Source organism: Aegilops tauschii, chromosome 3 (assembly GCF_002575655.3).
Source record: "Aegilops tauschii subsp. strangulata cultivar AL8/78 chromosome 3, Aet v6.0, whole genome shotgun sequence".
Classification (NCBI taxonomy): Eukaryota; Viridiplantae; Streptophyta; class Magnoliopsida; order Poales; family Poaceae; genus Aegilops; species Aegilops tauschii.
The window spans coordinates 97,769,074-97,839,468 of NC_053037.3; the positions used below are offsets into that span (position 1 = coordinate 97,769,074).

Consider the following 70,395-nt stretch of genomic DNA (forward strand, 5'->3'; position numbering starts at 1 on the left):
AGGAACGTGGTCGTTACTATGTGTCTTTTCCTGATGATCAGTAGTGGAGCCCAGTTGGGACGATCGGGGATCTAGCATTTGGGGTTATCTTATTTTCATTTGGATCTTGACCGTAGTCGGTCTATGTGTGTATTTTGGATGATGTATGAATTATATTTATGTATTGTGTGAAGTGGCGATTGTAAGCCAACTCTTTATCCCATTCTTGTTCATTACATGGGATTGTGTGAAGATGAACCTTCTTGCAACAAAACCACAATGCGGTTATGCCTCTAAATCGTGCCTCGACACGTGGGAGATATAGCCGCATTGTGGGCGTTACATCAGTCGAACCCTGAAATTTGTTCTTCCTACTCAGACGTCATTTTGGACCTGAGTGGGTTCTCGGGCAATCAACTTGCAAATGATCGTCCATCTTCCTCCCTTCCTCCCGCCGCCGCCGGAGGACGCCGCCAGCTTGCGCCCGGAGGCCGACGGCGGTGGCGGGGGCTCTTCCGCCCTCCCGCGTCTCAGGGGTGGTGGGGCCCCAACATGCGTGGAGGTGCGGCTGATCTAGAAGCGAGGGCGTTGGCTTCGACGGCGGCGGCGGTCGGCCCTGCCTCGGGCCACGGGCGACTGCTGCGGCGGCTGGCCTGGATCGGGTGGTGGCGCGATGCGGTCTTCGGCGGCATGTCATCTGGCTTTAGATCGGCGGCGGCGTCGAGGGCCTGGTGGACTGCTTGGCGGCATCCATGGCAGATCTGTTCTGGCCGGTGTAACCAGTGGTGGTGGTCATCTTCTTCGTCGGCGGTGGCCGGCCAGAGGCTTGGTGATCGGATCTCGAGATCCATCATCTAGTCCCGGCTGCGAGTTGGGGAGACATGGTTGCCGGTGAAAACTGAGCCGACGGCAGGCGATGGCGGCGTTCTACGCCGTTACCTTGATGAAGGCATCGTCGTGTAACTACTGTTGACCCACTCGTGCTGCTCCGGGGGAAACCCTAGGATTGGGTGTTCCAGATCGGACGATGGCGGCACTGCGATGTCGTTTCTCTCTTGGGAGCATCGTTTGTGGAGCAGCGCTGGAAGTCGGAGGCAGGAGGTGGAGCGGCTTCGTCTTGCACGGAGCTTCGGTGGAGATGTCAAGTCATGCCTGACCGACAGGTGCTACGCTTTGTCATGCCTGGTCGGCAGGTGCTACGCACGACAGATCTTCCAAGGACTTCTAGCTGTGTTGACTGGTGGTACTTGGCAGCATGGCACTGAGGTGTATCAGTGGCGACCGCGACGTGCTCAGCTATTTGTGCGCAGGGAGGTGGTGCCGTTGGGCGCCGTGGTGGCGTCGACGATAGCTAGACCGAGCAAGGTTGATGCATCAGTACAGTTCTGAAGATGGAGCGGTGGCAGTTGGCGGCGGCGGCCTCTGAGAGCACGCCGGACCAGTGTGTGCCCCAGACCCGGCAAGTGGCTAGGTTGGGGTCTCAGGTCTTAGATGTTAGGCTTGGCTGCGATGTCTGTTTGGTATTAGGCCCAGGCTATCTGCGCCCCTTCATCAACTGGATAGGTGTAGCGACAGTTTGTTGCTTAGACGACGGCTTTAGTCTTACTATTGTATGACTTTGTAAGGTCTTGTGAGAATAAGTAATAAAGTGGCCATATGCATCGCCTAGATGCAGAGGCCGGGGGTCATCCTCCTTTTCTCAAAAAAAAATTGATTGTCCATCTAGTTCTATTCTACTTACCCATCTTTTGATCTGAGCGTCTCCTTCTGATCCCTTACTCTAGAAATCATAAACCCCTTATAATTGAGCACTGAATTGTTCAGTTGCTTCTACAATCCGACGCCTTTGCATTCTTCCTCTTCTATTTGAGTACCGATACTCACATCAGATCCTTTGCCAACCAACTGATCTTTTTGTTGGGTTATTATCCGACAGAGTCTTTCATATTCAATGACCTTGCGAGTCCTTTTCCCGGATACATAACGCCTCTGGTAAATGGTATCCTCTGTTTTGTCAACCTTGCTCTACTTCCGAGCTTGAGTTCATTACTCCTGCAGTTTGAGGTATATGTTCCTAAGATGCCCCGATGGGTTGAACATACGCCTTCCGTAATCTGTGTGAATCGAAAGTTATGCGGAATATATCTACTCGCGTTCCGTTGGATAAATTTTCAACTCTACAACTTCTTCAAAGATGAGAAGTGAATGAAAGGTTATGCATTGAAGAAGTGGGAGTCGACCTTGAACTTTGTGTTTGCTACCTCTTGAGCACTGCGTTGGTTTTTGGCTCCGTATCTGATCGTTTGGGGTACGTAGGTATATATAGGAGGAAGAAGTATGTCGGTGGAGCAATAGGGGGCCCACGAGGGTGGAGGGCGCGCCCTAGGGGGGTAGGCGCGCCCCCCTACCTCGTGGCTTCCTCTTTTGTTTCTTGATGTAGGGTCCAAGTCTCCTGGATCATGTTCGTTCCGAAAATCACGTTCCCAAAGGTTTCATTCCGTTTGGACTCCGTTTGATATTCTTTTTCTGCGAAACTCTGAAATAGGCAAAAAAACAGCAATTCTGGGTTGGGCCTCCGGTTAATAGGTTAGTCCCAAAAATAATATAAAAGTGAATAATAAAGCCCAATAATGTCCAAAACAGAAGATGATATAGCATGGAGCAATCAAAAATTATAGATACGTTGGAGACGTATCAAGCATCCCCAAGCTTAATTCCTGCTCGTCCTCGAGTAGGTAAATGATAAAAATAGAATTTTTGATGCAGAGTGCTACTAGGCATAATTTCAATGTAATTCTTCTTAATTGTGGTATGAATATTCAGATCCGAAAGATTCAAGATAAAAGTTCATATTGACATAAAAATAATAATACTTCAAGCATACTAACGAAGCAATTATGTCCTCTCAAAATAACATGGCCAAAGAAAGTTCATCCCTACAAAATCATATAGTTTAGTCATGCTCCATCTTCGTCACACAAGAATGCTCTCATCATGCACAACCCCGATGACAAGCCAAGCAATTGTTTCATACTTTAGTAATCTCAAACTTTATAAACCTTCACGCAATACATGAGCGCGAGCCATGGACATAGCACTATGGGTGGAATAGAATATGATGATGGGGGTTATGTGGAGAAGACAAAAAAGGAGAAAGTCTCACATCAACGAGGCTAATCAATGAGCTATGGAGATGCCCATTGATTGATGTTAATGCAAGGAGTAGGGATTGCCATGCAACGGACGCACTAGAGCTATAAATATATGAAAGCTCAACAAAAGAAACTAAGTGGGTGTGCATCCAACTTGCTTGCTCACGAAGACCTAGGGCACTTGAGGAGGCCCATTGTTGGAATATACAAGCCAAGTTCTATAATGAAAAATTCTCACTAGTATATGAAAGTGACAAAACAAGAGACTCTCTATCATGAAGATTATGGTGCTACTTTGAAGCACAAGTGTGGTAAAAGGATAGTAACATTGTCCCTTCTCTCTTTTTCTCTCATTTTTTTGGGGCCTTCTCTTTTTTTATGGCCTTTCTCTCTTTTTTTATATATTCCTCACTTGGGACAATGCTCTAGAAAATGATGATCATCACACTTCTATTTATTTACAACTCAATGATGACAACTCGATACTAGAACAAAGTATGACTCTATATGAATGCCTCCGGCGGTGTACCGGGATATGCAATGAACCAAGAGTGACATGTATGAAAGAATTATGAACGGTGGCTTTGCCACAAATACTATGTCAACTACATGATCATGCAAAGCAATATGACAATGATGAATGTGTCATGATAAACGGAATGGTGGAAAGTTGCATGGCAATATATCTCGGAATGGCTATGGAAATGCCATAATAGGTAGGTATGGTGTCTGTTTTGAGGAAGATATAAGGAGGTTTATGTGTGAAAGAGCGTATCATATCACGGGGTTTGGATGCACCGGCGAAGTTTGCACCAACTCTCAATGTGAGAAAGGGCAATGCACGGTACCGAAGAGACTAGCAATGATGGAAAGGTGAGAGTGCGTATAATCCATGGACTCAACATTAGTCATAAAGAACTCATATACTTATTGCAAAAATCTACAAGTCATCAAAAACCAAGCACTACGCGCATGCTCCTAGGGGGATAGATTGGTAGGAAAAGACCATCGCTCGTCCCCGACCGCCACTCATAAGGAGGACAAAGAACACCTCATGTTTCAAATTTGTTACATAACGTTTACCATACGTGCATGCTACGGGACTTGCAAACTTCAACACAAGTATTTCTCAAATTCACAACTACTCAACTAGCACGACTTTAATATTACTACCTCCATATCTCAAAACAATCATCAAGCATCAAACTTCTCTTAGTATTCAACGCACTCATAAGAAAGTTTTTACTAATCTTGAATACCTAGCATATTAGGATTTTTTTAAGCAAATTGCCATGCTATTTAAGACTCTCAAAATAATCTAAGTGAAGCATGAGAGATCAATAGTTTCTATAAAACAAATCCACCACCGTGCTCTAAAAGATATAAGTGAAGTACTAGAGCAAAAAAACTATATAACTCAAAAGATATAAGTGAAGCACATAGAGTATTCTAATAATTTCCGAATCATGTGTTGTTGGGGAACGTGGTAATTTCAAAAATTTCCTACGCACACGCAAGATCATGGTGATGCATAGCAACGAGAGGGGAGAGTGTTGTCTACGTACCCTCGTAGACCGTAAGCGGAAGCGTTATATCAACGCGGTTGATGTAGTCGTACGGCTTCACGATCCGACCGATCCAAGTACCAAAAGCATGGCACCTCCGAGTTCTGCACACGTTCGGCTCGATGACATCCTCACCTTCTCGATCCAGCAAGAGGGGGAAGTAGTAGATGAGTTCTGGCAGCACGACGGCGTGGTGACGGTGTTGGTGAAGAACAATCTTCGCAGGGCTTCGCCTAAGCACTACGAAAACTATGACGGAGGATAAACTAGAGGAGACGGGGTTGCCGGCACACGGCTTGGTGTTTCTTTATGTGTCTTGGGTGCTAGCCCTACCCCTCTATTTATATGTTGAGCCTTGGGGTCGAAACTTGGAGTAAAAGCCTCCACAAAGTCGGTTTCACCCGAAAGGCAAGAGTCCTTCTCGGACTCCAGGGCCAGACGCCAGGGTTCCCAGCGTCTGGACCCAGACGCCAGGGACCCTGGCGTCTGGCCCCTGGACTCCGCAAAACTTCCTTTTGCGCTTTCCAAAAACCTCGTGGGCTTTCCCCTTTGGCCCAGATAAAGTGTTCTCGTGCCCAAACATTTCGGGAAACATCCGGAACCCCTTTCCGGAGATCAAACACTACTATCCACATATCAATCTTTACTTCCGGACCATTCCGGAGTTCCTCATCATATCCGTGATCTCATCCAAAACTCCGAACAACATTCGGTCACCAACATACATAACTCATAGTACTATATCGTCAACGAACGTTAAGCGTGCGGACCCTACGGGTTCGAGAACTATGTAGACATGACCGAGACACCTCTCTTGTCAATAACCAATAGCGGGACCTGGATGCCCATATTGGCTCCTACATATTCTACGAAGATCTTTATCAGTCAGACCGCATAACAACATACGTTGTTCCCTTTGTCATCGGTATGTTACTTGCCCGAGATTCGATCGTAGGTATCTCAATACCTAGTTCAATCTCGTTACCGGCAAGTCTCTTTACTCGTTCCGTAATACATCATCCCGCAACTAACTCATTAGTTGCAATGCTTGCAAGGCTTATAGTGATGTGCATTACCGAGTGGGCCCAGAGATACCTCTCCGACAATCGGAGTGACAAATCCTAATCTCGAAATACGCCAACCCAACAAGTACCTTCGGAGACACCTGTAGAGCACCTTTATAATCACCCAGTTATGTTATGACGTTTGGTAGCACATAAAGTGTTCCTCCAGTAAACGGGAGTTGCATAATCTCATAGTCACAGGAACATGTATAAGTCATGAAGAAAGAAATAGCAACATACTAAACGATCAAGTGCTAAGCTAACGGAATGGGTCAAGTCAAGCACATCATTCTCCTAATGATGTGATCCCGTTAATCAAATGACAACTCTTTGTCTATGGCTAGGAAACATAACCATGTTTGATCAACGAGCTAGTCAAGTAGAGGCATACTAGTGACACTCTGTTTGTCTATGTATTCACACATGTATCATGTTTCCGGTTAATACAATTCTAGCATGAATAATAAACATTGATCATGATATAAGGAAATAAATAATAACTTTATTATTGCCTCTAGGGCATATTTCCTTCATGTGTGTCTCTCTCAGAAGGTGTGTACAGCAAGGATGATTGTGGTAAACTAAAAAGCAAAGACTCAAATCATACAAGACGCTCCAAGCAAAACACATATCATGTGGTGAATAAAAATATAGCTCCAAGTAAAGTCACCGATGGAAGTAGACGAAAGAGGGGATGCCTTCCGGGGCATCCCCAAGCTTTGGATTTTTGGTGTCCTTAGATTATCTTGGGGGTGCCATGGGCATCCCCAAGCTTAGGCTCTTGCCACTCCTTGTTCCATAATCCATCAAATCTTTCACCCAAAACTTGAAAACTTCACAACACAAAACTCAACAGAAAATCTCGTGAGCTCCGTTAGCGAAAGAAAACAAAAGACCACTTCAAGGTACTGTAATGAAATCATTCTTTACTTATATTGGTGTTAAACCTACTGTATTACAACTTCTCTATGGTTTATAAACTCTTTTACTAGCCATAGAATCATCAAAATAAGCAAACAACACGCGGAAAACAGAATCTGTCAAAAACAGAACAGTCTGTAGTAATCTGTAACTAACGAAAACTTCTGGAACTCCAAAAAATAAGCCAAAATAGGAAGACCTAGACAATTTGTTTATTGATCAGCAGCAATTGGAATAAATATTTTATCACGTTCTGGTGATTTTTAACAATTGTTTTCATGAACAGAAAGTTTCTGAAAATTTCTGCAAGATCAAATAACTATCATCCAAGAAGATCCTATAGGTTTAACTTGGCACAAACACTAATTAAAACATAAAAACACATCTAACCAGAGGCTAGATCAAACATTTACTCCTAAACAGAAGCAAAAAGCAAAAAAACTAAAAATAAAATTGGGTTGCCTCCCAACAAGCGCTATCGTTTAACGCCCCTAGCTAGGAATAATAGCGAGGATAGATCTAGGTATTGCCATCTTTGGTAGGCAATCCATATGTGGCTCTCATGATAGATTCATATGGTAGTTTTATTTTCTTCCTAGGGAAGTGTTCCATGCCTTTCTTTAATGGAAATTGGAATCTAATATTCCCTTCCTTCATATCAATAATTGCACCAATCGTTCTAAGGAAAGGTCTACCAAGAATAATAGGACATGAAGGATTGCAATCTATATCAAGAACGATAAAATCTACGGGCACATAGTTCCTATTTGTAACAATAAGAACATCATTAATTCTTCCCATAGGTTTCTTAATAGTGGAATCCGCAAGGTGCAAGTTTAAAGAGCAATCATCAAAATCACGAAAACCTAGCCAATCGCACAAAGTTTTTGGAATCATGGAAACACTAGCACCCAAATCACACAAAGCATAGCATTCATGATCTTTAATATTAATTTTAATAGTAGGTTACCACTCATCATAAAGTTTTCTAGGGATAGAAACTTCCAACTCAAGCTTTTCTTCATAAGATTGCATCAAGACATCAACGATATGTTTGGTAAAAGCTTTATTTTGACTATAAGCATGAGGAGAATTTAGCATGGATTGCAACAAGGAAATACAATCTATCAAAGAGAAATTATCATAATTAAATTCCTTGAAATCCAAAATAGTGGGTTTATTAATATCTAGGGTTTTGTTCTCTTCAATCCCACTTTTATCAATTTTAATATCAAGATCTAAAAACTCCGAATTTTTGGAACACCTTCTAGGTAAAGGTGGATCATACTCAGTCCCATTGTTATCAAGATTCATATTGCAAAACAAAGATTTAATAGGGCACATCAATAACTTTTAGATCTTCATCTTTATTTTCATAGAAATTTGAAGAACACGCTTTCATAAAGCAATCTTTCTTAGCACGCATCCTAGCGGTTCTTTCTTTGCACTCATCAATGGAAATTCTCATGGCTTTGAGAGACTCATTGATATCATGCTTAGGAGGAATAGATCTCAGTTTTAAAGAATCAACATCAAGAGAAATTCTATCAACGTTCCTAGCCAATTCATCAACTTTAAGCAATTTTTCTTCAAGCAAAGCATTGAAATTTTTTTGCGAATTCATAAACTCTTTAACACCAGTCTCAAATTCAGAGGGCATCTTATTAAAATTTCCATAAGAATTGTTGTAGGAATTACCATAATTATTAGAGGAATTGCTAGGAAAGTTTCCTCTATACGCGTTGTTACCAAAATTATTCCTACCAACAAAATTCACATCCATAGATTCATTATTATTCTCAATCAAAGTAGACAGAGTCATATCATTGGGATCAGAAGAAACACTCTTAGTAGCCAATAATTTCATAAGTTCATCCATCTTTCCATTCAAAACATTAATTTTTTCTATCGCATGCACTTTTTTATTAGTAGATCTTTCAGTGTGCCATTGAGAATAATTAACCATAATATTATCTAGGAGTTTAGTAGCTTCTCCTAAAGTGATTTCCATAAAAGTGCCTCCCACGGCCGAATCTAAAAGATTTCTAGAAGCAAAATTCAATCCGGCATAAAATTTGTATAATCATCCACAAATTCAAACCATGTGTAGGGCAATTACGTATCATTAATTTCATCCTCTCCCAAGCTTGTGCAACATGTTCATGATCAAGTTGCTTAAAATTCATAATATCGTTTCTAAGAGAGATAATCTTAGCGGGAGAAAAATACTTAGAGATAAAAGCATCTTTGCACTTATTCCAAGAATCAATACTATTTTTAGGCAAACACGAAAACCAAGCTTTAGCACGGTCTCTAAGCGAAAAAGGGAATAGCTTCAGTTTAACAATATCATTATCAACATCTTTCTTCTTTTGCATATCACACAAATCAACGAAGCTATTTAGATGAGTAGTGGCATCTTCACTAGGAAGGTCAGCGAATTGATCTTTCATGACAAGATTCAACAAAGCAGCATTGATTTCACAAGATTCAGTATCGGTAAGAGGAGCAATCGGAGTGCTAAGGAAATCATTATTGTTGGTATTGGTAAAGTCACACAATTTGGTATTATCTTGAGCCATCGTGACAAACAAGCAATCCAACACACGAGCAAACAAAAAGCAAGCGAAAAAGAGGCGAACGAAAAAGAGAGGGCGAATAAAACGGCAAGGGTGAAGTGGGGGAGAGGAAAACGAGAGGCAAATGGCAAATAATGTAATGCGGGAGATAAGGGTTTGTGATGGGTACTTGGTATGTTGACTTTTGCGTAGACCTCCCCGGCAACGGCGCCAGAAATCCTTCTTGCTACCTCTTGAGCACTGCGTTGGTTTTTGGCTCCGTATCTGATCGTTTGGGGGTACGTAGGTATATATAGGAGGAAGAAGTACGTCGGTGGAGCAATAGGGGGCCCACGATGGTGGAGGGCGTGCCCTAGGGGGTAGGCGCGCCCCCTACCTCGTGGCTTCCTCTTTTGTTTCTTGACGTAGGGTCCAAGTCTCCTGGATCATGTTCGTTCCGAAAATCACGTTCCCGAAGGTTTCATTCCGTTTGGACTCCGTTTGATATTTTTTTCTGCGAAACTCTGAAATAGGCAAAAAACAGCAATTCTGGGCTGGGCCTCCGGTTAATAGGTTAGTCTCAAAAATAATATAAAAGTGAATAATAAAGCCCAGTAATGTCCAAAACAGAAGATGATATAGCATGGAGCAATCAAAAATTATAGATACGTTGGAGACGTATCAGTGTTCATGCCCATGGAAACAATGCAGATCTTATCATGGAAGCTTCTCATAACAATAATTATTCCCTTGGTATAATTTGATCCTGTATCTGTGATTTTGGCCTTTGCAATCGTGGTTCCAACCAAGATTGTTCTTCTTTGATTCCATTTCTTGGACAAGTTGAAGTGCTTGCCTTCTGCATATCAATACACATGTCCAACCTCTAATATGATCTACCTTCAAGTATTACCCCTGGTATCTCGAGGATATCATGCCATTGCACCACATCTTATGAACTTTTGATGAAGACTACCTTTCCCTGTCATTGTCACTTCATGGGTTCTGGGTTGTTTGTCATCGATCACACTGATAAGTGAATTGATCCTACACTCTGATTCAATAACTCTAAGTAATTTTTGTTGCTTACGAGTTTAATAATCCTTCAAGTCATTCCTAGCCTAATCAACTATATCATTATCGTGCTAAATTTTTACTGTGCTACCTGGTCCTTCCCGGAGCACAGTTTTCGATGATGAGCTAAGCTTATGTCGATCTTCCTCGTCATATCATTTCGCGCTGAACAATAAGCTTGATTTCAAGTTTGTATCGTACCCGTGGTTCCAATAACCTTTCGCTTCATCATTCCTTTGACTTGATGCCATCGCCGATCGATTACATCTTCTTGAAATCTCTTGACAAATGTGTCATGATCATCATCAACATTCTGATGCTCTTCCAGAATATCAATCGAATTCAGGATGAGAAATGCCATCCTTGCCCCTCGATGATTTGGGTTATCATCGACAACATTCTTGCCTTCCCCCCAACACAAACTTGTTCATATCATTTTGGCATTACATCCTTTTGACATGTCGACGGATTGCTGCTGAAGCCATCGGCCACATCCTCATCCTTTCCATGATGAAATATTACGAACTATTCTAGCAGTTCCCGCGGGATCCGTTGTGAATCCAAAAGTCTGACATTTACCTGATGACCATGTCAATGCTATCCCGAAGCATGTCTGTGGTACTCCGATCGTCAACAAGAACATTGGAAGCGCAATTCTAAATGTTTCTTGATCGTATATCCAAACCCTGTTGTATGGGTAACGTCATGAATTTCCTCACCCCTTTTACTGAAGTGGTTATCAACTTGCAGTTCTATCATGATTATCCTGCTCTGCTTGTTCTTGTGAAGGATATACTCCTAATACTTGAGTTTCAACACACTTTCCTTTCCATTGTTTTGCTTAACCTTTCTTGTAAACTAACATACCTGAGCAGTGATAATTCCCTGCTTATGTAAACACCTCGGTGTACAAACTCTGTCAGTAATACCTTGTTACTATTGTTGATGACATTCAGGTAGCCACCGATGGACGAGAACTTTGCCTATTGGTCCGCCTCGTCTTATCGAGCAGGAAAATGGTTCTCTTCATCCCTCGCCCTTGGTACCAATGTTGTTGCCAACATAACTGACAGGCTATCCTCTGACATGCCTTGCTACCATGACCGTGCAATATGTCAGCGTCCTTCCTACTTTCGAACCACATGGTGGGCCCATAACCCATAGTTCCACAGGATCGAAACCTGACTCCTGTACATCCTTGATTCCGAAGTATCCTTTTTCACTTGCCTTCGTATGTAATTCATGAGCCACCTTCCTAGTGATCTATTCTAGTATCAGACGCAATAATTTTTGTTGTTGTTGCTCTGAACCCCTTTCACTTTTTGATTAGGCATCGAATGATTGCCTGCTCGTTCAAACTTCTCATGGTACCTTCATACTTTGCACTCGATGTTTTATTAAGTTTCAACTCGACAGATACTTCCGCCTCATTCCCTGAATTGTTCACCAGATAATTAACCCTATAAGGGTCAGTTCTCCCAAAGTTACTCTTTACTTCCCCACTTAAATCTCGGGACGAGATTTCTTGTAGTGGAGGAGATTTGTAACACCCCCAGTGTCATGCTACAGTAACCCTCTATGTTTAAGCTAATCATTTTTCAAACAGTGCTTAATCATCTTTGTTCAATATCACATTTGAAATTCCAGTCAATTCAAATTCAAGTGAAGTTTGAAGTTGCTGGAAAAATGTTCATCATTTGTCAAGATTCCATAACAATTATTTGTTAAGGAACACAACATCATTTTTGTGCAAAGATGAGCATTGGCAATTATAACATCACCAATTCAGCATTTTAAAATGCTATCCTATTTATGAAAAATACCAAATAAATTCTTCTGGTCTCGAAAATATTTGTGGCACTGTCTAAGATCACCAGGGAATAAAAGGGGCACTTCCCATATTTTTCCTAAGTAAATAGCATGCCCAATATTTTCTTACCCATCTCTGTTTATTAAATAAAAAAGAACAGAAAGCAAAGAAGGAGAAAAAGGAGAAGGAGAAAGCCCCGTGTGCACTTGGCCCAGTTGACCCAATAGTGTGGCCCGGCCCATTTGGGTCAGCCTTTTCCCTAACCCCTGCACGCGCGCGCACCCGACGACCGGCTCGCCGTCGCAGTCGCACTAGCTCGCCTCCTCGCGTCGCTACAGGGCACCGGGTGGATAAGAAGACCACCGCGGACACTCTGGGCAGCCCCAGATCTTTTTCTCCCTCTCCCTCACCCGCTTTCTTCCTCCCCCACGAGCACCTGTCGCCGCCGCCGCCATGGTCTTGTCTTAGCGCGGCCACCAAGCCCCGTTCGCCTCCCCTACGTGCTCACAGGCTTCCTCGTCGTCTTCCACATTGCGTACGCCATCAGGGTCGAGCCGAGCGCCTCTCCTCCGACCGGAACGCGCTCGTCTTCAACCTTCGAATTGTCGGCGTTCGTCGCTGATTCCGGCTACCACGCGCCCTGCCCGAGCTCGCGGCCACTCCCTACGGCTCCACTGTGAGCTCGCCCTCCTCTCCCCGCTCTCCCCTGTCCCTCTGCCTAGCCGTAGCCACTCCACCGCATTGCCGACCTCTACCGCCCGCCATGGTCGCCGTCTGCGCGCCGTGGACGCTCCCGCACCCCCGCGCGAGTCACTGGCGCCCTCTAGGGCGCGCACAGCGCCGAGCCGCAGCCCCAACCTCACCCCTAGGCCACTCCCGCCATGATTCGAATAGGGCCCGAGCGCCACCGCCGCTCCCCGTCGCTGCTCCGACCAGCTCCGACCTCCCCATCGTCGCCTTTTACCACCACTTGACGCGGCGTCGACCCGGCATTCGAAAGAGCTCACCCGCGCCTCCGTTCGTGCCCCTGTCGCCGACTCTATCCTCGCCCAACTCCGGCGACCGAAAACCTCGACGCCGGCGATGCTCCGACCGTCCCCGGCGCCGGCCGTCGTCACCATCGCGTGCGCGACGCCGGTACGCACCCGTAGGTCCAAACCGCCGGCCTGGAGGCCCTGTGTGGCCTTTTTCCGGCCGACTCAGGCGCGTCGCCGCCGGCGCGCCACCGCCACCGCTGACGTGGCTGCCCGGGGCCACCACCCTGGGTCACGGACCGGTGGCCCCTAGTGGCCCCCGCTCGCCCCCTTGACCAGGTTGACCTGGTCAACCTCGCTCACTGGGCAGCCAGTGCCACTAACATGTGGGCCCCGCGCTAATTAACAGGTTTTATAAATAAATAAAATGTTAATTACTCTTTTAATTAGTTTTAATCACTAATCAGTCACTGACTAATGGGGCCCACACCCCTAATTAGTTATGTTAGTCAATTTAATCCACTGTTAGTGCCACAGTCGCTGACATGTGGGACCCACTGAACCTACTAGTCAGGTTTGACCTAGTCAGCCGCTCTGTCGACTGCTGACATCAGCAACCCGTCATGCTGACATCATAATTCCGTTTCTGTTAAAATTAAATGATTTCAGAAATGTTTAAATCTTTAGAAATTCGTAGAAAATAAACCGTAACTCGGATGAAATTGTTTTCTACATGAAAGTTGCTCAGAAAAATCCAATGAATCCGAATGCACGGTCCTTTCATCTGTCACATGCCTCTAACTATCTGAACATGGAACTTTCCCCCTCCGGTCATCTGTTTGACACAGGTCTGGAACCGGGAAAACATTCCCGGTTGAATTCCCCCTTCACCTTTATCGTGTAGCCTTTCGTTAGGTCATAGCCGGCACAGCATATTGCCATGTTATGCTTTTTGATGCTATGCTTGCCTTATATTTATTGTTTCTTCCCCCTCTTCTCTCTGATAGACCCCGAGACCGATGCCGCCCCTGTGATCGACTACGTCGACGACGACACTTCTTCCTTTTCAGCAGAGCTTCCAGGCAAGCCCCCCCTTTGATCATCCTGATATCGCCCATTCCATTCTCTCATGCTTGCATTAGATTTTGCTACTGTAATTGTTTGCTCCTATTCTGATGCATAGCCTGCTTTTGTATCTGCTGTTGTACCTTACCTGCTTATCCTAAACTGCTTAGTATAGGTTGGTTAGTGATCCATCAGTGACCCCCACCTTGTCCTTGTTGCCCCTGCTTCATCATCGACGACTCGATCAACATGATCGACGACCAGGAGCCCGACACCTCACATCACATCACGCCCCTTTTGTTGCTCGACTCTGCAGAGTTACCATCGAGTGCCGAGGGTGGAACCTCATACATCACTCCTGATGAGATCTCTGTAGTGTAGCTATTCGGTCATGGTCATCGAGGGTGATTTTCCTCCTTAACCACTTCCGATACGAATCTGTCGTGCAACCCCTCAAGTGTGAACCTCGAGGGTGGTTCCTCTTACGTTCACCTTGATGGTTACATCGAGTGGAATCCGTCAAGGGTGGTTCCTCAGGGTTCCCCTTGGCGTTAGACACACAGTTACTATGGTTACTATGACTTTACACTAAACCATGTTACTAAAGACGGGTCGGCCCTGAGGGGTATCCGCGCGAGCTTAATCGCGAGTGATGTGGAGTCGGGTTGACCTGGAAGGTGCCCGCGAGATAATTACGAGGTGTGGCCGGGCATTCTTAGCCCTTGTCGCAAGTCCTCGAGACGGGGCGATGGGGTCACATCGATCGTGAGTCTCTTCTCGTTACCGCGTGCTCCTAATCCACTACGATTTGGATATTTGATCCAAGGGGCCTCTGGCCTGATAGCACTAACCATCACGTGGGCATAGTATGGGCGTTCTGCGTCGTATGCATCAGCCGAAGCTTAATAGACGTCAGCGACTGAGCGGCGCGCGCCGGGTTGGACTGCATAAGCACCTGCCTTTTTTAAGGAGGTAGCTAGGTCTGCTCACCGGCCGCGTTCGCAACATGCAGGAGTTCCCGGGGCGATGGCCCATGACCCCTGGGGGCATAGGTTTAGTCTGGCGTGCTGACCTCTCTATTAAGCCTAGGTCGGGTTGCGGCGTATTATTTGGCCGAGGCCGGGCATGACCCAGGAAAGTGTGTCCGGCCGGAGTTAAGCGAGTGTGGTGGGTAAGTTGGTGCACCCCTGCAGGGAAGAAAACATGTATCGATAGTCATCCTACGGTAACGGATACTTGGAGTTGTATCCCGATCGATACAACTAGAACTGGATACTTGAGGTGATAACTGGATAGTATGGCTCTGGGATTGCTTTCTCGCAGGGAGTCGAGAAAGGATCTCTGGCCGAGGTTGATAACACTACTACTACTTTACTTTATGCTACTCTTATCTCTTCTAATGCTGCAAGATGCTTGGAGCTGCTTGAAGATGCTAGTCTTCGATAGGCTAGGCTTTCCCCTTCTCTTCTGGCATTCTGCAGTTCAGTCCACATATACTACCCATTTCATTGACACCAATGCATATGTAGTGTAGATCCTTGCTTGCGAGTACTTTGGATGAGTACTCACGGCTGCTTTGCTACCCCCTTTCCCCCTTCTTTCTTCTTTCTGGTTGTTGCAACCAGATGGTGGAGTCCAGGAGCCAGATGCCACCACCGACGACTACTACAACCCCGAGGGTGCCTACTACTACGTGGAGGCCGCCGACGACCAGGAGTAGTTAGGAGGCTCCCAGGCAGGAGGCCTTGCCTTTTCGATCGTTGTTGCTTTTGTGCTAGCCTTCTTAAGGCAAACTTGTTTAACTCATGTATGTACTCAGATATTGTTGCTTCCGCTGACTCTTGTGTATCCGAGCTTACGTATTCGAGCCCTCGAGGCCCCTGGCTTGTAATATAAAGCTTGTATTATTTTAATTTGTGTCTAGAGTTGTGTTGTGATATCTTCCCGTGAGTCCTTGATCTTGATCGTACACATTTGCGTGTATGATTAGTGTATGATTGAATCGAGGGCGTCACATAAGAGGGGGTGATGTAGTTGCAAAGGAAGCGTCTGGAAGCTTTGATTAGTGCTAAGAGGGGGTGATGTAGTTGCAAAGGAAGCGTCTGGAAGCTTTGATTGGAATGAACTGTTTCTGACGCATCACCTCATGGAGGACGTTCCATGCCCCTCCACATGATCATTTGGCACATGAGACGTTGGTTGTCCAAGAGTTTTGTCGAGCAGACTACAAATTAATCTTGGCATTGAGTCTTGGAGATCATCATCATCCGGAATGTCCCATACCTCTCGCATGGCATGCCGGAGTGCAACAATTGGGGCATCGAATGAGGGCATGGTGAACATCCTTGGCTCCATTGCCACAACTCGTGCAAGTGAGAGAATTGGTCATGTGTTTGTGGTGCTTGTTATTTTTGGTGGCCAAGGAAGGCTTCATGTGTCTCCTTTAATGTAAGGTATGAACTTACATCGGTGCTTAGCTCCTCCAAATCAAGTCTAGGTTGGCCGGAGTCGAGCCGGTCATGCGCTACATGCCCCCATGTTCTGTGCACCGAGCTTATCTTGCGAACGAAAGTAGTATGAGATTCTGACGGAGAATGTGCCTAGCTTGATAGGATACAAAGCAATAAAGTCCATGTATAGACCCCGTGAAGCTTTGTTCTTTACAATCTCGTCTATGCCAAGTTGATAAAAGTGTTCCCGGAGCATGTCCATCTCCCGTGTTCCATCTGTGTTTAGCAGTTTCGGCACCCACTTTAAGCGACATCGGTGTCTTGCTTTAATGGGACGATGCGGTTGTTCCCATGGGATCCAAGGGTCATGCCATATACGAACACTAGATCCGCCCCCAATCCGCTAGATGATGCCTTTCTTCAACAATTCCAATCTACGCTCAATAGCTTGCCAAGTTGACGAGGCGCTACCTGAGAAAACTGGATCAACCAACAGTTGATTTGGATAGCAACATCAGGCGCCCGGCAAGCCCGCTCGCAGCTCCTGCCTAGCTATCCACGGCCACACCATTCCAAGCCTAGCCCGGTCTTATTTAAATGTGACCTGTCAAAGAAGTTAACTGATGTTGACTGGCAACTAACAAGAAGGAACGGCAAAATTAAGGAAGAGACCCTACATCTACGAACACATACATGATTTAAGGTTACGGGGTGAGGTGTATGACTGAAAATCGAGGGGAGGTAGGACCTGTAGTGAAAATCAAGGAGGGTTAGTGAGAGATGGGGGTCCATAGGTTGTTCCCGTAGGTCTAAATTTTAAAAATTAAGGTGGGTACTAACAAAATAGTGGCAAAATCACTTAATTTCATAGTGGTAAAATTGAATAGCATGACACAACCAGCGACAAAACGAATTAAAACGACTGAACTACTACAATTCTAATTAAGACACAACACAATGCTACTATATACACTGTTAAAGAAACTATACATGAAGTTACCATCACTATTATCATTAACCTCATTCCTAGCTAGATCGATACAATTGTGTGTTGTGTCCATAAAGTCATACGCAGCATCAAAATCATTATCACCTTACAATTTCTTAGGGGTCGCAACATCCTTCGATGATACAGCGCCCCATTTTTTTCTCCGGGACAGTCAAGGTGAAGTTTCACCTGACTTGCGGCTTGGCGCTCAAGTTTTTATTTAAAAATATAACTTGGTGGTCAAGTTCAGTTAAGTCAACAACAAGTGGCCGGAGACACCGATACAACTCGTACATCATCCGGTCTCATATTGGATCTTGGCCGTCGACTTTCCATCGGACGGGCTTGGCACGAAGCACGCCGAACCTTCTATATACCGCCCCCTTGCGTCTAAGCTGACTAGTCAAACCAAAACCCCTCCGCAGCCGTGGAACCGGAACACCTCACGCCGACGCCGGCACATCGCGCTCGCCGCCGGCCGCCGCAGCACGTGGCCTCATCGATCGTCGACGCCCTGTCTCGCGTCTCCTCCTCCGATCTCCGCGAATCGGTCAGCCTCCCTTCTGAATCTCAGCTCAGCAAATTTCCGTTCGAGTTCGTGGCGTGCGGCATTCGAACTCGACTCGCGCGCGTGATTGTCTGAACCAATTTAGTGCGGCCGGGAGAGCATGCGCGCTCGAATTTGTGCGTTTACCTGGTTTTATTGTTGTGGGGTGGTAGGATCGCATTCGCATTCGGGCCGGTTGGGTGGGTGGGGATTGGTCTTGCTCGGTGGTCGGTGCACGGCGGGGGCGGGGAGGGTGCTCGGGGTGGGGACAGCATACTACCTCTGGCCGCCCCGCCGGCTTCGGTCGCCGGGTCGCGACGTCGTCATCCGCCGCCCCAGGAGAGTAGTGGTACGGCGGCGTGAGGAGTTTCGCGGCCGGCGAGGCGGAGTCCATGGCCATGGCCCGCCATGTGTTTGTCGATTTGCTCCGCCTCGCTTTGTTCAGCGTGGTTTTGGTCGTTCGGTTCCTGCGCTTTAGAGATGCAGCTTGTATATCGCCCGATGCACTTTGATTCTCTGCTCCACTGACGTTGCAGAATTAACGGGGGTCGGTGATATGTATGATTATTGATTGATGTATATTTTGTATCTGTTTGCCTAACTATGCGGGCGGATTCTGCAGATCCCGTGTGATTAACTAGAGCTATGACCATGGGTGGCGAGGCGGCATCCACTTCCTCTTCTACTCCCCATTCACAACCTCTGGAAACTGAAGCTGTAAGTGTTGCTCATGCTGTGTTCCATGCGTATCTAGAGTTCAGTCATCGATTTGCCTAACTTGTCACTGGATATGTTATTACTCCTCCCTTCTGTATTGCAACCTATGGCATGCTCACCAGTCGTAATGTTGTGATATGTGCCATCAGCAATCGTGGATGTGTTTATGAGGATTTTATTTATATATAAATAAAATAAAATAAAATGAAGTGTATCATGAGTGGGGTCTGGCCCAAATACATAAGACGTGGTCTTATAGGTTTCTTTGTGTGTTGTCAGCTTCAGTTCCATAAGCATATAAAGCTTACGTTTATGAGGAAAACTAGTCTATAGGTGATAAGTAAGTGTTTTCCTTGTTTTTGTCTTATCCCTATGTGTTATTTTTTCCCCTCAATTCATGTTATAAAAATTTCTTACATCTTCTGTTATTGCCTAAATCATAGATACCATATCTTCGATCGCTGTAGTCGTCATTAAAAATTATTTGTGGTTGCTGATTGTAGAGTTACTGTATGTATTTTCTGTCCTTAGGTAGTCGTTGGTGCTGACAATGCTTCTTCGCTTGCTTTGCTAGACTCAATGTAGAGTGGAGAGTGTTAAACGACACCTATCCAGATTGGTTGTGAAATCTCTCTGTGCAGTGGCAGCTGATTTTGATGTGGAGCCAATGCTCGAAGTCTCGAAATCAGGATTTGGTGACTACCAGTGGTATGTCGTTGTGCTACGTCTAGTCTATAATTTTACTATCTGAGTGTTTGGTTAATGACATGAGTCTCTACTGAACAAGAAATCATCTGTCAATCATGCGCAGCAACAACGCAATGAGCTTATTTCCACGTATAAGAGAATCTGCAACAAACCTCGGGAACCCCAATGCAGTTGGACAGGTAAAGCTTTCATAAGTGAATGTTTTCTTGAAGGAAATATTGTTTCATTTTCGTTCCTAATATCCAAACTAAACATATTTGCAGGCAATTGCAGACAACCTTCCTCCTTCCAGAATTGTTGAATCCACCTCTGTTGTTGGACCTGGATATGTTAACATAGTTCTATCCAGTGATTGGATCGCACAGGTCTGGTTGAGATGTTCTACAAATAGCCTTCGTTATTAACTTAGGGGTTGTTTGGATAGGTGGAATATATAAAATCCATTCTCTATAAACCAGGAAAACAGCCTAACCGAATAAAATCCTGTTTGGCTACTTTAACTAATCCCTGGATATAGGGAACTTGGTTTTCTAAAAGCTGGAATTCTGCGTTTATAGAAAAACGACTATGAGTCGTTTTTCTAAAAAACTCGATTTGCGTATACTCATTCTCGTCGCCTCCTACACCATGCCGTCTGTCCGCGGCAGTCGTGCCTCCGCCTCCCCGGTGTCGTCCGTGGTGGTCACGGCGCCTTCTCCTCCATGCCGTCCATCATGGCTGCACTGTCCGCCATTGTCGCCCATCGTCTCTTCCTCCACACGGTCCATCTTTGCAGGGCTGTCGGTCGTGGTCCTGTGGTGATCACGTTGTTCGCCATGATCGAGTCTCCACCGAGGCCAGCTCCTCGACGGTCTATTTGCAGCCTGGACGTACGTCCACTCTATTTGCAGTCTGGACGACCGGCGTCGAGGGGCGGCCGGTGTACGTCCGATGCTTCTTCAGCTGTTCCCACGCCGTCCTCCCTGGCCGCCTCAGCAGCTTCCTATTGCTGGTCGCTGCCCTGAACATGCCCTCTCTGGACGTGTACGTGATGGCCGCAAATATCATGCTCGCTGATGCCCTGCGTACCAGTGTGGAGCCTGCTTACTTGCCGTCGAAGCGCTCGTGTAGGCAAAGCAGCACGGTGGAGTAGAAGAAGGCATGCATCTGTGTGGCCTTGCCGCTGTACGCAAAGAGAAGTCGAAGAGGAAGCGGCGTCCAGGGACGCTCGAGATGGCAGCAGGAAGTGTCAAATATCAGGAACTGCAGCTTGAGAAACTCCGTCGGTGGTCAATCTGGGGTAAAAGTTCATGGTTATAGTTCACAAGAGAATAAGGCCGAATCATTGTACAAGCAGGAAACAAGATGGACTAGTTTCATCGTTTTCTAACCCAAACAAGATTTTTTATAAACTGATTTTTCACAAAACCGTTGGTAAAACGGGTTTTGCTAAAAATCTGCTAAAAACCTGTTTTATATAAATCAATCGCTAATGTTCCTTAGCCAAACAACCCCTTAATGTTACTGGTAAGTGCTAACACAAGCCCACCATACTAATGAGCCTCACAATTGCAGAGGATACAAGACATGCTTATCCATGGGATCGAATCATGGTCACCAATCTTACCAGTTAAGAGGGTGGTGCTTGATTTTTCATCTCCTAATATTGCAAAGGAGATGCACGTTGGGCATATAAGATCAACCATAATTGGAGATACACTAGCTCGCATATTTGAGTTTGCGAATATTGAAGTTCTTCGTCGTAACCATGTGGGAGACTGGGGTACACAGGTACCAAATTCACGTGTACTGAGGTCTTAAAGATTGACACAGATGGAACTCTTTATTTTACTAATAATTTTTTTATCTTTTTTCAGTTTGGAATGCTGATACAATTTCTGTTTGAGAAATTCCCAAATGGGGAGGAAGCTGCCAACCAGGCCATTGGGGATCTTCAGGTACGTGTTAATAGTACCAGAGCTTAGTGGTTGTCTAATACTTTAACTGATGAAACTTAATCTAAGTATGCCAAGATTTTTCACAAGGTTATGTATCTGACCTTAAAAGATGATTTACCTCTAGCATCTTACTCTAATATTGAGTGGTTAACCTGCTTCCTTTCTCCAAATCTACAATTGCACTATTAGTGGTAGCACTGGTTGATATATGCCATTTTCTGTAACCCCTAAAGACTGAATCGGTGCATACAAATCTTGCTCTGAGCAATAGAAAATAATGATTATGGTCTCTTCTGCATATGTATATAGAGCATGCTACTGATATTTATCACAATGGTTGTACCTATTTCTTTCAAGTAATTTTCTTGTCTTACTAAATTTACGAATCCTGACAAAACTCTCATTGAATGAAAGCGAATGTTTTGCTATCATCTTCCTGATCCAGCAACATCTTGTTATGTTATGCATATATGCTACAGAGTTTTTACAGAGATGCCAAGAAAAAATTTGACGAGAATCCTGATTTTAAAGGCAGGGCTCAGCAAGCAGTAGTTCGCCTGCAGGTGTTGTTTTTCTTCCAATCCTTGTTGTTTGCTCAATTTATGACTTATGGCATGACTTATTCTCACCACCAAACAATAACTGAATTGTAGAGAGGGGAAGATAGATACCTAGCTGCCTGGAAAAGTATTTGTCAAATTAGCCGGAATGAGTTTGACTTGGTGTACAAACGCCTTAATGTGGAACTTGAAGAAAAGGTATTACTACTGTTCCCTACCAACAAATATTGGGAGAGAACTCCTGAAGTTTTTACATACTATTGGAAGCTGAATTATTCTGGCGGTATGAACTAAGCTGTGGTTTCCCTAAAAATATAAGCATTGTGTTTTTGTTGCAATGTGCATTGTGTTTACTAGTGCTGGAATGTTATGTTCAGTTACTATTGATAAATATACTGTTCAAACATGTTTTGAAGTGGAATTTCAGAATTTATATTGATTATCTACATTTTTTACCTTTGTTTGAATTTTTTGCCTTACTGAAACTACCAGTGGCCTTGATCTCCAACCAAACTTCACCAACAAGAAGCAAATGATTATTCATAGTTTTATGTACTTTTTATACGAAATCAAGCTAGCTAAATTGTTAATTTTCTCAGGGCGAGAGCTTTTACAATCCTTACATTCCTCGTGTTTTGGAGGAATTGACTGGCAAAGGCTTGATTACAGAAAGTAAAGGCGCTCGAGTTATAGAAGGCCGAAAGCCTCCTCTGATAGTGGTCAAGAGAGATGGAGGCTTCAACTATGCTTCTACAGACTTGGCTGCTCTTTGGTCAGTTACTAAAACATCAATTAACACACTGTTACTTCTGTAACTTCTCGCCCTAAGACATAAATTCTTTTCACGTATTTGTCAGAGAATATGAAACAAGTAGTGTTCAATATATGAGATGTAGGATCCCTATTGAACTGCTTAGCTTTTAAACTCATATGTGGTTCTTATCTTTATGAACTTTATGAAGGTACCGGCTTAATGTGGAGATGGCAGAATGGATAATATATGTAACGGATGTAGGTCAGCAGCAACACTTCCATTCAGTTTTCAGTGTGAGTACCATATCCATTTTCTTTGTAGGATCTAGAAACAATATTTCAAATGCACTCTTGGTATACTAGTCGGTTCTTATCATATGAAGAGGACCAACTGAGATTTTGTGTGTCACAATACCTTTTGTGAAACTGATCATAGGCTGCTAGGATGGCTGGCTGGCTCCCAGATCAAAAAGAAGAGAAGTACCCAAAGGCGAGCCATGTTGGTTTTGGCTTTGTTCTTGGTGCAGACGGCTCACGTTTCCGGACCCGTTCCTCTGATGGAGCTGTTCGACTGGTAGATCTACTTGATGAGGCTAAATCCCAGAGCCTGGCACAACTTATCAAACGTCTCACTGAAAATGGTAATTGATGTCTTGATTTATTTTATTTTATTTATTTTGGGGGGGGGGGGGGGGGGGGGATTGTTCATAAAAAATGAACTCTCACCATGCCTGCTATTGTGACGATTTTTTTCAGGTCAAATTGCTAAATGGACGGATGAGGAGCTGGATAAAACTTCAGAGGCTATAGGATATGGTGCTGTTAAGTGAGTTTACATTCTCTTTCTATCATCTTTATTGGAGAGAAACACTTTAAAACTATGAAAGGGTCATTTTATCTCATATATTCCGTTCCATGAATCAAACTTTCAAAGCATTAAAGTTCTATTCTATCGTATGACTGCTCGTACTCAATAGCCTGTGCATCTAAGCATTAGAGTTCTATTCTATTATATGACTGCTCGTGCCTATTTTACGTGCACCTGCGTGTATTAGAACTTGGACGCATGCGTGAAATTTACAACTTATAAAGACTTATTTACTTTTCCTTATGGTGGATGTTTAACTGCTCATAGTTCAACCATTCTGATGATGCTTCATTTTCTACAATTTCTTTAATTCAGGTATGCAGATCTTAAAAACAATCGGCTGACGGACTACAAATTTAGCTACGAACAAATGCTAAGTGACAAGGTACTCTAGCATCCATGTACTAACTAGTTATGTATGATTATTTAATCTTGGTGTATTTTGGTCCCGAAGTACTCTTTTTAAGCTACCCAAGTAGAATGTATTATGAAGATCTAACCGTGATGCAATGAGCAGGGAAATACCGCTGTGTACCTTCAGTATGCACACGCCCGTATCTGTTCCATCATCCAGAAATCCAACAAGGATGTTGAAGAGTTGAAAATGGTGAGCATCTTGTCATACTTGTAACCCATACACCGTCTGTAGCATCGCATGATTGCTGATGGTTGTTACTTTCCTTCCTTTGGATTCAGACTGAATTTATTACTCTCGGCCATCCTGACGAACGTTCCTTAGGATTGCATCTCATCCAATTTGCAGAGGTACATGCTTTTGATTATTCATTCATTGAAGCTGTTTAACAAGGTCTTAGATCCACTTGCTTGATTGTAATTGAAAATTCTGCCTGCGGCAGCAAAGAATTTCTAGCCTGAAAATTACCCAGGATGAAATCTCCATGGGATGCGTTTGATAAACAAGACCTACCGCTTCAGTAGAGCACCATCCTTTTATGTGTACATATATATAATATACTGTGTCGTTAACTCTGGCTATACTGCAATGTTTAAGGTTGTCGAGCAGGTCTGCGACGACCTGTCGCCCCATCGCCTGTGTGACTACCTGTACACCCTATCTGAAAGATTCTCACAATTTTACACCAACTGCCAGGTATGGTACCAATCTGCTTGCCAAACCAAATATTTCTCTATCTGATCGCGCCATGCTTAACTGCCTTTCCCCTTGTACCATGATTCTGGCAGGTGGTCGGGTCGCCAGAGGAAACGAGCCGCCTGCTGTGCCAAGCGACGGCCATCGTCATGCGGCAGTGCTTCCACCTGTTGGGCATAACACCAGTGCACAAGCTATAGAAGTCGATCGATGCTCTAGTTAGTACCTCATCTCCGGGCTTAGCAAATCCTTACTGAACTCTGTAACATGACAGTTTTAGTGGACGGGGTCTTGTAAATATTAGTTGTAAATATTAGTATGTCGTCCATGCCACAGTTTCTGGGAGATCATAATAGCTCGCAAGTATGTCTGTCTTTCCTACATCAGCATCATCATAATAGCAAGGCTGTGGGATTTTATTGTTTGAAACTTTGGTGTGTTCTGGATATATGTTAGTTAAGGGCAATACAAACGTGCATGAGTTTTCTGGGCGTTTTTGCGTTTGTGCACCATATTAAAACTTGTTCAACTTACTGAGCAAGTGGTTGCAGTTAAGTTGGAGGCTCAGTTGCTTCCCGAGTGTTGGCCTGGGGTCCTTTTTCCTCTCAGCGCCAGTGATATGCAGTATGCACACACTGAGTGACAGGACATAACTCTGGCTCTGCAGCAGCGACCCTGGTGCAGAGGCATCTTGGCAAAGCTAGAGGTGGATCCTCTGTTTGCATGTGTTGCAATAATAATAAATATTTTGTCAAGACTTTTCATCTCAGTCTAGCACTGGATATTATTCCTGCTGTATCTTTAGACTTGTCAGTGCTTAATGATCAGCAGAGAATATCATGACAGATTTCTGCAGATTCCCTGTCAGCCCAAGGTAACTTCATGTACTACCAATACCTGCATATATTGTACTGTCTCTTCATGAAGCTCATTTCAATACCTTTTCAGGGCAGACATGATTACCGGCATCTCTCTTTTTGGTGTCTTCTCTTGGTTCGGCAAAGATGCTTCATGGTTGCACAGAAATGTACTAAAACTATCACTACTTTATCAGGCCGCTTGTGTACATATATGTATCGGCACCGCTGAGTCTTTTTCACTGAATCACCGTTTCCTCCTGGAGCTGCTTTGCCAAGGTAAGGTGTCTCCTCCTCTCCCCTATGTCCTACCAGCAGGAAAAGAGCGAGAGGGTTAAGACTTAAGACTTCAGAGTAGCTAGCTATTCACTTTAATTTTGAGATTTCTCTGGTTTGGGATAGGAGTGCATGAACATCTTTGCTTGTTTTGATTTTTGTTTGACTCTCCCATCTTTGCACTGGGTTGCTCTGCTGGATTCGGGCCTTTTCTTTCTTCCTTCGGTTGCAGCTTTCCTGTGTTATTTGCACTTTCAGTAGAAAGATTGTGTCCATGTTTTTAGTTTCAAAGGTAGGAACTTGCACTAAGAGGGGCACATACTATATTTATTACAAACTGTCATAACAAGAAAATGATCTGCGCTCTCTATGGAGAGATTGCCGTTATGCTGATATGCAACTGACATAAGCTGCACATTTCAGTTCACATGGCTGGACTAGCTTCCCAGGTGAAGAGATACTGTGACTGCTACAAGAGATATGCAGGCCATTTGGATAGAAAGATGAGGTGTTTCCGCGGGCGCATGACTGCTAATTTTAGACATGGCATGGTAAGCCCATTATAATTTGGAGCAGTTTCTCAAGTGTGCCCAGACATCTTCTCCTTCTTTAGAATGTTTTGCATGTAGGATTGGTTGGAATTTGTAATGGATAATTGCTTACAGGTTAGACAAAAATGATCCTAGTTCGGTTGGTGTTAAACAGACACACAAGTGAATAGGTTCTGAACATCGCTGCTAGTGAGCAAAATATGTGGTTTAAACTTCAGGGTTCAAGGCCAGCAGTAAATCCTGTAAGGCTGGGAAATTGTAGCAAAAGAAATTATAAACTCCAGATAGCACTTAACACTATCTGTTCTAATTTCTAAACCAATCATGTGATGTGTCATTCTGGTTAATACCCCTACATGTTCTCCGTTTATCAACCCATTTCCTGACAATCCATATATATCACATACTCCCTCTGTCCGAAAAAGCTTGTCCCTCAAATGGATGTATCTAGCACCAAGTTAGTGCTAGATACATCCATTTAAAAGACAAGTTTGGGACAAGCTTTTTCGGACGGAGGGAGTACTAGTAATTTTTACATTGCATATACATCGTGTTTTCTGTTGCTCTCCTTGTTGTAGGAAACTCAACTAGGAAATTGCTGTGCTTGCCTACACCAATTAATATGTTTCTTACAGGTTATACCGAACAAGTTCATCGACCATTTCGGAGGAAATATCTCAAGGACCATCGAACTGGAATCCCGTAACGGCAGCATGTACACCGTTGAAGTCTCCAAGCTTATGAACGAAACAGTCCTCCGGCGGCGTGGATGGCAGGCATTTGTCGATGCGCATGGCGTCGAGGAGAACGACTCGTTGCTGTTTCGCCACATTGAGAAGTCGTGTTTCGAGGTCCTGGTGCTCGACTCCGATGACTGTGAGAAAGTGCTTCCCTCTGCTGGCATCAAAGTTGCTTCTTGTAATGCTCAAGAAAGCGGCAGCGTGGATTATATTGATATATCAAGCAGCTCGGGTGATGATACCACAAGGTCGCCAGGGAGCCAACGATTTGCTACGTGTGAAAGAGGCGACTCAAGCCATCCTAGAAAAACTGCTGTAATAAACGACTCCTTGCCTGAGGAGGATTCAGGTTACGTTGTGTTATTGTTTTGTGCGTTAGCACTACTTTCTGAACTATGTATCCACAACACATTTCGTATCTTAGATTTTGTTTATTGCCGTGGTTTTAACTAACTGTTGAGTTACTTCTGTACAGGAGAAGACACTGACGCTGCTGAGGAACATTCTGAACATAAATCATCTTTTGAGCTAGATGATGTACGTCAGACACCTTCTGCAGGGCGCGACTATGTCTTGTCTCGGCGTGGTCGTCTGTCTGGAGCTCAGGAGGAGAGAGTAACTAGGCTTCTCCAGGATGTTCAAGCTGAGACTCCCGTGTTCGTGGCCATCATGAAAATGAGCACACAGAATCGCACTATTGTAAGTTTTGATCTGCCTTTTTTTCTTCAAGCTTGTAGTCTTGAAATGCTGAACTTGTAATGTTTGATCCACCACTGATACCGCACCGTTTGGAAAATCAGGTGATCCCCAAGCTGTTTGCCGAGGAGCACTTCCCGCGGGAGAGCCAGAACCTGACGCTGCAGCGCCCGGGCAAGAGCAAGAAGTGGCACCCGTGGTTTTCCATCAGGAAGGATCGATGTGGGCACGTCCTCACCGGGTCTCGCTGGGTAGGCTTCCTCCGTGACAATGGTGTGCAGGAGGGAGATCTCTGCGTCTTCCAACCAGTGCAGGGCACTGGCACCAGGAGCAAATTCACAGTCCATCTGCTTCACGAGTCCTTGGGTGCAAGTAGAAGTACTGGTCCGAAGAAAAGAGTAGGATGCACTACTACTCATGGTAACACAAGGGTGAACTCGGCTGCCCCTGAAAGAGCGACCACTGCTCATGGTCATGGTGCAACAACAATGGCAAAGGCGGCGCCACCCACCCCGACAACCCTCCGTGTCAACAAGCAGCAAGATGATGGTAGCAGATCCAGATGCCCTGCCCTTAATAGTAGACTAGAGCGATTTGGTTCATTTGAAATTCCTCTTCTGTCTAAGTCATGTTGAAATTTTGTTTAGGCTGCAACCATGGTCGTCAGACTCAGAGAACACGGCAGCTACCAAAGCTGGCGCCTCCTTATGTGATATCATCCGCCGCACGCCTGACTGAGGAGCAGGAGAGGGAGGTGGACCGGACAGCCCGCGCCATCGGGTCTCAGGTCCCCGTCTACGTCTCGGTGATGAACAGGAGCAGCGTCGGCGTGGACAACGGGATCTACAACGTAGTAAGTCGCAACTGTTTTCCTAAGCTGTCATTATGATCAGGTGTAGTACTACTACATCTTTGTTGTTGCTCACTTCCTTTGAATGAATGGTTTGGCAGACCATTTCTGGGGCGTATGCTGCCGATTACCTTCCGGCCGGGGAGCGGGTCGCCGTGACGCTCGTGAGGAGGAAGAAGGTGTGGGAGGTTGAGATGCGCGCGCGCAACGGCGGGCGGACACTGGCGCAGGGATGGTGCGGTTTTGCCCGCGACAACCGGCTGCGGGTGCAGGACGTGTGCCTGTTCCAGCCCATGGAGAAGAACCACGAGAGCCTTACCATGACGGTCCACATCATCCGTCACAGCGGCAAGCGGCAGCAGTAGTTTCTCTTCTCTTTCAGCACACGAGGTCGATTTGCCGCTGGTAGTTCTTCTGCTTGTATTGTGTGTGCTTTTGGTGGTCTTGTGCTAGTCTGAAAACTTTGTTGGGTTAGTGGCAAGCGGAAGTAGTCTCTCTTCTGTTTTAGCGCACGAGGTCGATTTGCCGCTGGTAGTAGCTCTTCTGCTTGCATTGTGCGAGCTTTTGGTGGTCTTGTAGACTTGTAGTACTTGTCTGAAAACTTTGTTGGGGTAGTATGCATGTCTGGCACTATGGCTAGTGGCTGCTCTCCAGAAATTGTGTTTATGAATTATGATGGCTAACCAGCTGTCTGCTGTGCAATTTATCAGGAGTCCGTCTAGCAACTCAGAAAGTTTGGCTAATGCTAGGTTGGGCTTGCGGACCATTGCGAGTAGTAACCGAGGTCGATGCAAAGGTACATGGACCTGCTGGGCATAACACCAGCGCACAAGCTATAGAAGTCGATGGATGCTCTAGTTAGTACTTCATCTCCGGCCTTAGCAAATTATCATTGAACTCGTGTAACATGACAGGTTTAGTTGATGCGATCTTGTAAATATCAGTATGTTGTCCATGCCACAGTTTCTGGAAGATCATAGTAGCTCGCAAGTATGTTTGTCTTTCCTACATCAGCATCAGCATAATAGCAAGGTTGTGGGATTTTATTGTTTGAAACTTGTGTGTTCTGGATATATGCTAGATAAGGGCTATACAAACGTGCATGAGTTTTCTGGGTGTTTCTGCGTTTGTGCACCATATTAAAACTTGTTCAACTTACTGAGCAAGTGGTTGCAGTTAAGTTGGAGGCTCAGTTGCTTCCCGAGTGTTGGCCTGCGCTCCTTTTCCTCTCCGCACGGCAGTGCTATGCAGTATGCACACACTGAGTGACTGGACATAACTGGTGCAGAGGCATCTTGGCAAAGCTAGAGGTGGCTCCTCTGTTTGCATGTGTTTGCAATAATAAAGTTACATATATTTTGTGAATCTCATTCTACCCAGGATATTATTAGTGCTGTATCTTAGACTTGCCAGTGCTTCAGGATCAGCAGAGAATATCATGGCAGATTTCTCCAGATTCCCTGCCAGCCCAAGGTAACTTCATGTACTGCCAATACCTGCATGCATATATTGTACTGTCTCTTCATGAAGCTCCTTTCAATACCTTTTCAGGACAGACATGATTACCTTTGGTGTCTTCTTTTGTTTCGGCAAAGATGCTTCACGATGCACAAAATGTAAAAACTACCACTACTTTATAAGGCCTCTTGTGTACATATGTGTATCAGCAGCGCTGAGCCTTCTTCTCTGAATCACCATTGCCTCCTGGAGCTGCTTTGCCACGGTAAGGTGTCTCCTCCTCTCCCCTACGTCCTACTACCAGCAGAAAAGGAACGAGATGGTTAAGACTTTAGAGCAGCTAGCTGTTCACTTAAATGCTTCGATTTCTCTGGTTTTGGATATGAGTGCATGAACAACATCTTTCCTTGCTTTGATTTGTCCCAGTCTCCCATTTTTGTACTAGATTCACACCTTTTCTTTCTTCCTCCGATTGCAGCTTTTCTGTGTTATTTGCACTTTCAGTAGAAAGATTGTGTCCATGTTTTTGGTTTTCAAGCTAGGAATTGTTACAAACTGCCATAACATGAAAATGGTCTGCATTCTCTAGGAAGGAGAGGTCACTACTCCACCAATCCATATTAATTGATGCTGGTTTAGTACAAAGTTTGTACAATTTTGTACTAAACCAGCATCAATTAATATGTATCGGAGAATTTTGTACCAAACCAGCATCAATTAATATGGATCGGAGGGAGTACTTTGTTGAATGTGCAACTGACATAAGCTGTATATTTCACATCACATGGCTGGACTAGCTTCCCAGATGAACAGATCTTGTTGCTGCTGCAAGAGATATGCTGACCATTTGGATGGAAGAATGAAGTGTTTCTGCAGACGCATGACTGCTAATTTCAGACATGGCATGGTAAGCCCGTTATAAGTTAGTTTCTCAAGTATGCCCAGACATCTTTTTCTTCTTCTGTTTTAGAATGTTTTATATTTAGGATCTGTTGGAATTGGTAATTGATAGTTGCTTACTGGTTAGATGAAATTGATCCTAGTGTAGTTGGTGCTAAACAGACACACAGAAGTGAATAGATTCTGAAGATCATTGCTACTGAACTTAAGTATGTACTACTTTAAACTTAGGGGTTCAAGGCCAGCAGTAAATCCTGTAAGGCTGGGAAATTGTAGGAAAAGAAATTTTAAGCTCCAGATGGCACTTACGCTGTCTGTTCTAATTTCTAAATCAATCTTGTGATGTGTCGTTCTGGTTAATACAGTACATGTTCTTCATTTATCAGCCCATTTCCCGAATAATCTATGTATAGCACGTACTAGTAGTTTTTACATCGTATTTTCTGTTGCTCTCATTGTTCTAGGAAACTCAACTAGGAAATTGCTGTGCTTGCTTACACCAATTAATATGTCTCTTACAGGCTATACCGAACAAGTTCATAGACCATTTCGGCGGAAAGATTTCAAGGACCATCGAACTGGAATCCCATAACGGCGGCATGTACACTGTTGAAGTCTTCGAGCTTATGAACGAAACGGTCCTCCGACGGCGTGGATGGGAGGCGTTTGTCGATGCGCATTCCATTGAGGAGAATGACTCTTTGCTGTTTCGCCACATTGAGAAGTCACGTTTCGAGGTCCTGGTGCTCGACTCCGATGACTGTGAGAAAGTGCTTCCCTCTGCTGGCATCAAATCTGCTTCTTGTAATGTTCAAGAAAGCAGGAGCGTGGATTGTATTGGTATATCAAGCAGTGTGAGTTATATTGATATATCAAGCAGCTCGGGTGATGATACCACAAGATCGCCGGGAAGCAAACGGTTTGCTACGTGTGAAAGAGGCGACTCAAGCCATCCTAGAAAAACTGCCGTAAATGACTCCTCGTCTGAGGAGGATTCAGGTTACATTGTGTTATTGTTTTGTGCATTAGCACTACTTTCTGAACTATGTGTCCACAACACATTTCGTATCTTAGATTTTGTTTATTGCCGCGGTTTTAACTAACTGTTGAGTTCCCTCTGTACAGGAGAAGACAGTGACGCTAAGGCAGAGGAACATTCTGAAGATGAATCGTCTTTTGGGCTAGATGATGATTGTCAGACACCTTGCGCAGGGCGCGACTATGTCTTGTCTCCAAAGGCTCGTCTGTCTGGAGCTCAGGAGGAGAGAGTAACTAGGCTTCTCCAGGCTGTTCGAGCCGAGACTCCCGTGTTCGTGGCCATCATGAAAATGAACACACGGATCCGTACTACTGTAAGTTTTGATCTGGACTTATTTTTCGTCAAGGTTACAATCTTGAAATGCTAAACTTGTAGAGTTGTATATGTTTTGAGTTTGATCCACCACTGATACCGCGCCTCCGTCTGGAAAATCAGGTGATCCCCAAGCTTTTTGCAGAGGAGCACTTCCGCGTGAGAGCCAGAACCTGACGCTGCAGCGGCCAGGCAAGAGCAAGAAGTGGCACCCCTGGTTGTACATCAGGAAGAGTCAATGTGGGCACGTCCTCACCGGGTCTCGCTGGGTAGGCTTCCTCCGTGACAATGGCGTGCGCGAGGGAGATCTCTGCGTCTTCCAACCAGTGAAGGGCACTGGCACCAGGAGCAAATTCACAGTCCATCTGCTTCACGAGCCCTTGGGTGCAAGTGGAAGTACTGGTCCGAAGAAAAGAGTAGGAAACACAAGGGTGAACTCGGCTGCCCCAGAAAGATCAACCACTGCTTATGGTCATGGTGCAACAGCTATGGAAAAGGCGGCGCCACCCGCCCCGACAACCCGCCGTGTCAACAAGGAGCAAGATGATGGTACATCCAGACGCCCTACCCTTAGTAGTAGACTAGAGCAATTTGGTTCACTTGAAATTCCTCTTGTCATGTTGAAATTTTGTTCAGGGTGGAACCATGGTCGTCAGACTCAGAGAGCACGGCAGCTACCAAAGCCGGCGCGTCCCTACATATTGTCATCCACCGCACGCCTGACTGAGGAGCAGGAGAGGGAGGTGGACCGGACAGCTCGCGCCATCGGGTCTCGTGTTCCCGCCTACGTCTCGGTGATGAACAGGAGCAGCGTCGGCGTGGGCAACAGGATCTACAACGTAGTAAGTCGCAAGTGTCTTGCTAAGCTGTCATTATGATCAGGTGTAGTACTAGGAGTACTTCTTTGTTGTTGCTCACTTCCTTTGAATGAATGGCTTGGCAGACCATTTCCTGTGCGTATGCTGCCGAGTATCTTCCACCCGGGGAGCGGGTCGCCGTGACGCTCGTGAGGAGGAAGAAGGCGTGGGAGGTCGAGATGCGCGCGCGCGGCGGCGGGCGGGCGCTGGCGCATGGCTGGCGTGGTTTCGCCCGCGACAACCGGCTGCGGGTGCAGGACGTTTGTCTGTTCCAGCCCATGGAGAAGAACCGCCAGAGCCTTACCATGACGGTCCACATCATCCGTCACAGCGGCAAGCGGAAGCAGTAGTTTCTCTTCTGTTTTAGCGCACCAGGTCGATTTGCCGCTGGTAGTGGTGCTGGTCTGAAAACTTTGTTGGGGCAGTACTGTATGTCGGGTACTATGGCCAGTGGCTACTCTCCAGAACCTGTGTTTATGATGGCCAACAAGCTGTCTGCTATGCAATTTATCAAAAATGTTAGGCCGGGCTTGTCACCTGTGGACCATTGCGATTTGCGAGTAGTAACTGAGGTCAATGCAAATGTACTAAATGGGCTTAGGGCGTTTGTGCATTTCCAAAAATTCTCAACAAAATCATACATGTGCTTGCAGAGATGGGTCAAGTTGAAAAAATTGCGGACTCCCAAGTGTTTTCAGCCACCCATATATTAGACAGACATCATTTGTGCATTTACAGCAACTCGACAACATAATTCAAACACAATACAACAGTCATCTTCGTTCTGATACAAGAGGGAGCGAACAAATGGCAACCGTCACTTAAATGTCTCCAAAACTGGACTGCGGCGTCAAACGGTCGTCTCAAAAACTGATAACTGGGGGCACAACAAGAGTCAATCTATAGTTCTGTACTTTTTACAGCCTTCCAGCCCTCAGAAGCCTTTCCCTGGCCTTCTGCTCTTCCATTTCGTTCATCCAATCCGAAATCTGGTAGACGCCTTTCCAAATAAGTAGTCCCAGCACCACCAATCCAGCTAACGCAATTATCACCACGAGATACCGCTTCATTTGCTGAAAAAACAAATGTAAGTGTATTGTAAGGACTAAGGAGCAGAGATACCTCAGCAAACCCAATAATCTAAGCATCACATCTGTCTATTTTACACACCTGCCACATCGAAACCTGAACAGGTTCCTGTGCTCCGCGGTCACGCTTCTTCCTCCGTTTGGGCACGTTTGTGACTTCTGCAGCAGGGTTCTACATGGGAATTTCAGGATATGAGCCCTCATTCAATAACTAACCACAGAATCTAATTGTTTGGTGGTAAAGCCTCAGCAGATAAAAACAATGTGTTCCATATTACGATGGTAGGATCTGGTACCTTATTCTCCTGAACTTTCCGTTGATGCAACTCTGCAGCTGGAACATTGACCTTTTTCACACAATCTCCACCGCATGCAATTAGGCCAACTCCAAACTGACCTTTTGCTACTTTTGGGTCACGGCCAGACCTTCGGTACTCCTTGAGAACATCTTGACATACCCACTCTTTTTTCAGGGTGTTGCATGCACAACGTACATTAACCTTCAAATATATCAAACATGCAGAGGAATAAATACAGATAAGAAGGTATAGCTTGAAATTGCAGCATTAAAACTTGCTTTAACTTTTCAACGAAGCAACATATCCAAAAACTTCTCGACTAAAGTTTCATCAGCTAAACAGATCGAGCACCTGATAACTTGCTGGTTACAGATAAATATGCCGATGCCATACCTTTTTCATGCACTGATCCACTGACGGGCATTGACCAGGGTGACATATTTCTGAGCACAGATGGGGGCAATTTGGTAGTTTCCTGCACGATGCCATAAAATAACAGATCCAAGAACTCAGTACTATGAAGTTATAAATTCAATTAAAGAAATTTCAGTAACAATTGTGCAACGTGTTTTTGTGCGAGCATTCATAACAGAAACAATTAGAAACCGGGGATTGGTGACTGACCTATGACACGGGCCACCGCAGGACCTTACTTTCAGCTGTTGCTTGGCATTTAAGTTGTTATAGTACACACACTCGAAAGCATGTGTCATAGCACCACAATGACATGATCTTTTAACAAGGGCTTTGCAAGGTAGACAGTCGCTTAGATGACACCGTGAAGGGCAAGGGTGTGAACAAGGAGGATCCCTGGCCTGGCACAAGCATTAAGACTAAACATCATGCACCAAGCTTAAAAGAAAGATGTGGAGCTCAACTAGCCATTTCACATTAAAGTATATAAACAAAACAACCAAACTGAAGGTTTTGCAAAGCAAAACTAAAAAAGAACTGACCCTTTGACAAGGAAGATTGCATCTTTCGCAAGGCTCAGCAAGAGTGTTCTTTCTACTGAGAGATAATATGGTATCAGCCTTACGTTGATCCGATGGAATCTCTAACACATGGCAATCCTTTGTGCAATAATGGTTACCACAGTGGAGAAGGTTTCCACATAAATTCTGACAGGGAAATTGCCTGCTTTTGGAGCAAGGTATCTGCAAAAACACAAAAAAAAAAAGAAGAGGAAATTGTATGTTATAATCAGGTGTAAAAGCAAGCACATGTGAGGCATGCTCAAACGTGCAAGAGAAGGAGGGAAGGAGGGAGGTAAATTGACCAAAAGATGACCATATTGTTCAAAACTTACTGCACGTTCTTGGCCTAGATGCTCTCCAAAACATGGCACCAAGACTACTTCTTGGCATGGTGGGCATGGAGTTCCAGGTGTACATTCTATATGCTTTTCCATTTTCTTTTTCATTGGTTTAACTGTGAACTCAGGGTTCGGTGGAGGAATAGAGCCATGACACCTGGGTAATGTTAAGATTGTTAGACATCAGAGGACACTGTAGTTCGTGGTATACTGCTGCAACGACACACTCAGCATATAAATTAAACACGAAACCTTTCTTTACACTTGTGGCCACAAGAAAGTTCTTCCCCGCAGATCAGTTTGCAAGGTGGACAGGCTCCATAGTGGCATTTATGGGGCTAAAGGAAGGAGATCAAAATGTCAAGTAAATTCTGAGGACCAATTTATAATAGCCAAAGCAATTAAACACTCAGGAATGACATGCAACTAAATTCACAAGAACAAACTTTGAACAACAACAATGTGACAAATACCCATGCAGTGGCAATCAGCAATAAAATTTATCAAGAGATTATCATTATTTAGCAATGACAATGTTACAGAAAAGAGGCGTAACAGTTTACCCGGCAATCAAGCTTGTGTCTGCAAAGACGATCTATATTGCATCTTTTTGAGCATTTGGGAGGTTTCTGATTCTTCTCGGTCCCACAAGGAACCTACAAGAGAATTATGCATTCAAATCTACGAAGGAAACTTAGCAACTAATGGGTCAGGAGACACACTGATGATGAACTTGTAGTGTATAATGAAACTGGACCAAGAATTAACATTTAGGGAAGTGCACAAGATCGTGTAAAAATGATTGCAATGCAGCTGTTGCGTGCTAATTATGTGTCCTAATCATATAAGGAACATAGGACCGAATATAACTCATACAACGAAATGAACAACAGAATTAAGAGTCTACCAATTTCAACCTCAAAGTATGTTTTCCCACAGAAGCATGAGATGGTCTTCATCAATGGACAAGGTGAACAAGCGCCTCTGCAAACAAAAGGAACAAAATGTTACTATAAAAGTAGGATTTCAGTTCATACAAATGAACCAAGATCACAGCTTCAAAACTACAGACACGGGTTTTCCATCCAAAAAAGAAATGGGACTATTCCAGATCAGAACAACATGACATATTTTGAGTTCTTGACATCTGTTGTGTGGCACTTCTGGTATTTTGACATGGTCTTGCAGTTCAAAATGAGAGCACATACATGTATGCCTGTAGCAATGCAAGTAGAACTAAACAATAGCAAATGACAAGCCAAAGATGCACCGTTGATTAGGGCAATACCTGTGGCATGGAGAGAGACACTTATGGTTTCCACATCTGAGCCTCCTGTCACAAGTCTACAAGCATAGATCTTTTTAGTGCTTGAAACTTGAAATGGGCCAAAATCATGAAAGGAGAAAGAAAAAGATGTACCTCTGCGCAGGGTGGGCAATCCCCAACACAACAACGTCGCTTACAAGCGTGGCGTCCACAGGCACGTAAACGCTGACATTTCCTTTCGCAGGTCAAGTCTTGGTGGCAAGGCAGCTGATACAATGCATCACAAGAATTGGGGAATTTAGCCATTTGCTGTCTAATAAGCAATATCATAGAAGTATACATAACGCTGTAGCATTACTACTGGACCAGATTAAGGAGAAAGAAAAATAACCAATTGCTATTTATTGTTACTCTGTTAGGTAGTATGCATTGCAAGGGGTAACGTTGGACTCAAAAATCAATTTGAATCACATGAGCATTCAGGCATTCTATGTTTGTCCACTAACTACTAAGAACTGTCTAAAAGTAAATTTAAACAACTGGTCTTTGCATGCAGCAATTGCTTGCAGATACCATCCTGCCAATCAGGTGCAACTAGTTTAGTGTTGTTAACTGCCTGCAAGTGCTTGAATATCTGTTTTGCTTACTCCTTGCAAGTTTAAAGATTATGGTCACAAACATGTTATGTAGATATGTACCTCCTTCTTCAGAACACCACAGCGGCAGGACTTTTTTATCACAAGCCGGCAGGTCACGTCACACGGGCCACGATGGCACCGCTCGGGGCACTTGTGCCGTCCGCACCCAAGCACCTTCTCACAAGTCGATCCACATGTCGCGGCCTCCACATCACACTCCAACCTTGGATAATCCTTCTTGCCACAAGGGCAAGTCCGCTGCCCACGAAGCGGACATTCCCCGCACTTCCCACCATGGCATCCCCTCTCACACTTATGCTTCCCACACTCCAGCATCCCACTACACTCCCTCTTGCACTGGAAAACTCTTTCAGAGCACAACCTCTCCACCATTGTCTCTCCACACTCACATCTGTGATTCCCCCGCACAGCACACGGTGGGCATGGCCCATCATGGCAATCCACCGGACAACGGTGGAGTTCACAGCTAAGGCGTTTATTGCATTTACCCTTACAAGAATAACGCTGATGCGCACAGCGCCGGGGCTCACGGTGCGCCCCGCAGAAGCACCGAGCGTTAGGAACAACAGCCGGGCATGGAGGACATGGTCCAGGGTGGCAAAGCAGGAGGCAGGTGTGCTCACAGCCGGAGTCGGGATTTGAATTGAGGCGGCGGCCGCAGACGTCGCCGCAGGAGTGGGGGAGGATCCAGGGGTCCGCGGGAGGGTCTTCGGTCTTGGAGCAGAAGCAGTGGTAGGAGGTGGGGGTCTGGGATTTGGGGTAGGCGACGCGGCACTTGGGGCAGCCCCAGGTGGGGGCAGGAGCGGCGGAGGCTGACTGGTGTGCCCATGACTGGATGCAGGGGAGGTGGAGAAGGGCGAAGCATGAGGCGGAGCAGGACCAGACGGGATCCGAGGGGCGGATGGGGTCCAAGCAGATCAGGCACGGCGGTGATCGGCGGCGCGCGGCGGAGTTGAGGAAGATGCCGACTTTCGAGAGGTCAGCGCCATTTCCGGCGACGGAGAGGTAGGTGGAGAGGACGGACGCAGTCGCCGGGTCGCAGGCGCTGAGATCGGTCTCTTCCCCGGAGGAGGAGTAGGAGGAAGGGTCAGAATCGGAGACGTGGCTAGGGTTCGACGGCGGGGGCGCGGGTGCAGGTAAGGGTGCTGGTTTACGGGTGGTGGCGGTAGCAGTAGTGAAAGGAGCTGGTTTCCGCGAAGAGGATGCGGCGGCCGCGGCGTAGGAGGACGGCATCGCCGGCGTTGAGGTGGTCGCTGGAGATCGGTGGTGCGCGCGAGATTTGTGAGGGGAATGCTGCTTTTGCAGTTAGGTCCCAGATATGTCGTACACCTATAACTTTTTTTTAGAATTGCTATTTTCTTTTGTAAGAAATGGTACCTCTAAAATTTGTGTGTGTATGGGGTGGTGGGGGAGCTACACGCTAATCTATATCTATATCTATACTCTTATAAAAAACAGAGTTGGTGATAATGGTGTGCCTGCCATCCTGCAATATAGTTCGTCCGATTTATATCTGACGGATAGGAAGGAAACTATGACAATTTTGCAAAAATATGCCCACACCCCTCTCCACATTTGCAAATAAGGCCTTCTCTTGTTCATCCTTTTCTCCCACAACATAAACTACTCATACAAATGCATCTTGATTTTCCATGCAACACATGGGCATCTTGCTAGTCTTTTCAAAAGATCGGCCGGGTCAAGAGTAGATTGAGTTCATCGAGCGGCTGAGCGGCACCTCCACCATTGCAACACAGGTTGCAACCTTACAGTTGTTTTTGCAACAGAGATCTTGTTGCGATTCTTTTTACAACCTTGTTGCAAAAAAGTCTGCGGAATTTTTTGCAACAGGGGTGATGTTGCAAAAGCTTGTCTAATTTATCGTCGTTGTCACGAGTTGAATGCTTCCCTACTGAGGCGATTTCTTTTTTTTTGACTGTGCTAACGTCCAGTCGACTGGACGTTAAGCAACAGATCCGCACGGTCTCTCGCTTCCTTTTTATTTTCTGGCGTGGTAGAAAAAACGTAATAAATTTATTGTAGGAGGTGGGCGTCAAACTCACTACCTCTTGGTCCATCATCACTTGTCATATCCACTTAGTCTGGTTTCAACTTGTGATTACAAAGAAGATCGATAAATATTTATACTGTTACATACGCGACTAGAAAAACAAGCCATTTTCCTTTCTTTCTTTTTACCAATTTTTCTTCCCTTTTGTACACCGTAATTCGTGCATCATAGACCTAATAACTCACGCATCGCTGTAACATTTTGACCCTAGGTAAAAAATTGTTGTAATACACCCCGATAGCTTATATGTAAAAGAGTGTGGTAATTATACGTTACGAACCTGATAACTCACTCACAAACACCGTGGTAACTATTGACCCGAAGAAAAAAATGTTGTTGTAACACAATCCGATAACTTATCTGTAAAAAGAGCATGGTAATTTATACGCTATGAATCAGATAACTCACGCACAAACACCATGGTAATGTTTTTGACCACAGGAAATTTTTTTGTAACACACGCCAATAACTCTCTATAAAGAGCATGGTAATATATACGCCACGAACCTGATAAATCACTCACAAACACTGCGGTAACTTTGGGCCTAGAGAAAAAAACTTGTTTTTTTTGTGCGAAAAAAGTTATCTCCCCCCGTGCCAAAGTTATCTCCTCCCTTGCGCAGACCTTCTCTTTTAAAAACTTGGAGCAAATGGTTTTGTGCAATGTGTGAGTTACCATACTATTCACACAAAAGCTATCGAGGGGATGTTTCATCAACTCCCCCCCACCCCCCGTGTCAAAGTTATCAGGACCGGGGTCCATAAGTTATCAGGTCTAGATGTGCGAGTTATCAAGATATTGACACAAAATCTACCGAGGGGATATTTCATCACCCCTCCCCCCTCATTGCCAAAGTTACCAGGATGGGGTGCATAAGTTATGAAGTCTCCGATTCGTGAGTTATCATGCTATTCACACAAAAGTTCGTCAACCCCCCCCCCTTCGGTCGCCAAAGTTATCAGGGCAGGGGTACATAAGTTATCGGGTCTGCAATGTGTGAGTCTATTGACAGAAAAGTTATCGGGGGATATTTGATCAACTCCCCCCCCCCCCGCCCCCGCGGTCGTTGAAGTTACCAGGACGTTTGTAGCAACCAGACATCAAACAGTCTGATCTTTGTGCTTCAGTGTCATCCCTGGATCGGTAATGCTGACACACACAGTACTCGAAGGATTTATAACAGAGTAGCAATCACACACTTATTACATCGAATGTCTCAAAAAAGAACTTATTACAATAATATGGCTTAAGGCCATCTAAAATCGATAACAGCGGAAGGCTTGGAAGATAAAGTGAGTCCATCAACTCCAACAGCATCACTGAGTGAAAGACAACGACCTATGGCACCTTACTCGTCATCTGAAGAGTCTGCAACATGAAACGTTGCAGCCCGAAAACGGGCCAGCACATGGAATATGCTGGCAAGGTAACACAAGAGAGTAATGCACAAAATAAATGCTATCACTACATGCATATTTGGCTGGTGGAGGCTCTATGGTTAATAGATTTTGCGAAAAGCCAATTTTTCCCTACAACAAAGGAATAAATTTTATTTAACTATCATGGTGGTTGTTAAACATTGAGAAGGTTCCTCCAACTCAATCCCAATTAAGCATCATCATTAAACTCAATCAAATTATATTACGAGTGATGAGATCAACATGATAATCCAAGAACCAGATACTCAAGATGCCCATAACCGGGGACACGGCTAACCATGATTAGTTTATACACTCTGCAGAGGTTTGCGCACTTTTCCCCACAAGACTCGATCGCCTCCGTTGGATTTCTCGCACTACAAGGTGTTTGAGAAACGGATGACCGAGACACAGTCTTTCTGAAGCATTAACTCTCTACTCTGGATAGACAGTACCACCTACAACCCACTACATCTGCTAGTCTACCTCTTCAAGAGCTTCATGCAACTTACTCAACTATGCTAGAGCCCATAATAGCTTGTGGCTGCACACGGAAGTTTCTAGCATGAATAATCTTATGATCCCTTTGAGCCTGGGTGGCGGACCATAGGATGATCACACGGGTACTCCGGGATATCCTAGGACAACACTGGATTCTCCAGGTGCCCACAAGCAATCCACCCAGATGTGCATTTAAGTAGCCACCTTAAGTTGAACCATTAATTAACAATCTCACATCTGTCATGGATACACTCAAACCCAATCCACGTCTACGAGCATAGCATAGCAATATAAGCAACGTAGAAGTAACTCCCAAGGGTTTGATAATAAACAGGTAAATAGGTACTACCTCATCTACTTCCCAAAACCCACATGCTAATCAGATCCTAACCATGCAATTGTTTGAGGATTGATCTAATGCAATAAAACTGGGTAGTAAAGAGGTATGATCAAAGTGTTTCTTGCCTTGCTGATGATCCGTGAAACCTAGAGACTCGTAGTAGCACGCTTCGCACTCCGGGTACTCTATTGCAAACAAACAAGCATACAATAAGCACTCAACCAAAAGCACGGAGAAAACTCAAATAAGAGATCTAACCAGAAAGTTCAACTTAAGAACTCCGGTTTGCAACAAGAATCAAATCAAACAAAGCAACGAAACTCAAACTGCGAAAGAAACAAGATCCGTTTACTAATCTGGACTTAAGTCAAATTTTACAGTACCAAAATCTTGTTCAAGTTGGTTAAACAGAAAGAGGGCTTCGAGACGAAAATCTAGGCGCTTGAATCGCCTGATTCCGATAAACGAGCGAAAAGATAAACTAAAACGAAAAACAGGGCAGAAATCGCGATCGAAAATAATCGCGGAAAAACCCTGGAAAAAGAAAAACTGACGAATAGGCTAACGAACGAACGTTCGCTGTCTGCGGTTAACGGGTGAAAACCGTTCGTTAAAACGAACGTACGAACGGGCGTTCGCTAAATAACTAAACCAAAAAAAACAAATCGATCTAGATCTAGGGTTTCGAAAAAAACCAATCGGGTTTCTCGCGAAAACCGGCGGCAGCGGCTACCTCGTCGGCAGCGGGGTTGGTGGCGGCGGCGGCGAGCGACTCCGGCGGCGGGGTCGGGCGGCGAGTGACAGCGGCGGCGGCGGCGCGGGTTAGGGTTCGGGTTCGGTGGCGGCAGCAGGTGGGCTGGGGTGGGCTGCGGTGTCGGCGGGCCGGCTTATAAAGCCTGGGGCGGCGGAAGTCCTAGTCGGGTACGGCCCGACTAAGTCGGTTGACTCTTTTTTTTAAATAATTCCGCGCAGAAAAACAAAGAAAAGAACTACTAAACTGACTCCAAAAATCCTGAAATAAATTTTTCCCGTCCTCTAAAAATCTACCGGACAAGGTGAACATTTATTTAGGACTCTAATGCAATTTTGAAAAACGCAATTTTTTCCTAATTCAAATAAAATAGCGATAAAACTCTGAATAAAATTCTTATTTGATTTTAATATTAAATCTCCAATATTTCTTCATTTTTGGGAAGTCATTTTATCCCCTCTCTTTTATTTTCATAAAAGAAATATTTGAAGAGAAAATAATTAAAATCAAATGATCCCTTTTTCAAAATTTGAGAGAACTCAAATATGAAAATAACGAAATCCCCAACTCTCTCCGTGGGTCCTTGAGTTGCGTAGAATTTCTAGGATCAAGCCAAAATGCAATAAAATATGATATGCAATGATGATCTAATATATAACATTCCAAATTGAAATTTTGGGATGTTACAAACCTACCCTCCTTAAGATGAATCTCGCCCTCGAGATTCGGGTTGGCTAGAAAATAGGTGAGGGTGGTCCTTCCGTAGGTCTTCCTCTCGTTCCCAGGTGGCTTCATCCTCGGTATGGTGGTTCCACTGAACTTTACAGAACTTGATAACCTTACTGCGTGTGACTCGGCTGGCAAACTTGAGAATCTTCACTGGTTTCTCCTCGTAGGTCAAATCGCTATCCAACTGAATCGGTTCCAGTGGCACTGTATCTCTCAGAGGAATATCAGTCATCTCTGCGTGGCACTTCTTCAACTGAGAAACGTGGAACACATCATGAACTCCTGACAATCCTTCGGGCAATTCCAACTTGTAAGCAACTTCTCCCATACGTTCCAAAACTTTGTATGGTCCCACAAAACGTGGTGCTAACTTTCCCTTAACTCCAAAACGCTTAACTCCTCGAAGTGGGGACACACGAAGATACACTCTGTCTCCGACTTTGTAAAGTGTCTCCTTGCGTTTAGAATCCGCATAGCTCTTCTGCCTGGACTGGGCTACCTTGAGTCTATCGCGAATCAACTTAACCTTCTCTTCAGACTCTTTAATCAAATCTGGTCCAAACAACTGATGGTCTCCAACTTCATCCCACAACAATGGTGTCCTGCACCTTCTTCCGTACAATGCTTCGAAAGGGGCCATCTTCAAACTGGCTTGATAGCTATTGTTGTAAGAGAACTCTGCATATGGCAAATTGTCGTCCCAACTAGATCCATAGTCTAGCGCACAAGCTCTCAACATGTCTTCCAGAATCTGATTCACTCTCTCAGATTGGATACTTGGAGGCCCAACAACGTCTACAAGAAGAAGGTTGCGTAGTAGACATCAAGCTCTTTTCTGGCGCCGTTGCCGGGGAGGTGAGTGTTTGAAGGTATATCTTTAGATCTTACAATCGAATCTTTTTGTTTCTTGTTTTATCGCTAGTTTGTTCTATAAAAGAAAACTACAAAAAATGGAATTAAGGTTCCCTCATATGCTTCATCTTTTTAATGTCTTCCGTGAACATGATGGGAAGGAAAATTGTGCTCAAGTGCTAGAAGAAGAATTACATAGAATGCTTGGCATAAAATATGTGAATGATGAGCATGATTGCAATGTTGTTAGTATGAATTCCTTGAATACCCATGATACTAATGATATGCAAAGCCACAAGCTTGGGGATGCTATGTTTGATGAAGATGATATTTTTAGTCCCCCAAGTTTTGATGAGCAAATTTATTATGATGAAAGCATGCCTCCTATTGTGATGACACGTATGCTATAAAGAATAAAGATAACCATGAAACTTGTCATCATGATTTTAATTTTCACTTGGATTATGCTTCACATGATAGTTATTATGTTGAGTTTGCTCCCACTACTATTGATGAGAATAAATTTGCTTATGTGGAGAGTAGTAAAAATTCTATGCTTGTAGATCATGTAAAGAATGCTTTATGTGATGGTTATATTGTTGAATTCATTCATAATGCTACTGAAAATTATTATGAGGGAGGAATATATGCTTGTAAGAATTGCAATAATATCAAGTTTCCTCTCTATGTGCTTAAAGTTTTGAAGTTATGCTTGTTTTGCCTTCCTATGCTAGTTGATTATTGTTCCCATAAGTTGTTTGATCACAAAATCCCTATGCATAGGAAGTGGGTTAGACTTAAATGTGCTAGTCATATTCTTCATGATGCTCCTTTTATGTTTCAATTCTTATCTTTTATGCGAGCATCATTGAAATCATCATGCCTAGCTAGGGGCGTTAAACGTTAGCGCTTGTTGGGAGGCAAACCAATTTTATTTTAGTTTCTTGCTTTTTGGTTCTGTTTAGTAATAAATAATCCATCTAGCTTCTGTTTAGATGTGCTTTTGTGTTTTAATTAGTGTTTGTGCCAAGTAGAACCTTTGGGAAGACTTGGGTGAAGTCTTTATGATCATGCTGTAAAAAAACAGAAACTTTAGCGCTCACGAGATTAGCTAAAACTTTTTGCTGGAGAGTGCTATTTAGTTGATTCTTTTTGAAGATGATTACTAGACAAATTCCTCAGGTCCACCAATATATTTTAGAATTTTTGGAGTTCCAGAAGTTTGCGTTAGTTACAGATTACTACAGACTGTTCTGTTTTTGACAGATTCTGTTTTTCGTGTGTTGTTTGCTTATTTTGATGACTCTATGGCTAGTAAAATAGTTCATAAACCATAGAGAAGTTGGAATACAGTAGGTTTAACACCAATATAAATAAAGAATGAGTTCATTACAGTACCATGAAGTGGTGTTTTGTTTTCTTTCGCTGACGGAGCTCACGAGATTTTCTGTTAAGTTTTGTGTTGTGAAGTTTTCAAGTTTTGGGTAAAGATTCAATGGACTATGGAATAAGGAGTGGCAAGAGCCTAAGCTTGGGGATTCCCAAGGCACCCCAAGGTAATATTCAAGGATAACCAAGAGCCTAAGCTTGGGGATGCCCCATAAGGCATCCCCTCTTTCGTCTTCGTTCATCGGTAACTTTACTTGGAGCTATATTTTTATTCACCACATGATATGTGTTTTGCTTGGAGCGTCGTTTTATTTTATTTAGCTTTGCTTGCTGTTTGAATAAAATACCAAGATCTGAAATTCTTAAATGATAGAGAGTCTTCACATAGCTACATAATTATTTAACTACTCATTGATCTTCACTTATATCTTTTTGGAGTAGTTTGTCATTTACTCGTGTGCTTCACTTATATCCTATGAGTAAATGGTTGAATGGTTTGAATGTCATAAATCTGAAATTATATATGTTTCATATGCCTTTCCCATGGGGAGTAATGCCTTCACATATAAGAAGTAGAGGTGGTAAATTTATTGAAGGTTAGCAAACTTTGTATTGGTCACTTGAACAATTCATGAAAGAATATTGAAGGAAGAGAGATTTCACATATAAATATACTATCTTGGACATCTTCTATGATTGTGAGCCCCATTAATTATTTTCAAACCTGAGCAAATTAGTTGAAGTTGGACAAGGAAGACAACATAATGAGTTATGCTTGGGTATATTTGTATAGAAGTTATATTGTTATGGATCCTCTAACATGTGGTGCTTGCTATTTAGAATCCTTTGCTAGCCAAAATATCTGTACTAAGCAGGAATACTGCTTGTGCATCCAAATTCCTTGAACCAAGTTTATTCCATGAGTGTCCACCATATCTACCTATATGCGGTATTTACCTACCGTTCCAAGTAAATTTGCATGTGCCAAACTCTAAACCTTCAAATAATAATCTGTTTTGTATGCCCGAATCGCTCATGTAGCGGCTAGGGGCTAGCAATATCTTCCATGCTAGGTGGGTTATTCTCACGATGAGTGGACTCCGCTCATCATTCACGAGAAAATGGCTGGTAACTGGGATGCCCAGTCCCATGATCAAAAGATCGAAATCAAATCAAAAATAATTGCAAACAAAACTCCCCCAGGATTGATGTTAGTTGGAGGCACCCGTTGTTTCGGGCAAGCCATGGATTGATGATTGTTGGTGGAGGGGGAGTAAAAATCTTTACCTTTCGGTTTGGGAACCGCCTATAATGTATGTAGTATGGAAGATATTGGGAACTCTTGGTCGTATGTTGACAATGAAAGCATACCTCTCAAAATTATTTTCATCTCTGTTTTAGCTTCGAGCTCTGGCACCTCTGCAAATCCCTGCTTCCCTCTGCGAAGGGCCTATCTTTTACTTTTATGCAAGAGTCAATAGTATTCCTTCTCATTCCAACCTACTCTTTAGTTGGCAAGCATCATGTGATGGAAAGATCTAAGCATATATGGCCATTCAAATATATTTGAACATGAATTATTACTGTTGACATTACCCTTTAGGTAAAAGGTTGGGAGGCGAAACATTAAGCCCCTATCTTTCTCTGTGTTTGATGAATACTATTTGTTCTAAAAATATGCTTTGAGTGGTAGCAATCATGGAAGACTAAATGATAGTTGAGTATGTGGAGTTTGCTAAATCAAAGCTCTGACATAGACTCTTCCTGAAAATAAGATGAATTGTAATTGTTTGATGACTAATAACATGGTTTGTTAGTTTTCAAGAAAGTTTATGATCTATACTTTAACATGTGAATAGTTTGTTACTTGATCATGCAAAGTTCTATGAGTTGAGCTACTGTTATGACATATAATGATGCTAGAAAAGGTGATTGAGATTATCATTGATCAAACTTGTGCACCTGCTAGCATTCACACTTCATAAATCATTTCTTTTATCATTTACCTACTCGAGGACGAGCAGGAATTAAGCTTGGGGATGCTGATACGTCTCCAACGTATCTATAATTTATGAAGTATTCATGCTATTATATTATCCATCTTGGATGTTTTATGGGCTTTACTATTCACTTTTATATTAATTTGGGACTAACCTATTGACCCAGAGCCCAGTGCTAGTTTCTGTTTTTTCCCTTGTTTGAGTGTTTCGAAGAAAAGGAATATCAAACGGAGTCCAAATGGAATGAAACCTTCGGGAAAGTTATTTTTGGAAAGAAAGCAATCCGGGAGACTTGGAGTGCACGTCAGGGAATCAACGAGGAAGGCACGAGGCAGGGGGCGCGCCCACCCCCCTGGGCGCGCCCTCCACCCTCGTGGGCCCCTCGTGGCTCCCCTGACATATTTCTTCCTCCTATATATACCAATATACCCTAAAACCTTCGAGGAACAGAAGAGATCGGGAGTTCCGCCGCCGCAAGCCTCTGTAGCCACCAAAAACCAATCGGGACCCTGTTCCGGCACCCTGCCGGAGGGGGGAACCCTCACCGGTGGCCATCTTCATCATCCCGGCGCTCTCCATGACAAGGAGGGAGTAGTTCACCCTCGGGGCTGAGGGTATGTACCAGTAGCTATGTGTTTGATCTCTCTCTCTCTCTCGTGTTCTTGAGGTGATACGATCTTGATGTATCGCGAGCTTTGCTATTATAGTTGGATCTTATGATGCTTCTCCCCCTCCACTCTCTTGTAATGGGTTGAGTTTTCCCTTTGAAGTTATCTTATCGGATTGAGTCTTTAAGGATTTGAGAACACTTGATGTATGTCTTGCCGTGCTTATCTATGGTGACAATGGGATATCACGTGATCCACTTGATGTATGTTTTGGTGATCAACTTGCGGGTTCCGCCCATGCATAGGGGCTGGCACACATTTTCGTCTTGACTCTCCGGTAGAAACTTTGGGGCACTCTTTGAAGTTCTATGTGTTGGTTGAATAGATGAATCTGAGATTGTGTGATGCATATCGTATAATCATACCCACGGATACTTGAGGTGACATTGGAGTATCTAGGTGACATTAGGGTTTTGGTTGATTTGTGTCTTAAGGTGTTATTTTAGTACAAACTCTATGATGATCGAACGGAAAGAATAGCTTCGTGTTATTTTACTACAGACTCTTGAATAGATCAATCAGAAAGGATAACTTTGAGGTGGTTTCGTACCCTACAATAATATCTTCGTTTGTTCTCCGCTATTAGTGACTTTGGAGTGACTCTTTGTTGCATGTTGAGGGATAGTTATATGATCCAATTATGTTATTATTGTTGAGAGAACTTGCACTAGTGAAAGTATGAACCCTAGGCCTTGTTTCAATGCATTGCAATACTGTTTGTGCTCACTTTTATCACTTGCTACCTTGCTGTTTTTATATTTCCAGATTACAAAAACATATATCTACCATCCATATTGCACTTGTATCACCATCTCTTCGCCGAACTAGTGCACCTATTCAATTTACCATTGTATTGGGTGTGTTGGGGACACAAGAGACTCTTTGTTATTTGGTTGCAGGGTTGCTTGAGAGAGACCATCTTCATCCTACGCCTCCCACGGATTGATAAACCTTAGGTCATCCACTTGAGGGAAATTTGCTACTATCCTACAAACCTCTGCACTTGGAGGCCCAACAACGTCTACAAGAAGAAGGTTGCGTAGTAGACATCAATAGGCAGGTGCGTTAGTCAGACCAAATGACATAACGGTATACTCATATAGCCCGTACCTCGTGGTAAAAGCTGTCTTAGGTATATCCTACTCTCAAATCTTCAACTAGTGGTATCCTGATCGCAGATCGATCTTGGAAAACACTTTAGCTGCTTGCAACTGGTCAAACAGATCATTGATCATCGGCAGTGGGTACTTGTTCTTGATCGTCACCTCATTCAATCCACGATAATCGACAACCATCCTCAACGATCCATCCTTCTTCTCCACTAGAAGCACTGGTGATCCCCAAGGTGACGAACTTGGGCGAATATAACCTTTATCTAGTAACTCCTTAATCTGCTTCTTAATTTCCTCCAAATCCTTAGCGGGCATCCTGTACGGTCTCTTAGATATTGGCCCTGTGCCTGGCAAAAGCTCAATCAAAAAGTCAATGTCTGTATCCGGTGGCATGCCTGGCAACTCTTCTGGAAATACATCAGGGAAATCCTTCACCACTGGTACTTCCTCCTGTACAACTCCTAATAAGGAATTTACTTGAGTCCTATTCGACTCATCCCGGGATACATACTTGATCCTTCTTCCTTCTGGGGTGGTAAGCAAAATCGACTTACTGGCGCAGTCAATGTTCCCTCCATACTTCGATAACCAATCCATGCCTAATATCACATCCAGTCCTTGTGACTCCAATACTATTAGGTCTGAGGGAAACACGTAGCTACCAATCCTTAATGGTAACCGCTCACACCATAGGCTAGCCATATACTCTGCTCCTGGCGAGGTTACTAACATGGTTGACCTAAGGGCTTGGGTTGGTAGTTTAAACTTATCCACAAATCCCCTTGAAATGTATGAATGCGATGCGCCAGTATCAAAAAGAACGATTGCAGTAAATGACTTAACCAAAAACTTAACTATTACTGCATCGGGTTGCGCTTCAACCTCCTCCACGCTAATGTGGTTCACTTGTCCCCTGTTGAAAGGGTTGGGCTTCTTCCCAGCGCTCCCATTGTCGTTTCCATTCTTTGCTTCAGAACACTCCGTGGCATAATGTCCATTCTTCCCGCACTTGAAACAAGTAATGTGACTTAGATCCTTCTTGGCGGGCGTTGCTGGGTTGGAACGGTTCTGGCCGTTGCTTCCTCCATTACCATTCCCGTTCTTGGGGCCACTATGGTTGTGCGTACTTCCTCCATTGTGATTGTGACCTCCATGGTTATGCTGAAGGGGTCCTCCCGAGTTCGGGGTAAAACGGGGCCTCTGCTGAGCTCTAGAATTGTACTTCCCTTGTCCATACTTCCTCTTGCGGTTGTCAATCTGCTGCTGCTTCCCTTCAATCATGAGAGCTCTATCTACCAACTCCTGGTAGTTATTGAAGGTTGCCACCATCAACTGCATGCTCGGCTCATCATTCAGTCCTTCCAGAAACTTCTCCTGCTTAGCTGCATCCGTAGCAATGTCATTTTGGGCATAACGTGCTAGCTTACTAAAATCATCTACACACTGGCCAACTGTGCATCCTCCTTGGCGCAAATTGCGAAATTCGCGCTTCTTCATGGCCATAGCTCCTGCTGAAACATGGGCTGTGCGAAAAGCCTGCTGAAACTGGTCCCATGTGACAGTGTCGATGGGGTAAGTGGCTGTGAAATTCTCCCACCATGATGTTGCGGGTCCATCAAGCTGATGTGCGAATGCACTCTCTCCGCATCTGTGCATCCTGCAGTGCTCAACTCCCTTCCAATCTTGCGGAGCCAATCATCTGCAACTATCGGCTCAGTGCTACTAGAGAACACCGGCGGATTCAGCCTTAGAAAATGGGCTAAGTGATCAACAGGTGGTGGTGGTGGTGGTGGGTTGTTGTTGTTGTTCCCCTGATTCTGATTCTGGACTAGTATATGCATCAATGCATTTTGCTGCTAGATCAACTGAGTGAGCTCCGGTGGGAAAGCAAATCCATTGTCGCGTCTCGGAGGCATCTGATGGGTTTAGAAAGGATGAGAAAACAAAATAGAATGGGATCTAGAGGGAAAACACTACCCATATGCACATGAGACAAACACAAACATATCACTTCAATCAATTCAAACAAGGGCATACAATCGGTCTAACTATCATTACAAAAGTGCTCGGACTAAGCTATATACATGGGGGAATACTACTACTGATATGGTGGTCGACTAGAAAAATTGATCGGTGGAAGACTCCATGATAGTTGCTCCAGCTTCATCAACAAAGTCATCATCGATATCATCGGGGTCCAAGTCGGTGTCGTCGATGATGATGTAGTTCTCCGGGCAAGTGGAATCGTCGTCTTCTTCTCCTGGTGCGGGGTCTCCCGTGAATACTCCTAGCTTCTTCATCAAATCATCATTCTTCTCCACGAGTATCGTCATTTCCTCCTCATATCCATCGCGTGTAGACTTGAGTTCTTCCTCCAGCTCTGTGATCCTAGTAATTGCCTTCTTCAGATCTGTCATGCATGCGCACATCTAGTTCTCCTGGCGTCGAATGTGCTGGTTTAACTCCTGGATGAAAGCTGCAATAGACCTATCCTTCCTGGTGCTGATCATCTCCCATTGCTCATCTCGGCGCCCACAAATCTGGTAGATAGTATACTTGAGATCCTTGTGGTAAACTTCTCCAATGCGTCCCATGGCGATGTGGGCTGTGAGGGAGTCCTGGACTAAGGGGTCCTCGGGCGTCCGGCCTGTTATCCATGGGCCGGACTGATGGACTGCGAAGATACGAAGACCGAAGACCATACCCGTGTCCGGACTGGACTCTACTTGGCGTGGAAGGCAAGCTTGGCGACCAGTTATGAAGATTCCTTCTTATGTAACCGACTCCATATAAACCCTAGATTCCCCCGGTGTCTATATAAACCGGAGGGATTAGTCCGGAAAGGACACCGCATATACACATTACCATAGTCATAGGCTAGACTTCTAGGGTTTAGCCATTACGATCTCGTGGTAGATCAACTCTTGTAATACTCATATTCATCAAGATCAATCAAGCAGGAAGTAGGGTATTACCTCCATAGAGAGGGCCTGAACCTGGGTAAACATCGTGTCCCCCGTCTCCTGTTACCATCGATCCTAGACGCATAGTTCGAGACCCCCTACCCGAGATCCACCGGTTTTGACACCGACATTGGTGCTTCATTGAGAGTTCCACTGTGCCGTCGGCAAAGGGCTCGATGGCCCCTTTGATCGTCAGTAATGATGTTGTCCAGGGAGAAACCTTCCTCCCTGTACAGATCTTCGTATTCGGCGGCTTCGTACTGCGGGCCAACTCGCTTGGCCATCTGGAGCAGATCGACAGCTACGCCCCTGGCCATCAGGTCAGATTCGGGAGCTTGAATTACGTTGCGGACATCCGTGGAGACTTGATCTTTGATGGATTCGAGACCGCGACAACTGCTCCCCATCGCCCCGATGAACATGGCTTAAACCTGTCATCAGGCCGCATCCAGGAGATAGCTCTCGTATCGGCTCCGGCCTTAAATCCGGAGCAGTTCAAGTCATCCGAGGATGGGAAGCTCAACCCCATCACGGGGGCTACCGATTTCGCGGTGCTGGAGCCGCACGCAGATTCCACTTCGTACGGAATCCGCATCAATGGAACCTCGGACTCGCCCCCGATGACGAGCTCCGAACCCTGCGAGCCCGCGTACACTGAACTCGATCAGTTATCGATCTTCAAGTTCAGCGCCTAGATGTCTTCCAACACTCGCCCATGGGCGACATACTAAACTCGCTAAAAAACCTGTCCCTGGCGGACGACCCGTCTCCGAACTATGTTCGGTTCGAACTTACGGCGGACAACGGAGAATTTTGCTTCCCACCCGCCACCCACTTCATAGCCACTATTGAAGATATAACCAACACGCCCGATCCCCGCTCCGAAGACGTCGACGGTGTGGACAACGATGAGGGGCAAGGCCAGAGCCTACTACCCGCTAGACACGGGATGAGCACTTCTTGGTATGACGTGTGTATGATAGACACACCTTACGGCGCTCTCGACAATGAGAAGGAGGATCCGGTCGAGGATAAACCGCCGGGTACACAGCCCGGACACCGGCGCTCTGGGCCTCATCGCCCAAAAGAAAACACTGCCAGCACCAGAGAAGACGGTACTCCGGACAATGAAGACCCTATTGAGGTAGAATCCAAGCAGGAGGAGCAGGAAGGCGGGCAAGACAACCCTGACGAACAGGCCACATGTGGGGACTCGGAGGACAACAATTATCTCCCCCTCTCCGAGGAGGAGGAGATCCTCGGCAACGAGGATTTTATCATGCTAAAGGAACCTCTCGAGCAGGAGTGCTTTAAACGCCGGCTTATAGCCACTGCAAGGAGCCTAAGAAAGAAGCAGCTACAGCTCCAAGCAAGCCAAGATTTGCTCAATGATAGATGGACCGAGGTCTTGGCCGCCGAAGAATACGGCCTTAGCAGCCCAGTCAAAAGCCGCCCCAAGAATAGGTGGCTCCAGCAATACGATGGCAGGGTAATGGAGCCCATGCCACCATCGAACAACGCGGCGGGCCGACCAGAGTTCGCTCCAAACAAAGCAGCAGCCCAAGTAGAGCACCATACCAACCCATCCGGCCATCAAAGCAAAAAACAAAACAGCTCGGGGAAATACCCGCGATATCAACCAAGACACGGAGTGTAGAGCAGGATGCACAAGATCGATGCACAGATCACGAAGATATACCCCGACCGACGATGACGGTCGGCTATTCGGACGCTATAAAGCCGACCATGCCTGGCCCGAGCACCTTAAATGGAGCCGACCGGAGGTGCTTCATAGTGTGGCCCAGCATAGAGGAGCCGCACACCCTCTCTGCTTCACCAACGAAGTAATGGGGCATGAATTTCCAGACGGGTTTAAACCCATTAACATCGAATCATACGATGGGACAACAGATCCCACAGTATGGATCAAGGATTACCTTCTCCATATTCACATAGCCCGCGGAGACGACCTCCATGCCATCAAATACCTACCTCTCAAGCTGAAAGGGCCAGCTCGATACTGGCTAAACAGCTTGCTAGAAAATTCTATTGGCAACTGGGAAGATTTGGAAGGCGCCTTTCGAGACAACTTCCAGGGAACATATGTCCGGCCATTATGCGCCGATGACTTAAGTCACATTGTCCAAAAGCCCGGCGAGTCAGCCAGGGAGCTCTGGACCAGGTTCTTAGTCAAAAAGAACCAAATTGTCGACTGTCCGGACGCAGAAGCCCTTGCGGCCTTCAAACATAGCGTCCGGGATGAATGGCTAGCGCGTCACCTCGGCCAGGAAGGACCCAAATCCATGACAGACCTTACCGCTCTAATGAACCGCTTCTGCATGGGAGAAGACAACCGGCTTGCTCGTAAAAGCAACAACGACAGCGGCCCGGGCACTTCCGAAATCCGAGATGGCAACGACAAGCCACGACGAACCGAACACAACAGTCGCAGTAATATACGCGATACAGCAGTGAACGCCGGATTTCACAATCCGAAGCCCGGTCAACGGAAGAAGCCACTAAAGGCAAACCAGGAGGGACCATCCACCCTGGAAAGGATATTGGACTGACCTTGTCAGATTCACGATCACCCTGATAGGCCAGCTAATCATACCAACCATAACTGTTGGGTCTTCAAGCAGGCAGGCAAGCTTAACGCTGATCACAAGGGGAGGAGACCACCGGGCGATAAAGACGACGGATCAGCTCGCCAGCAGAACACCAGGGGCAGAAACAGTTCCCCTCCGACGTTCGACCACTCCCGGAACGCAAATAGCAGTTCGGCTTCCGCCACCCACCTGTTGTACTGGCGAAATTTGCACCCCACGCACATCACTACGCACTCAAGATACCATGGGCATCGGCGGAAGCACAATACGGACAACCCTACAAGCATTCCCATAACGTTTTTATATGTTTTTCTCATTTTTTCTGTATCATCCTTAAAGAATAGGTGACCAACTGGACAACATTTACAACAAACTCTATCGGAGTTCGGATCCGTACACTCACCTAAGGGGCTACTTCCGTTAAGGATCCCCCTCCCTGAGGATGGGCGACGCAGACGTGCGACAGGAGGTCCAAAATTACTTTTTGTAGACCGCATTCTTTATTCCGAGCTTGTACTATGCCCTTTCTCCCTCTGATCCCGACCACGAGCATGTCAAATAGCCGACAATAAGAACGGCCTCAACGGCCGCTTTGCAGATGCACCTCGGCACACCTTGCCAGGGGCTCGGCATGGGAACGAATGAGTCGCCAGTAAAAGTCTGAACAGCTCTAAAGCGTACTTCGGCATCACAAGTTTGGCCTTATATGCATCAGCTCCGAATCATTGTCTTGGGCCAATAGTTGGGTTGCCCGGCTCCTGTGCTTGCTACCCTACGTTCCGCTCTATCGGCTAGGGTAGTAAAGGGAGAACTACTGCGATTGTGCCCTGGCCTAGACCGGATGAGCACCTCAGTAGAGAAAGCCGAAAACTGACCGTCATGATGCGGCGAGAGCTGGTCAACCACTTGATGACTTATAGGAATCCTTAGCGATTCTCCGTGTAACACGAGGGATCTTTTTCAGATCAGATATGTAAGGCACGACACGCCGCATACATACCAGGGGCTATGTCGTAGCCCCACCATAAAACTCCTATGGCTAAGTGAAAGTGTTAACGCCTTATAGTCCGATTGCCTGGTTCGCCGCATTATCACCTCCTTCATGGACCAAGACGTTGGTTAAAGAGTGATTAAATGCTTTTCCGAACACCCCCGTACTTTCTATGAGGGGGCTGAAGCCGACGACTGGAAAACTTCCAGATTATATTAAAATGACCGCACAAGAGGAATTCAAGCTTTTCGAGCAAAACATAAATAGATTAAACTATAAAGTTGTCTTTTACAATCATTATACACCTCACTCGAACATTATGTTTTTCGAGCATTGACCCTCAATCAAGCGGGCGGTCTCCAAGACGTCTTCAAAGTAATGCTCCGGTTTCGGACGGTCCTCGCCTTTGGACGGACCCCTCGTTGCGACGTCGATGGCCTTCATCTTCCCCCAGAATGTCTTGACGCGGGCAAGGGCCATTCGTGCACCTTCAATGCACGCCGATCACTTCGCAGCATCGTTTCGCGACACCGCATCGACAAGCTTCTGCACCAAACCGAAATAGCTATTCGCCGCAGGATCAGTCGGCCACAACCGGATTATGACATCCTTCATGGCAGCCGCCGATACCCTATGAAGTTCGGCCCATTGGGACATCTATTCATTGAGCAACAGCGGGCGCTTTGACGTGCCAAACTGTGACCAAAAAAGCTTCTCCGTTGCATATCCATCTTGCGCTTGGTAATACCGCGCTGCATCGGCAGAACTCTTCGGCAAGTCCAAATACTCGTCCGGAGAACTCCACACATGGTTCAGCTGAGCATAGTCTGGGTCGCCGAATTTAGTCTGCAGCAGAAAAGGGCTTTCTAGCCACTATCTCCTTCGCCTGCCGAACCTCCTCACGGAGTGCTCTGGATTCTGATCGCGCTTCTCTCGCCTCCTGTCAGGCCTTGTCCAGTTCGGCCGTTAAGGCTTTATTCTCCTTCTCAAGAAATTCGTAGCGGCCGGTAGCATTCTCCAAAGCAAGTGTCATCGTGGATATTTTCTCCTCGCCCTGGCATCACGCAGCTTGTTCGGCCTTAAATTCAGCCGATGCCCTCTCAGCAGCATCACTAAACCGGGCCTGCTCCTTTGCACGGACCAGCTCCGCCCGAAGAGCCTCCACGGCGGCAGCACCATCTGCATTTTATGCACATTTAATATAAAGCTCTTTTCCGCGTCAAGCACGCCGGGGTAAAGAATGCTCGAAATACATACCTTGCGAGTCGTCAAGACGCCTGTTGATCAATGCAATGTCATCCTCTGCGATATCCAGCTTTCGCTGCAGTTCGGCTACTTTCGTACTCCGAGCAGCCACAGGAGGGGAAGCAGCCTGTATTTCAAATTAAATCAAGGTTAAAACCTGAGCACATCTCTTTGATCCTCCGATCGCTTCTTTCAGAAGACAATCCGAGTCTCAGGGGCTACTGCATATACAACAGGTGCATTATGTCAAATAAAATTCAATTGACAAAACTACATCACAAACCTCAAAACCTCTTAGGAGGATTGTGAAGGCCTCGTTCAATCCACTCTTCGTGGATAGAACCCTTTCGTCCACCGTAACCATCAAGGAACGGTGCTCTTCTGAAATGGATGCTCGTCGTAGCATGTCCGTCAGCATCCCCGGCGCTCCTGGGTCTTCGGAAACTGCCGCCGGAGTACGACATTCCTGTAAAGGAACCCGTTTACTTGCCTCCAGAACCGTCTCCGGCTGTAAACCGGACGGTTCGGGGACGCCAGTCTCGATCCCAGAACCCCGGGTGACGGAGGCACCGCCTTCGGGTAACGCCTTCTTCGTTTCCTGTACTACTTGGTGTTCGGGAGGAGCCCTTCAGGACGATACCTCGGTATCATCCCCCCATAGGGCGACGAGGCCGGAGAAGGCGTGTCACTCTCCATCATCTCCGGAAGAAGATCTCCCGAGGAGGAGGACGATTGAGAAGCACCAGGCGTTAACCTGTGTGGATGAACATATATCGGATGATCACTTCACTAGTAGGAAAAGAATGAGGTGCGTTTAAAGTACCTCAGCCTCACTTACGGTTTGCCTTGAGGTTCGTCCTCATCATCAAGCTCTACGGCAGCCTCGCTCGCCAGGCCCAAGCCGCTCGACGAAGGCGTCTTTCCTCTCTTGGAAGGTTTCCCCTCCTGATCTTCGGAGGCGGCCCTCTTCTTGCCATGGAGGGCTCCCTCTGCACCCTTACCCTGGGCGAAGGGATTTCGGTTTCCCCGAACGCAGCCACCTGGTATGGTACCGGAATCAACATTTGCGTCAGCAGGGCGGTCGCAGGGTCTTCGGGAAGGGGCACCGGACACCAGATTAGCACCGCTTTCTTTATCCAGTCCTGTACAAGGATGGATTGTTCAGTATCTTATCAAGAGGCGCTCGAACGGAAGGTGTTCGGATATCGAGTACTTACCGAAGTGTCCGGATGGTTGCAGTCAAGGCCAACGTCTTCGGTGGTGTCCGACCATTGCTCTTGTTCCCCGAAATACAATTTCCACATTCTTTCGTGCGTAGTGCCGAAGAACTGCTGTAGGGTACGCCGCCCCTCTGGGTTAAATTCCCACATACGGAGAGGCCGCCGCTGACATTGCAGGGTCCGGCGGATTACTTGAACGACGTTCACAAGATCAATGCCCTTCTCGGTAAGGCTTCGGATGCGACTTTGCAGAGTCTGCACCTCATTGACGGATCCCCAGTCCAATCCCTTGTTGATCCATGAAGCGAGCCGAGTTGGAGGGCCGGGTCAGAATGCAGGTGTGGCCGCCCACTTGGAGCCTCGCGGCTCATTGATATAAAACCACCCCTGCTGCCATAAATCGGAAGAATTGGCGAAAGACCCTTCGGGCCAAACCGCGCCGGCCAGCTTGCCTATTATGACGCTGCCGCACTCTGCCTGCTCCTCCTCTGCCACCTATGGCCTCACGTCAAAGGTCTTGAGCCACAAACCAAAGTGTGGAGGAGTCCGGAGGAAGGCCTCACACATGACGATAAATGTCGAGATGAGGAGAATGGAGTCCGGGGCCAGATCGTGAAAATCTAGCCCGTAGTAGAACATGAGCCCCCGGACGAAGGGGTTAAGCGCGAACCCTAGCCCGTGAAGGAAGTGGGATACAAATACTACCCTCTCACTAGATCTGGGGGTCGGTATAATTTGCCCTTGTTCTGGAAGCCGATGAAGGATTTCCGGAGTCAGATACCTCGCTACACGGAGCTTCGCAATATCCTCCTCTGTGACAGAAGAAGCCACCCACCGGCCCTGACGGTTGGATCCGGACATGATTAGGGCTGGTGGCGATTGGAACCCGAGGGTTGGAACTTGGGGTGGCTGGGGTTGAGAGACCAAGCGCAAGAGAAGAAGACGAGACTGGGTCTCTATATAAAGGCCCCGAATTCTGGGCATCTCCCCTGGGTCTCTAAACTTACCTATCATCAAGGAGTTGTACCCAGGGGACGGTTGGGTTACCCACGCCTGCCTTAATGAAGATCCTGTAAATAAAGGGACACGATTTCTGCCTTGACAAGACGTGCCAATAAAACCGCGCCCCAAGACGTGGGGCGGCCCGCTGGCCAACGGTTGGAAAGAGTGACCATGTAGGCATGATATGATGTCATGAACAGTTATCAACAAGTTGGGTTCGTGAGATATCGTATTCTCCGTGGTTATATACATAGGTCCGAATATATTTACTTCATCCGAAGACAATTTTGGAGTTCGGAAGGAGGGAACCCGCCTTGCAATGCCGAAAGACAAATCTACGCGCCGGACTCCTCGTCATTGAAGCCAGGTTCAGGGGCTATTGAGGGAGTCCTGGACTAAGGGATCCTCGGGCGTCCAGCCTGTTATCCATGGGCCGGACTGATGGGCTGCGAAGACACGAAGACCGAAGACCATACCCGTGTCCGGACTGGACTCTACTTGGCGTGGAAGGCAAGCTTGGCGACCAGTTATGAAGATTCCTTCTTATGTAACCGACTCCATGTAAACCCTAGATTCCCTCGGTGTCTATATAAACTGGAGGGATTAGTCCGGAAAGGACACCGCATATACACAATACCATAGTCATAGGCTAGACTTCTAGGGTTTAGCCATTACGATCTCGTGGTAGATCAACTCTTGTAATACTCATATTCATCAAGATCAATCAAGAAGGAAGTAGGGTATTACCTCCATAGAGAGGGCCCAAACCTGGGTAAACATCGTGTCCCCTGTCTCCTGTTACCATCGATCCTAGACGCACAGTTCGGGACCCCCTACCCGAGATCCGCCGGTTTTGACACCGACAGGCTGCCATGCTCTTGCCTAGACTCCAGGTTGGTGTATCAAAGGAAAAATCTATGGGATCAGTGACTGGCGTGAATGTCCTTCCCGGAACGTGAACTTGAATCATCCAACGCTCCTCTTCTGGTAAAGTGGCGATGTAGGTCCCGGTGAAGCTTGGTATTCCAATGTTCAGGTATCTAGTGACTTCCTTCAAGTGTCGTCCAAAAGGTGTATCTTCATCCGGTTGAGTGAACTTGATCCTTGCATCTGCCATCATAAAGAGTAGAAAAGGGAGAGGAGTCAGAAATAAGAAGAGAGTAGTGATCTATGGCTTTAGCTTAGTGGTCGTGTCCTACAGTCAGCGTGTGCTCTGATACCATCTTGTAGCGACCAGACCTCAAACAGTCTGATCGCTGTGCTTTAGTGTCATCCCTGGATCGGTAATGCTGACACACACAGTACTCAAAGGATTTATAACAGAGTAGCAATCACACACTTATTACATCGAATGTCTCAAAAGAGAACTTATTACAATAATATGGCTTAAGGCCATCTAAAATCGATAACAGTGGAAGGCTTGGAAGATAAAGTGAGTCCATCAACTCCAACAGCATCACTGAGTGAAAGACAACGACCTATGGCACCTTACTCGTCGTCTGAAGAGTCTACAACATGAAACGTTGCAGCCCGAAAACGGGTCAGCACATGGAATATGCTGGCAAGGTAACACAAGAGAGTAATGCATAGAATAAAAGCTATCACTACATGCATATTTGGCTGGTGGAGGCTCTATGGTTAATAGATTTTGCGAAAAGCCAATTTTTCCCTACAACAAAGGAATAAATTTTATTTAACTATCAAGGTGGTTGTTAAACATTGAGAAGGTTCCTCCAACTCAATCCCAATTAAGCATCATCATTAAACTCAATCAAATTATATTACGAGTGATGAGATCAACATGATAATCCAAGAACCAGATACTCAAGATGCCCATAACCGGGGACACGGCTAACCATGATTAGTTTATACACTCTGCAGAGGTTTGCGCACTTTTCCCCACAAGACTCGATCGCCTCCGTTGGATTTCTCGCACTACAAGGTGTTTGAGAAACGGATGACCGAGACACAGTCTTTCTGAAGCATTAACTCTCTACTCTGGATAGACAGTACCACCTACAACCCACTACATCTGCTAGTCTACCTCTTCAAGAGCTTCATGCAACTTACTCAACTATGCTAGAGCCCATAATAGCTTGTGGCTGCACACGGAAGTTTCTAGCATGAATAATCTTATGATCCCTTTGAGCCTGGGTGGCGGACCATAGGATGATCACACGGGTACTCCGGGATATCCTAGGACAACACTGGATTCTCCAGGTGCCCACAAGCAATCCACCCAGATGTGCATTTAAGTAGCCACCTTAAGTTGAACCATTAATTAACAATCTCACATCTGTCATGGATACACTCAAACCCAATCCACGTCTACGAGCATAGCATAGCAATATAAGCAACGTAGAAGTAACTCCCAAGGGTTTGATAATAAACAGGTAAATAGGTACTACCTCATCTACTTCCCAAAACCCACATGTTAATCAGATCCTAACCATGCAATTGTTTGAGGATTAATCTAATGCAATAAAACTGGGTAGTACAGAGGTATGATCAAAGTGTTACTTGCCTTTCTGATGATCCGTGAAACCTAGAGACTCGTAGTAGCACGCTTCACACTCTGGGTACTCTATCGCAAACAAACAAGCATACAATAAGCACTCAACTAGAAGCACGGGTAAAACTCAAATAAGAGATCTAACCAGAATGTTCAACTTAAGAACTCCGGTTTGCAAAAAGAATCAAATCAAACGAAGCAACGAAACTCAAACTGCGAAAGAAACAAGATCCGTTTACTTATCTGGACTTACGTCAAATTTTACAGTACTAAAATGTTGTTAAAGTTGGTTAAACAGAAAGAGGGCTTCGAGACAAAAATCTAGGCGCTTGAATCGCCTGATTCCGATAAACGAGCGAAAAGATAAACTACAACGAAAAACAGGGCAGAAATCACGATCGAAAATAATCGCGGAAAAACCCTGGAAAAAGAAAAACTGATGAACAGGCTAATGAATGAACGTTCGCTGTCTGCGGTTAACGGGTGAAAACCGTTCATTAAAACGAACGTACGAGCGGGCGTTCGCTAAATAACTAAACCGAAAAAATCCGAATCGATCTAGATCTAGGGTTTCGAAAAAAACAATCAGTTTTCTCGCAAAAACCGGCGGCGGCGGCTACCTCGTCGGCGGCGGGGTTGGTGCCGGCGGCGGCTCCGGCGGCGGGGTCGGGCGGCGACGGTGCGGCGCGGGTGGCGAGCGGCAGCGGCGGCGGCGCGGGTTAGGGTTAGGGTTCAGTGGCGGCGGCGGGTGGGCTGCGGGGTCGGCAGGGCGGCTTATAAAGCCTGGGGTGGCGGAAGTCCTAGTCGGGTACGGCCCGACTAAGTCGGTTGACTTTTTTTTTAAATAATTCCGCGCAGAAAAACAAAGAAAAGAACTACTAAACGGACTCCAAAAATCCTGAAATAAATTTTCCCCGTCCTCTAAAAATCTACCGGACAAGGTGAACATTTATTTAGGACTCTAATGCAAATTTGAAAAACACAATTTTTCCTAATTCAAATAAAATAGCGATAAAACTCCGAATAAAATTCTTATTTGATTTTAATATTAGATCTCCAATATTTCTTTATTTTGGGGAAGTCATTTTATCCCCACTCTTTTATTTTCATAAAAGAAAGATTCGAAGAGAAAATAATTAAAATCAAACGATCCCTTTTTCAAAATTTGAGAGAACTCAAATATGAAAATAACGAAATCCCCAACTCTCTCCTGGGTCCTTGAGTTGCGTAGAATTTCTAGGATCAAGCCAAAATGCAATAAAATATGATATGCAATGATGATCTAATGTATAACATTCCAAATTGAAAATTTGGGATGTTACAACCTTCGTGCATAAGTTATCAGGTATGCGATGTGTGAGTTACCATGCTATTCATACAAAAAAAGTTATCGAGTGTATGTTTACATTAGGTTTTTTTTGGGTCAAAAAAGCTACTACGATATTTGTACATAAGCTATCAGGTTTGTGTTGCGTATAATTATCGGGCTCATTACAGACAATTTACCGAGGTATGACAAACGAGAAAAAGACCGTTGTTCAAATTCTATAGGATGAAACATTTATTTGTCTAGAAAAACTTCATCAATACAACAAAGAGACAAGTGGAGTACAAAACACATTGCATCGGTCCTTTTAAAAACTTGGAGCAAATGGTTGTCTCCTCGTCAAAGGCGTTGTGGTCTTTCTTTCTCGCTCTCATTTACTAAAGTAGAAATACCAGTTAATCTGGATTTAAAAACTTGGAGCATTTGGTTTTGTATGGTGAATAAGAACAAAAAATGGTACAGCGCATGGGAGGAGAAAAAAACAAAGATATACTCCCTCCATTCCAAAATATAGTGCGCCCGCGCTTCCCGAGGTCGAACTTTGACCATAAATTTAACGAACGAGACCGACTGCGGCGGGTGAAAAAATTACATAATTAAAAACTTCTTTCGAATACGAATTCACTGATATAATTTTTGCTCCCGCCGCAATCGGTCTTGGTAGTTAAATTTACGGTCAAAGTTGAAGCACGGAGATAGAGGAAGCACTACATTGTGGAATGGAGGGAGTATTTGTTAGTGCAGTAGAAAGAGAAGGTCAAATTGTTAAACTTGCTGTACATGACAACAATAGCGAAGTAGCTCAGTTGGTCAGCGAGATGTCCTACAGCTAGAGCGACCAAAGTTCGAATCTTGGGAACGCACTGGGTATTTATTTTTCTCCACCGAGGGAAGGAGAACGTCGCGCGTGGGAACAAACACAGCCGTGCGATCAGGATCCGACGAAGCTCGGGTCGTGCGGATCTGTTGCAATCTGCCAGTCGGCAGGATTTTAGCTTTTCCGTTTTCTTTTTAAGTTTTTCTAGATTTCCCCTTGACTCTCTAGTTTTCTTCAAAAAAAATATAGATTTTCCCCTTGGTTTTCTAGGTTTCTTCTGTTTTGTTTTCATTTTCTTGGTTTTCCCCCATTTTCCTATTTTCTTTTAGGGATTTCTATTTTCATGTCCTCAGTTCTTGGACGCGCCTAGCTGGCACCCGGCCGCCTGGGATGGATAGGGAGTGGCCGACTAAAAAGGAAACCACATGGTCCCTGATACGTCTCCAATGTATCTATAATTTTTGATTGTTCCATGCTATTATATTATCTGTTTTGGATGTTTATGGGCTTTATTTTACACTTTTATATTATTTTTGGGACTAACCTATTGACCTAGAGCCCAGTGTCAGTTCCTGTTTTTCCCTTGTTTTAGTGTTTCAAAGCAACGGAATATCAAACGGAGTCCAAACGGAATGAAACCTCCGGGAGATTTATTTTTGGAACGGAAGCAATCCAGGAGACTTGGAGTGTACGTCAGGGAAGCAACGAGGTGGCCACGAGGCAGGGAGGCGCGCCTGCCCCCTGGGCGCGCCCCCACCCTCGTGGGCCCCTCGTGGCTCCCCTGACCGACTTCTTCCGCCTATATATATCCATATACCCTAAAAACTTCGGGGAAGAGAATAGATCGGGAGTTCCGCCGCCGCAAGCCTCTGTGGCCACCAAAAACCAATCGAGACCCTGTTCCGGCACCCTGCCGGAGGGGGGATCCCTCATCGGTGGCCATCTTCATCATCCCTGCGCTCTCCATGACGAGAAAGGAGTAGTTCACCCTCGGGGCCGAGGGTATGTACCAGTAGCTATGTGTTTGATCTCTCTCTCACTACAAAAAAAAGACACATCCATGACATTTTGGGCCGAACAAATTTTTTTCTGTCATACATATGACACTTCTATGACGATAATTGTGACAAAACCCGGTGTCATCATAGATGTGGTGGGCTCCTACTTCTATGACAAAAAATCATGACAGAAAATGGGCTTTTCGTCCTGGGCGGGCCGGAGACGCAGCTGCATGACATTCTTTGGGCCGTCCATGACGGAAAAAACCGTGGTAGAAGCGAGGGCGAGGAAAATTTCGGGGAGTTCCCGGTTACGGTGGGAGTTTGGGGGCCGAGCGATGTGCGTTTCTCTCGTACACGTACGCGCGTGTGTGCGAGGCGTTGGCTCTAACTGAACCCGAGCGAGGCGTTGGGCTCTAACTGAACCCGAGCGATTGCACTCTAGGCTACGCGTTACTGAACCCGAGCGATCGATCGATGGCTGTTAACTGAACCCGATCGAGCGATTCCTTCGCTACTGCTGCTAACTGAAGCTGATCGATTGGATGAACAGTGAGCGTTGCCGGGGGGGGGGGGGGGGTGGATGAACAGTGAGCGGTGGCGTTGCCTCTGGATGAACAGGACCCCGTGGTGTGGAGGGCTGGATGAATAGTAGACGGTGGAGGGGTGCCCGTGGAGGGGTGGTTGAACAGGACCCCGTGGTGTGGAGGGCTGGATGAACAGTAGACGGTGGAGGGGTGCCCGTGGAGGGGTGGTTGAACAGGACCCCGTGGTGTGGAGGTCTGGATGAACAGTAGACGGTGGAGGGGTGGTTGAACAGTAGCCGGTGGAGTAGCGCGCGGTGGAGGCTGGATGAACAGGAGCCCGTGGAGGCTGGAGGAGGTCGACGGTAGCCCGTGGAGGCTAGAGGAGGTTGACGGTGGAGATGAACAATATCCCGTGGAGTCCCGTTTTGCGGTACGCCACACCCCTCCCGATCAACAGGACCCTCGTTTCGACCGTAGCGCTCCAACACAAGTCCGTTTCCTCCGTTTTGCGGTACGCCACACCCCTCCTGATCAACAGGACCCCCGTTTCGACCGTAGGAGGTCCGTTTCCTCCGTTTTGCGGTATGCCAGACCCCTCCCGATGAACAGGATCCCGTTTCGAACGTGGCCGGTCGAACACAAGGCCGTTTCTTCCGTTTTGCGGTACGCCAGGCCTCGTTTCCATCGCCTGTTCCGTCCAAGCCCTCCTGATGAACATGACCACGCATTCCGTTCCGACCCAGCCGGTTGGCTCCCATGCGTTCCGTTGCCTCCCGATGAACACGACACATTCCGTTGCCTCCCCATGAACACGACGCATTCCGTTGCCTCCCCATGAACACGACGACGACGTTGTTTCTCCGTTCCGACCCAGCCATGTACACGAGCCCTGGCCGTACGTATGCGCGAGTAGGCGTTCGAGACCCTGCCCGTATGTACGTACGTGGCCGTATTTTCTTTCTTGCACCCTGGCCGCTGTACGTACGTGTACATGCTACGTGCGCGCCTCTACTACGCACGTACGCGCCTCTACTACGACACGTGCGCGCCTCTACATCGACCAGTATATATGTACGTACACATTCGCGACCAGAATGATAACGCTACGTACGCTTCGACCAGGTGGGTCCCGACTGGCAGGCACTTCCTTGCCTGCGAAGATGTAGCTAGTGGGTCCCAGCAGTCAGGGGGGCGAATCGTTTTTTTTTTGCCCGGACGCACTTCCTTGCGTGCGAAGGTGTAGCTGCTGGGTCCCAGCAGTCAGGGGGGAATTGTTTTGTTTTTTTGCCCGGACGCACTTCCTTGCGTGCGAAGATGTAGCTGGTGGGTCCCAGCAGTCAGGGGGGCGAATCGTTTTTTTTCGGACGCATTTCCTTGTGTGCGAAGATGTAGCTGGTGGGTCCCAGCAGTCAGGGGGAATTTTTTTTTCGCAAAATACGGTGGCCCGTCCGGTGGGTCCCCGCTGTCAGGTGGAGGAATAATTATTTTTCGCGTAATAAGGAGGCACTTCCTTGCTGCGGCCGTGGACCCAGCTGTCAGCCTCTCCACGTACAGTCCACGTCCGATGGAAGCCATTCCTTGACCACGTTGACCACGCCGCGCCGAGAGCACCAGGGTGGTGGACGACGGCGAGGCCTAGGAAGGGGACGACGCGGAGCCGGGGAAGACGCGGCAGTGGATGCCCATGCGTAGAGGAGTATGAGGGTTCACTCGTTCGGCTGCGGTGTGAGGCTGCCGTCGCCGCAGAATAATAGGGGGTGTGGGTGCGTAGAGGGATGGCCTGGCTAGCGGTGGGAGTAGTAGGGGGCGGTGAGGCCTCCGCGGCATCACAGCCGGCCACGGGCGGCAGGAGCAGGCGGCACGACCGGCGCTGCTTTGGGCGGCTGGAGCAAGAAGACCAGAGGTTGAAGAAGCACTACGGCCGTTGGATGGACATCGTACGGTCACTGGAGCTAGAATCGTTCGTATATTGACTAAAGTTGACAAAGGCCTCCGTCCCAGTCAACTTAGTAGGCCCACAAGTCAGCCTCCCACCAAGGTGGGTCCCAGCTAGCAGGGGGTATTCATTTTTTTGTGCGTAGTAAGGAGGCACTTCCGGTGGGTCCGAGCTGATAGGGGGGAACGTTTTTTTTCGCGAAATACGGTGGCCCGTCTTGTGGGTCCCATCAGTCAGGGGGAAACGTTTTTTTCACGAAATACTGGTGGCCCGTCCGGTGGGTCCCTGCTATCAGGTGGAGGAATAATTATTTTCCGCATAATAAGGAGGCACTTCCTTGCGGCTGCCGTGGACCCAGCTGTCAGCCTCTCCACGTACAGTACTTTTTCGATGGAAGTCAGTCGTTGACCACATTGACCACGCCGCGCCGAGAGCACCACGGCGGTGGACGACGACGAGGCCTAGGAAGGGGACGACGCGGAGCCGGGGAAGACACGGCAGTGGAAGCCCGCGCAGAGAGGAGTACGAGGGTTCACCGGTTCGGCTGCGGTGTGAGGCTGCCGTCGCCGCAGAATAACAGGGGGTGTGGGTGAGTAGAGGGATGCCCTGGCCAGCGGTGGGAGTAGTAGGGGGCGCTGAGGCCTGCGCGGCAGCACAGCCGGCCACGGGAGGCGGGAGTAGGCGGTCCCGCCGGCGCTGCTTTGGCGGCTGGAGCAAGAACATCAGAGATTGAAGAAACACGACGGCCGTTGGATTGACATCCAACGGTTACGTCTGCTAGAATCGTTTGTTGACGTATATAATAACTAAAAAAATCTTGCATACGCGTCAACTAAACAGGCCCACAAGTCAGACCACTCCTTTTTTTAATAATTTATATATAGCTCATGGCAACTTCTTATGCAATTTATTGCAGTCGTTTTTTTGGTTGGCCAGGGCCAATTTTGCATATTTCTGTGGGTTCCAAACTATTTTTAATACCGAAATGTCGAGCTAGATTTAAAGTACTTTGAAGATATATTTAAATTAGGTTAATGCCCAGTGAAATAGGAATATGGAAATGTGAAAAAAAATCAGAAATTATAAAGTAATTGCCAATTTGTCATCTGTTTTTATATTTACAACCCATTTCATATTAGTTTCAAGATTTGCAGGCGTCTTGAAAGAGTTGCAGCCCATCAGGGCGTAGAAAAATAAGTAGGCCTGGATTGGGTATTCTTCAGAAAAAATAAACTGGGCTCATTTTCACAAAGAAAAAACAGCTGGGCTGGTCACATGGTGAACATAAAATATAAGCCTGGGCTAGACGGGCCACAGCCCAGTTCAAACCCTGCTCCGTCTCAACAATACCAAAAAAATACTGCTCGAGTAGCTACGTCCCAGGTGTCAGCCGATCTTGTGTTGTTCTCTTGTCTATTGACTATATACGCTCACAATGTCGTGGGTCCCAGATGTCAGGAAAACACTAGGAGGAAGCATTTTATTTTTCCATACGCTGACGTGGTGGGCCCCTACTGTCATCCTCTCCATGTACTTCTGCCGATTCCTGTTGTTTGTTGATCATGTTGACAACGCGAGAGGGCGGCGCCGCGGCGAGCGCACCAAAGCGCGCGGAGGACATCGGCGTTAACGATTTAGGAGACAGTGGGGCGGCGATGCGTGCGCTGAGGCACAGCCAGCCGTGGGAGGCGGAAGCAGGCGGCCCCACCGGTGCTGGTTTGGTGTTGGCGGCTGAAGGAAGACAGGACTAAAGAAACACGACAGACTGTAAAAGCAGCAGGAGTACTTAACAACCTTAACTGAAACCAGCAGGGGCACTTAACAACCAAAGCTGAAAGCAGTATGAGTACTTATACAGGTTCAACCGTACAAAGCACGCCTCGAACAGTGCTACTTTGCCTATAGTTAACCAAGGGTGAGGCCGCCAAGCCCCAGGACAAGGCCCAGGCGCCACCCCGCGCATCCACAACCTTCTGAAAGTGGCTTCATCTCGCAACGTGGTCAATAAACAGGATATTCGCTTTAGAGCCATGGAAAAGCATGGACATAATCTTCTGTCCTATTCTCCAAGATGGACGGGCCTTCATTATTTGAGACCACCCATGAATAAGTATCTTTTCACCTCCAAGGGGAATTGAGTAGGTCGACATAAACATCATGTTGTGACCAAGCGCAAGTCTGACCCGACCATGGTCAGGCATCTGTATAGGAACAATAGAACTCGGCAATTCCTGTTTCAAGAAGATCACAACTGTAAAACTGTGTATAAGCAATAGTATGAACAACATATATAACAGAAAACAACTCATACCATAAGTTTCTCGACACAGTTGGACCTGTTCAACGAGTGCAGCAGTGGCACACATATCCCACGTGGCCTTCCACCATTGAAACGCCCCATAAGGACCTCAAGACGATCAATAAAGTGTAGGAACTTGTGGATGTCGATCC

The 70,395-nt window shown here is 45.9% G+C and overlaps 4 protein-coding genes across 7 annotated transcripts; 3 read left to right on the forward strand and 1 right to left on the reverse strand.

Annotated features, from left to right (window-relative positions):
- The first annotated feature begins 17,937 nt into the window (after positions 1-17,937).
- On the forward strand, positions 17,938-25,230 carry LOC109774020 (arginine--tRNA ligase, cytoplasmic). The gene is made up of 18 exons (XM_020332744.2): positions 17,938-18,150; positions 18,770-18,864; positions 19,439-19,572; positions 19,676-19,751; positions 19,836-19,937; positions 21,127-21,342; positions 21,429-21,509; positions 21,989-22,072; positions 22,163-22,267; positions 22,669-22,841; positions 23,032-23,116; positions 23,259-23,463; positions 23,579-23,648; positions 24,006-24,075; positions 24,208-24,297; positions 24,387-24,455; positions 24,703-24,801; positions 24,894-25,230. Exons 2-18 carry the CDS (start codon positions 18,793-18,795, stop codon positions 24,999-25,001), a joined length of 1,839 nt encoding a protein of 612 aa, XP_020188333.1. The 5' UTR covers positions 17,938-18,150; positions 18,770-18,792; the 3' UTR covers positions 25,002-25,230.
- A 178-nt stretch (positions 25,231-25,408) lies between these two features.
- LOC109774010 (B3 domain-containing protein Os03g0620400) lies at positions 25,409-29,444 on the forward strand. The gene is made up of 8 exons (XM_040403578.3): positions 25,409-25,675; positions 25,750-25,937; positions 26,358-26,485; positions 27,121-27,574; positions 27,701-27,924; positions 28,026-28,470; positions 28,569-28,774; positions 28,873-29,444. Exons 1-8 carry the CDS (start codon positions 25,641-25,643, stop codon positions 29,134-29,136), a joined length of 1,944 nt encoding a protein of 647 aa, XP_040259512.1. The 5' UTR covers positions 25,409-25,640; the 3' UTR covers positions 29,137-29,444.
- Positions 29,445-29,592: 148 nt separating this feature from the next.
- On the forward strand, positions 29,593-33,868 carry LOC109774038 (B3 domain-containing protein Os03g0620400). Of its 4 annotated transcripts, XM_073510077.1 has the most exons (8): positions 29,593-30,244; positions 30,323-30,494; positions 31,027-31,136; positions 31,651-32,128; positions 32,255-32,481; positions 32,604-33,029; positions 33,117-33,322; positions 33,424-33,868. In XM_073510077.1, the coding sequence occupies exons 6-8, from the start codon at positions 32,969-32,971 to the stop codon at positions 33,685-33,687; spliced, it is 531 nt and encodes a 176-aa protein (XP_073366178.1). In that variant the 5' UTR covers positions 29,593-30,244; positions 30,323-30,494; positions 31,027-31,136; positions 31,651-32,128; positions 32,255-32,481; positions 32,604-32,968; the 3' UTR covers positions 33,688-33,868. The 4 variants fall into 4 exon arrangements, with proteins under 4 accessions (XP_073366178.1, XP_073366175.1, XP_073366177.1 ...); XM_073510074.1 differs by lacking the exons at positions 33,117-33,322; positions 33,424-33,868 and having other exon boundaries at positions 32,604-32,888; XM_073510076.1 differs by lacking the exons at positions 33,117-33,322; positions 33,424-33,868 and having other exon boundaries at positions 31,035-31,136; positions 32,604-32,888.
- A 160-nt stretch (positions 33,869-34,028) lies between these two features.
- Positions 34,029-39,294, reverse strand: LOC109774049 (NF-X1-type zinc finger protein NFXL2). The gene is made up of 13 exons (XM_020332770.4): positions 38,005-39,294; positions 37,460-37,573; positions 37,328-37,383; positions 36,957-37,023; positions 36,603-36,695; positions 36,292-36,377; positions 36,034-36,196; positions 35,681-35,881; positions 35,349-35,539; positions 35,118-35,199; positions 34,722-34,925; positions 34,508-34,597; positions 34,029-34,410 (listed from the first exon to the last, which is right to left on the reverse strand). The coding sequence occupies exons 1-13, from the start codon at positions 39,196-39,198 to the stop codon at positions 34,255-34,257; spliced, it is 2,697 nt and encodes an 898-aa protein (XP_020188359.1). The 5' UTR covers positions 39,199-39,294; the 3' UTR covers positions 34,029-34,254.
- Positions 39,295-70,395: the final 31,101 nt, after the last annotated feature.

Excerpts from the sequence above, each read along its gene's own strand:
- LOC109774049 (XM_020332770.4), bottom strand. The coding sequence starts at position 39,198 with ATGCCGTCCTCCTACGCCGCGGCCGCCGCATCCTCTTCGCGGAAACCA. Across the intron at positions 37,574-38,004 it reads GTGGTGTTCTGAAGAAGGAG|CTGCCTTGCCACCAAGACTT; the intron begins GTACATATCTAC and ends GCATTGTATCAG. Across the intron at positions 37,384-37,459 it reads ATTGCCCACCCTGCGCAGAG|ACTTGTGACAGGAGGCTCAG; the intron begins GTACATCTTTTT and ends CTATGCTTGTAG.
- LOC109774020 (XM_020332744.2), top strand. The coding sequence starts at position 18,793 with ATGACCATGGGTGGCGAGGCGGCATCCACTTCCTCTTCTACTCCCCAT. Across the intron at positions 22,268-22,668 it reads ATGTGGAACTTGAAGAAAAG|GGCGAGAGCTTTTACAATCC; the intron begins GTATTACTACTG and ends TAATTTTCTCAG. Across the intron at positions 22,842-23,031 it reads ACAGACTTGGCTGCTCTTTG|GTACCGGCTTAATGTGGAGA; the intron begins GTCAGTTACTAA and ends AACTTTATGAAG.
- LOC109774010 (XM_040403578.3), top strand. The coding sequence starts at position 25,641 with ATGACAGATTTCTGCAGATTCCCTGTCAGCCCAAG. Across the intron at positions 27,575-27,700 it reads CTTGCCTGAGGAGGATTCAG|GAGAAGACACTGACGCTGCT; the intron begins GTTACGTTGTGT and ends ACTTCTGTACAG. Across the intron at positions 28,775-28,872 it reads ACAACGGGATCTACAACGTA|ACCATTTCTGGGGCGTATGC; the intron begins GTAAGTCGCAAC and ends ATGGTTTGGCAG.
- LOC109774038 (XM_073510074.1), top strand. The coding sequence starts at position 30,428 with ATGTGTATCAGCAGCGCTGAGCCTTCTTCTCTGAATCACCATTGCCTC. Across the intron at positions 30,495-31,026 it reads CCTGGAGCTGCTTTGCCACG|CTTCCCAGATGAACAGATCT; the intron begins GTAAGGTGTCTC and ends TGGCTGGACTAG. Across the intron at positions 32,482-32,603 it reads ACACACGGATCCGTACTACT|GTGATCCCCAAGCTTTTTGC; the intron begins GTAAGTTTTGAT and ends CTGGAAAATCAG.